Here is a 68,342-nt window from a genome sequence, read left to right as displayed (position 1 = left end):
GGAAATGCTAAAACTTCTGAAACCAAGACTGTGAAACATCATCCAAAACCAGGAAGGGGCACAAGACTTAAGAGAGGTGAGTACGGAGATTTAACAGTATTTTGTAAAAAGGTTTAATCATCAATTTTGTTCTTAAATTATTTTAAATGATTTAATTTAATTTTTAAATTTTAAATATTTATCTTGATCTTTAAGTTTTTACAAGGAATCAATTTGATCCCCAAATTTTAAAAAAAAATCAATTTGATCATAAAGTTTGAATCAATTTGATTTCTAATTATCTTAAATGGTTTAATTTAATCTTTAATTAATTTATTTTTAAGAACTTAAGATGAATTGAACCTTTCTAAAATTTGGGATCAAATTGACAATTAAATCTTTTAGAAAATAAAAAATAACAAAGGAAAAAGAGGTATGAGAAATTAAAAAAAAGGAAAAGAGGTATGAGAAGTAACAAAAAAAAAGGTGTAAAGTAAAGCCCAAAATGGAGATGCCGAAAGAATAAGCCTTCTAAAAGCAGTTGCTATATCTATTCCCTTTATTTGCTTATCCACTTCCCTTTAAAATTTATTTTCTAAAAATGTCCTCTTTTAAAAAATACATTCCCTACACACAAGCAATGGAAAAGAGGTATGAGAAATTAAAAAAAAAAAGGAAAAGAGGTATGAGAAATAACAAAAAAGAAAAGGTGTAAAGTAAAGTCCAAAAAGGAGATGCCAAAAGAATAAGTCTTCTAAAAGCAATTGCTATATCTATTCCCCTTATTTGCTTATCCACTTCCCTTTTATATTTATTTTCTAAAAATGTCCTCTTTTAAAAAATACACTCCCTTCACACAAGAAATGGCTTCCACCATTCTCTCTTTCTCTCTCCTTCTCCTCTCCGTGACGGGCTACGAATGCAAAGCCTTGCACCTCGAATTGGCTTTCAAAACCCTGGAAAGCCACCACTCCCAAACCATCGTTGCCCCCTTCAACACGACCTTCGAGCACCACCACCACCACCACCACTCCCTCCACCTCCTCCCCCATTCCTTGTCCCTTCACTCCCTCACCTCCCTACCCTTCGGCACTAGCATCCCCACCCTCCTCCCCTCACCATCACCACCACCACTCCCTATTCCATCTCCATCAACAACATTACCCTCAACCGCTGGAGCCAGCACTAGAAAACGTTGTGCGCGAACCCATACATGTCACCTTTCTTGCAGTTTCCCTTGCGAAACTTGGGAACACGCTGCAAATTGAGCGACATGGACGGCGGTGAAGGCCAGCCATTGCAGCCATTGGTGCGGAGGCGAACCTACACCAAGAGCAAGAAAGCGTTAGGGTTTCGAAGAGGAAGAACGAAAAAGTGGAATGGTGGTTAGCTAGTGGTTACTGATAGAGATTGTTACATGTAGGTGAGAGTAGAGAAAAAGTGAGTGGAAGTGAAGGCCATGGTTATTATTGATGAAGGAGCATAGAACAATGGATAGGTGAATGAAGAAATTAGATAGGGGTGACAAAGTAGGCACCACTAGTCTGCCAAAAACGAGATGGGCCGGCCTGATTCCTCTTCTTATGCTGGGCTGAAAATTTTGGAGTGTTCCGCTTACGGGTGAGTTGGTAGAGCGGCCCCCAGAAATTAAAAAAAAAATTAATATTTTATTTTAAAAAATTAACACAAATGAACAAAATTAGTTTTTTTAAGAAGAACAAATTTAGTTAGAGAATGGAAAGTATATCAATTGTTTATTCTAAATTTAATTTTAATATAAATTTTTCAATAAGTATGGGAGAAATTGAATTTATAAAATAATATAAAAACAAATGAACAAATATATACTTTTTATTTTTGAATAATGCTATACATTTTGAAAAAAAATACAAAGTGTCAATCCAAAACCTAAAAACCTATCAACCAATCTGCCCCATTGTTAGCGGGTTATGTGACGTGGGCCAATGCAAGCTGGCAGGTTGAGTCGCGTAGCCCAATCTGCAAGGCCGAGGCCCACATTGCCATCCCTAGAATCAGAGATATGAATAAGGACATGACTTTGTGTGTAGATTTTGTCCCAGAGTGAGAAAATTGAATGCAAAGAAGAATGGAGGAGGTAGCTATGATGTATGAAGCATGATCTCTCGGTGGTTAGGATTCTCATTCTTTGACGGAAACGGAAACGGAAACGACATCATTCTCAGCTTTGCTTGCTTCTTTCTTTTCCAACACTTGCTCGCCATGGTGCAGCGTTGGGGGGGGGGGGGGGGGGGGGGGTGATTTTTCCAGAAATGTATTTTTTTTTAAGATGACATTTATGAAAAACAAATTGAAAAAAGGAATAGATAAGCAAAGAAAATAAATATAGCAAGTTTCCTTTTAAAAAGGCAATTTTTATTTAAACGGTTAAACCTCCCATGGTTATTAAACACACCTCCTTGCCTCTCTTTTTTTTTTATAATTTTTAACATCTAAAACATTCTACATCTCCCTCTCCATTTTTTAAAATTCTTCATACTTTTCTCCCCTTCCATTCTTCACTCTATTAAAGATATTAAATTTTTAATTATTTGCTATTGCAATTGGATTGTTCTCCCAAATTCTTAAATCAAGTTCTCAATGAGCCATGATGCATTTTCGTTTTTTTATCCTCATGAAAATTCCTTTATGAAACCAAATACAACCATTTTGGAACCCACATTTTTGTTTAAACAACTAATTTTTGAACTCTACTGAAAGCATCACATTTATTTCTCTCCCCGGACACAATGTAGCACGATTCTGCAAAATCACCCAATCTTCGCATTGGCTGGCTTTGGAAAAAGCAATCATCATCTAGGATGACTCCTACTTTGTCCCAAACCCATCATCTAGGCCCATGGTTAAAAAATTAAGAGTGTATTTGGATGGTGATTTTTAATAGAGTAATTCATTTTAATCATGTAATTAAAATACTTCAAGTTGAAATTACATGTTTTGATAAATAATTTAAAGAGAAATTAAATTTATGTCATTTTAACAAAGAATTTTAATCAATAAAAAATAGATAAACGAGAGAATTTCAATTTCTGCAACTTGGTCCTCCCTCTCTCCTTGCGACTTCTAGACCCTCATTCTCATTCTCTCATAGTCACGACAACTTTCATTCAGATCGCACACTCTCACTGGCTATGACCTTGTTCAGATCGCAGACTCTCACGGTGGATACGACCTTCGTTCTCTCTTGATTCAGATTGCGCACCCTCTTCATACAAGGTTGGTTCTCATCTCCATTATATAGGGTTTTTTTTTATTTCGTTAATTTGTTATTTGTGCTTTGCTCTTGTTGTCATGTTATTTGGATTTGAATTTTAAATAATTTTTCTTCCACTATTGGAGATGTGGGAGAGGGCTTGGATCCTATTTCTGTGTGAAAATTTTATTTTTGTTTGGGGTTGAGGTAGGTGATGATCAGCACCATGTGTTTGTGAACATATATGAAAGAGGAAGAAAAAAAATATTTTACTTCTTTGGTTTGAAATTATTGTTAAAGAAAATAATGCTGACGGTTATTGTTGATGGTGCCTACAAAGAGTGGTGGTTCTTGGGAAACAACCCCTATATTTATTTGCGGGAACTTCAGATTGAAATCCTTTATATTGCAATGATCAATAAAAATTTAGCTTGAAATATGTTAAGCATTGTTAGACTAGGCAACATTGATTTGCATACACGGTCACACATATTTAATCCTTTCAATAAATCGTGTTGTCAAGTGATGATACACTATTATGTTTTTATAATGGTGCATTTTCTGGGGGATAAGAAACCGCCAGGAATTTTTTTAATATTTTTTCCTTCTTAATATGAGGTGTGTCTCTTGGTACTAATGAGAGACTTCTAGTTCCTTCCCTTCTCTCTAGCCCTCCTCAAGACACTGTTGCTCACAAGGTGCCACCTCCTTCGTGCCTCCCTCATCACAAAAAGAAATAAAGTTCAAATATGGGTTTAGAGAATCTATCGACGGTGTTTTATTTATTATTTTTCATTCTTTGTTGTTTTCTATTGATGATTGTATTGTGGCTTTTTGGTTTAATACAATATGATGAGGATAATGAAACAAAGGTTTGTGCTCATTAATTCACCGATGCAGCAAGAATATAGGGATTACGATTTTGAAATATGGTTTACGGGGGAATTATCGAGTTGAGATTTTTGCATATGCCTTAAAAAGGTGAAAAGCTAGACAAAACGCACCAACAAATTTAGTGGAGTACGCGATGAGTTTAATTGGGATTTCTCGCAAAGCTCACCGGCGTGGGCGACGCGGCCGGAAATGCAAAGCAGCTGTCCTAGAACCCCACCGTCGTCATCAACCAGATCTGCCCCTTTGCGAACTCCACCACACCATCCGGATCTTACGTGAACACTGGCATCCTCCGCTGCAGTTGTGCTTCTTGCTCCCTAGGAGTAACTGATTTGTTGTGGGTTTTAGATATGATTTGATTTTTGTTTCTTCAGATTTAAAGTTTTTCGGAAACAACTGACAGTTTTTAAATATTTTAAATATTTTTTCATGTAATTTTTGGGATTAAAAACCGTCAGAAAATTAAAATATCATGTCACATCATCATTTTTTTTATTAGCTAAATGTGTTTGACAAACAAATTGATCAGGAATTAAAAATGATTAATTTTTTGTTTAAAAACCAAAAGTAAAATTTAAAAAAGTTTAATAACTAAAAATATGATTAATTTTATTTTTTAAAAACATTACTTTAAATAAAGTTGTTTATTAGATTTTTTTTCTAATATATGAAGTTTTTTTTGTCGATGTGTGAGATTTTTTTGTTTTGTTAAAACTAAGTAAATATTTTTTTAATGAACTTAAAGTTTGAGTTTTACTTACTTCACTCTTTCTTGTAAAATATTTTAATAAAATCTAAAACACGAAAAGTAAATTTAGACCACTTAATTAATGATAGCAATAATCATATGAATATTATGGATTCGAATAGGATCCTGAAAAAACTCATATTCATACAACATGCAAGCATATTCCGCGCTCTATACACAGACGCAAATCGGAAAGCTAAAACTATCGAATTAATTTCATGTAACAAAAAACTGGTAGTATTTTTAAAATTTATATTTTGTTTTTGAACTACTATACGAGAAATATTGCCATTATGAACTTAATTTGCTTTATGCTCTTTCATTTTGAAGCGACTGTTATATATTAAGGAAAAAACGGGTTTATGATAGGTCAAGTAGTTATGCTAATCAATCAAATCATTTTGAATTCTGATTCATCTGAATTGATGGATTAAACTATATAATTAAGCGCATGAAAGATATCATTTAGCAGTGATCCATGCGCGGATTCCCATTCATGTCTTAATCAAGCACATGCTCTGTTTCACTCATAATTCTAGTGTTTCACTCATAATCATGTATAAAAACCATATTTTGATATCCATATATTGTCTTGTTTTTCTAATACGCATTTCTTGTCTTATTTCACAAATGCAATGTTTATTACTGCAAAGTTGATAAGCTAAAACTATTTTCAATTGAAAACTAGAATATATGTGGTAGAGGCTCCTCAAAAACAAACAAAGGAGGGTAGAAACTAGGAGCATATCTAGATTTCTACATTGATATTGATATGATCGTAGCACATGATGAGATATCGTGCGGCTCCAGTTGTAATCAAATATTGTATCACAATCCAAATTAAAATGGTAATCATATTGGTTTTGACCAAATCCTTTTCTTTCATTTTCAGCCTTATATATCCGGTATATCATTCTTTATCTAGCTAGGTAAAGTAATATTAAGAACTAAAGTCGCTAAAATTACAAGTCAAATAAGAAATATATATTCCATAAGTGGAGACGATATCCATATTTTTCAGTTTTCACTCACGTTGTTTATGTGCCAGTCAATTAGTTGTACTAGGGAGTCTAATGTTTAATATGTGAGTTTATATTTTTAGTTATTTTTACATTTATCCTCAAACCGGATGCCTAATTTCAATTCCAAATGTAAAACAAAGCATAATACAATGAGTTTAATGTGTTTATACTTTGCACCAAGAGTATAAAACAGTTTTAAATTATCATTAAATTATAAATTAGTAGTTAAATTATTTTAAAAATTAGTAAATTCTTTATATAATATGTTATGATTGGATAATTATATAAAATTTTATAGACTGTTAATATATAATTTTTTTTTCTAATACAATTTAGAATAAATTTCTGATTGTCCTGGTACATCGTATATACATGGTACATGCAGTTGTATGGAGACGTACAGTACTGCAGTAGCTCCCCTTTGCAAACAATATATGTCATGCTGATTTATATCTTCACTTTCATACGCTTTCCCCCAAAAATTACCAAATGGAAACATTAAAGAAAAAAAAATTGCTTTCTTACCGCAAAGAGGCAGCAGATTTGACAACACTTCCCAACAAATAAAAAATCATGAGTATTTATATCTTATCTTAGTATCTTCGTGATAGTTTTAAAGTAGGCAACTGAGTGAAGTAAATAATCTCATTCTTAATATGTAATAACAACCTTCCCCAGCAGTAAAGCTGCGTATTTTTATTTATTTTTTTTGTCTTCACCCCTCTTGTTGATAAAAAAATGAATTTTGATTAATTTAGAGTTGGACTAAAAAATAAAAAAAATTGATAAAAAAATTATTTTTATCGAACATCCAACTCAAATATTACAGAAATAATTTAACTTTAACTTTTAACTAAATGCAGGTCAAAAAGCATCTAAGATATATGCTTATTTTTCATTATTAAGCCAGTTAATAAGTAAGCCATGTCTATGACTCATAGTTAAAGTCATAATGAGAAATCCAGAGAAACAAAATTCTCAACGAACTAATTAACATATACGTGTGTATAGTAGCTTATTTATATATAATTCATTGATCGGCTCCAAATAGTGTATGAAACCATCCAATATTATCAGCATGTTACCTATCATCACCTGCATCAATGGGATTTAGATATAATAAAAGAGATTAGTCTCTCATAACTTAATAAATTAATATTTAAATCTCAATTGAAAAATAAGTATTTACATATGGTATAATCATACGTTGATTAGAATTGCCTTTGAAAAAAGATATTTTTATCAAACAAAAAATGTATATATCCCCTCCAAAACCTAGATTATTGCGATGTTAATTAATAATAACCAGTAGCATGAAGCACATGGAAAAGAGATTGCTAATCCAACAATGATCCCATACCTGTGTATATATATGAAAGCATCCAAAATTTTCAGGTATAATATAAATATAGTCGCCTATAAAACTCCGCTTAATGGGTTCCCAATAAAGCTAAATGTATGCTATCAGCTGATGGGATGTTGCATGCAGCGATGCTGATTGATCAACAACATTCAACAGTAACATCAAGCACATGGGAAAGAGACTTCTAATCCAACAACAATCCCCGTTCCCGTTCAGATTTTAGTTTAAACTTTAAACCATGCATGCACATGTTTCCCTCGCTTGGAATGATAAACCGTACTTTATATTCTTGACTTGTCTTCTTTTTCTATTTTTCTTCAGTCTATTATTCGTTTGTCTCTTTATACAAATACGATGTTTTTAATGTTCGCATCATTAAGGGCTAATCTTTTTGAAAGAGAGCATAATACAAACTTCTAGCTATGTGGCTTAAAGTATTTAATAATTATAATTAAACTAGATTGCTATATCTCCCATTGGAGCATCAAATTGCAATACGTCCAAATTAATTGACTGGGTTATCTTTACTGACTCTGATTCTGACGAAAACCAACTCTAACCTCGTGGAGTTAAACTATAACTAACCATATTAAGATAATAATTATGTTTAGGTTTTTTGACACATAATTATGTGGAGTTTCAATAATTCATGACATGGAGAATCTAGCTATAATATGTACATTCAGAAACTTCACTCAACGTGCGCGTGATTTTCTTCTTCTTAGAGATGCCTACTTGTTTGTGACTTTGAACTTTACGCCATGCTTAGTTTTCTTTCTTTGGCAACATGCCGACATAACTTGAGAAAATGCTATTCATTAGTAATTTGTAATTTCCTTAATCAATCATCACTTAGAGCTTAATCATACAAAATGACAAGATTATGTTCGGCGTCTCCGCGATTCATGAGATTGTTATTATTATAAAATAATAATAATAATTATTATTATTATAATATAAAGACAATCAAACTATACATTTATACTAGATGATAAACTCCGTAAAATGATACTTTTAATAACTTTATAAAAATTATTTTTTATCCATCTAACTATTGAATCATGTCATATATATTATCTTGATGATATATTTTTCTATTTAATCTAATGGTAGAAATTTAATTATTTATATTTTAAATCATAAAATATTGTAACGTAGTATACATCAATTAGGTTTTTAAGTGCATACGTCTCCGCAATGAACTTTCAACACCACGATTGGATTGATAGATTTAACTAATTCCATAAAAAGTCAATAAAATTGTCATTCTTCCAGGTTTCATTTGATCTTATTACAAACATACAAGAATTTTTTAATAGTCACTTTACTAAGATTTATTCTTAGAACAACTTGATCCTTACCTTATATCATATGCGTGTCAGTGTGTGTTAACTTATATTAAATGTGTGTCCATCTTAATATTTCTTTGTATATAATATAATATGATATAATAATATAACAGAACAATAACAATAAAACACATTTAAGAGAAGCACATAGTTTGGCACCTGAAATCGTAAAAACAAATACCACTTGTATTGGACAAAGTCTGTTCACAAGGTTATGTTTCTTTCAGGGTCATAAAACACCAGTTGCGATTTATACGAAATTCACATGGGAATGAACCATGAATATGGGCACCATAATTTCATCAATCGTATACATATCTATGACAGTCAACCATATCGAAGATGGTGAGAGTCCATGTGTGGCTCACATGGCCTTGCCCCTCGAATGCCGCGTGTCTCTATCAAGCATTATAAAGAGTATTATTTGTTTAACGGAAAAGAAGAGTAGAAATTCTATTTATTTATATGTTTTTGATAGAAGAGTAAAAATTCTTTTCTGAAGTAAAAAATATATTTGGTAAAATATAAGAACTTTACAGCTTCATTTCTCCCCGACATAATTTTCTTTTTTTTTGCAAAGTAATGTGTATTTAATTACCATTACTGGTTTTTTCCAAGCAAAATAAACTACTAAGTACTAACTAGTGTAGCCATCAGATTGATTGCGTTGTTTAGGTTTCGAATCATTACATGGTACTCCTTCTATAATCTCATCCAATTCAACACAAGTTCATCTACAAGTATTGAAGTTCAAATTAGCTAAAATAAACTAAGTCAAATTCCCTACTCCTATAAACTAACCCTAGTGCTCTGTTTCATTAGACTCACAATAATTAATCCAAGCATAAGTTCATAAATTTACAAAAGCACATGCATCAAGAAATTTTATTCCTAAACACATCCCAAAATAAGGTAATCAATCTTAGTTCCAACTAATTTTACAATATTCCTTATTAAAAACAATGCTAAGATCATTCCACTAACTCCTTATTAGCATAAAAGCATTAAGAGAAGATCACTCAATCTCAAAAAAATTTATGGTATAAAAAGATGGTTCAATTACATAGGATTCTTATATAGTTCATTATTACTAACGTAAGGGAATCAAGAAAAACATGATTAAAAAAAACATAGCAATATTAGAGAAGAAGATGAATATGGATGATAATGGTGTTGCAATGAATCTTCAAGAATCCTTTGTCAAGGCTTGAATTTTTAATGGATAAGATAGAAAGCTATGTTTGCGTGAATGGGAACCATCCTCTTCCATTGGGATCTCAACATTTATAATTCCCAAAGACATGATATCAATGTTCCCAACATTTATTGCAATGTTTTAGATTTTCCTTGCCAACAATTAATGTTAGGCTCAACATTTTAAGTGTTGGCCTTGAAATAACATGTATGATGATCTATATTTCAAGAGTCAGTCGTGCATTCCAAACGCTACGAGAGAGGTGTCTTTGGGGGTGTTAATGTTGAATCCAGTGTTTTCCCATTTATAATTAAGTGCTTTAAGCACTGGTGAGACACACATATATGTATATCACCTTGCAACACTATTCCTAACATTTCTTCCCTACTCTGGTGTTAAGCATTAAGACTTCAAAAAGTAGGTTGCTTGCTACAATTGCAAAATTGAGCATTGCATGTAGCATTTTAAATGACGGGGTCAATTTCTTTGTGATTTCTTTTTCCTCTGAAAAATTAGCAGATATCAACTAAAATTCAAATTTTAGATAAAACAAAAATTATACTATTTCCTATCTATTTTTCTTAAACTTTCAAAGATTTTTCTTTGCCTTTTCTTCTGATTTTGCTATCAAAATCATGCACATAAAATCATCATATATGAATTTATTAGTGGTAGAGTGGTTTAATGTCCTTCTTAAGTTGATCAGGAAGGGTTGGTGCTCTAAATGTCCCAATGCGAAAGATACAAGATTCCTTGGTGCTAGCTGGGAAAATATAGGTTGGACTTGCTCGATTGTAGAAGGTGTTGGTGGCTGGTGCTACTTTGCAGGCTATTATTCTTGCTCCTGTACATTGATGTTGTGGTGGTTCTCACACTAGTTTATTTGGTTGGGTGTAGTTTCAGGTTAGTGTGATAGAATTTTGTCTTTGTATGATGCCCAATATTAAAAAACGACCTCTCTCTTCTTTTTATTTTTTTTTTAAAAAAACTTCTTTCTTTTTCCCCTTCTTCAATATTTTTGCATATTTTGATAAAATTGAGTTTACACTTAACATCTAACCATTTTAATATAAGAAAATTACAAAAAATTAAATTAAGATATTTAATAAATAAATCTAATGAAAATTTGGCGTAACCTTTTCCAATACATACCCTGTCTCATCAACCCCCTCCATTTTATTTTTTAAAATGAAATTGTTGTATTTTTTTAGATAAATGGTTTCCATTTTTTATCATTTAAAGTATGTAATTTCATATAATAAGTATTTGTTTTTCTCGTTATTAGTAAGTAACCCGGGGATAATGGCATATTTTAAATTTAATTAAAATTAAGTTAAAATGAAAAAAAAACATTTAAAATTATAAGATAAATATTTATATTTAATTTAAATTAATAAGAAAAAAATAAGTAGCTATGGTTGAGGGAAAGAAAGAACAAAATTAAGAAAAAGTAAAATTGAAAGTATAAATAGTTGTGATTTGAGACGAAGAAAAGGAAATTTTAAGAGTAAATATTTATATTCGTTCTTCAATTTGTTAGGCACTCACAGTTCGTCTATAAGATACAAAATTAAAATTTTGACTTTAAATTTACGAGAAGTGCGATAAATTAATTCTATTATTAATTTTCTCCGTTAACTCAAATGACTATGTTTATGTGATATTTTCAATGATGACGTGACAGTTGACAGTTACCACACGTCATATATATGATTTTCATGTATCATCTACCAGGATGTCACATGTCAAAAATATAACTTTTTGATTGGTCTCTGAAAGTATTTTTAAATTTTTAATTAAGTGTCACACTATATATAAATTAATTGTTATCATAGTGATAATAAATGACATTTGTTTATAGTGATAACAATTATTATGGTGATGACAAATAATTGTTAGGCGCGGATAGTTTGCATTGAAATAAAAAATATTATATTTTATGCTTGAAATCATTATTAAATTATTTATTATATTTTATTAAGTTAAAATTTTAACAAATAATATTATAACAGTGACAAATAACAATATAACTAAATTGAAAATAAATAAACATATGAAAATTGAATTAGTTTTTTGTGAGAATCAAATTAAAAAATGTATATTATGTAAATATATTGATACTAACAAATAATTTATTTTTAAAAGTGAGTGTATTTATTTAGTTAAGGAGGAAATTAAAAATAAAAAAGAAACAAAATTGATTATTTTATTTGATCAAAATTTAAGACAAAATTAGATATTTTTGTTTTTATGATATTTTCTTTTATTTTGTATACTCCAATATGACTAATATAATGGGTGAATTATATTTTATATTTAATTTTGTAGGTCTACACTGCATACTCCAACATAACAAACAACTATTTCTCCATTTATAATATAATGAGTGAACTATATTTTATGCTTAATTTTGTAGGTAGTATATTTTTAACTTACAATGGGTCATGTCTTCTAATACTTAATCGTTGAACAACATTGTGAAAATAGCATAAGGATGTGTAAGAAAATGGTTCTCATACTTTTATTTTTCATGTTCTCTTATACTCAATCATTATAATGTTTATGCTAATAATTTCATGCAACATATTTGAAAATTTAAAAGAGTTTTCAAGGACCAAAATGATAGTACATGAGAGACCAAAATTTTAGTAAGTGGTTAAGTTTAGGAACTAAAATGATAGCAAGTTACTTCATCAAATTAAAAAGTTAACTTTTTGACATATGACAACCATATAGATGACACTTGACAACCATGTGAATCACATATGAGAATTGTCGGCTATCATGTCATCACTAAGAGTGTCACGTAGCCACAATCATTTGACTTAACAAAGAAAACCAATAGTAAAATTAATTTGTCGTACTTTTTGCAAATTCAAGGATAAAATTTTAATTTTTCATCCTTCAAGATCCTAACTATCAGTGCCTAACAAATTCAAGGATAAAAATAATTATTTAACTAAAATTTAACATAAAAATTAAAGTAATTAAATTTATAATTGGAAGGAAAAAAGGAAAACCTTAATACAAAAGTGAAATTTAAAAATAGTTGATAATTTCATAATTTAAAAATAAAAATAAATATTGTTAAATAATAATGAAGCTAATTTTCATTTGAAAAAGTATATTTTGTAGGAAATATGCTAACATTTAAATTAAAGATACACATTTATAATATAGTAATTAATATTTATCCAATATGCCAGACACAATTATTTTTTTCCAAATTTAGAATGCCTTAACACAACACAGTACAATGAATACATTGTAGTGTTTTATTTCCCCTTCATGTCCTTGACCATTTATGAACATTTTTTGAGGTGAACATGAATTCAATTCAAATCCAACCAACTTAATTTGATTAAAAAAAAAGTGCAATGTTTTTTTTAAGAGAAAAGTCAATGCAAGTTAATTTGGATATTCATATTATGGGTTTGGATAAATTTTTCTAATAGCACTTTTAGGAAAAAAATAAGAAAAAAAAATGAAATAAAGTTTTTCATAAGTTAAAATTAATTCATGTATAAGTTAATTTGTAAAAAAATTATATATTTTCTTTTAAAAAAAATTTAACTTACACTATAAATTTACTTATACATATTTTTAATTTTTAAGGATAAAAAATAATTTCAGGCTTGACTCTTTTATGAGACCTGTTTTAACTTAAGTCAGTGATCAGTACTATCAAACCCCTAGGTTTCTAAAACCATAAGCAGCGATAGGTTGAGAAATTTGTTAGTTCATCTCTATCAACAATGTACGATAACATTATTAATTAGCATAGTAGATATTGATAGTCCATAATATGGCAACGTACTATATTTAAATAGCTTACCTGTTGAATATTTCGAATATAAATGCGCGTCCTTTTTCAACAGCAAAAAAAGGTGCTTCCTTTGGTATTGTTGCTAAATTTAAATAGGGATGGTAAACAGCACCGTTTGGTTGTTGGCAATTCTAAAGAGAGCAAGGTATTGTCTTTGTCTTCGTTTTCCCAATTTATAAAACTAAAAAACCAAAAGAAAAGAAAATAGAAGAGGAGGAAGAAAACAAACGATATATGGTCTTACATACTTGAAATATTCCAGAGTGAAATCAAATTAATTAGTAACGCGAATATATAGTTGATTAGAAAAAGATAATATAGGTTAATAGGTTGGAGACCTTGGCAACATATTAGCACATGTGAGTCGCTTTCGGTGCCAAAAGAGAAACAATAAAAGGGATAGTAGACTATTTGTAGTTGGAAGTTCAGTGTGACTCACAATCAATAAAAGACAAGAGCTTAAACGATGACATGAACCTCAAGGATTCCGAGAGGCACAGAGAAACTTGGATCAAATGGTTTAAAAAATGTAGCATTTTATCCAATTACTCTTACATTATATTTTTTAATATAACTTTCGAATGATTCAAATGCTTTATTTTTATAACTTTCATAATATAACTGTGTACGGTGAAAATTTGTTTGAGTAATAAAAAAAAATATATTGATCTTTTATCCATAATTTTTATCAATCACAAATAATTTATTTTATTTAGTGGGTCAAAATTACATTTGTGAGTTTTTTATTATTAAACTAGTCATCAATATGACTTTCAACTAAAGAAATTATGAGATTGATCAAATTAATATGAAAATATAGTGCAATCACAAATTATTAGATTATTATAAAAAATACTCATTTTGATTATAAGAATTTGGTATAGACATGTTTTCGAATAATTATTGGATAAATATGTTATAGATAAAAAAAAAATGCACTCATTTGAAGATAATCAAAATAATTCTCTAATGGGTTTATAGTTTTTTTTTATAATAACAATATTCTTAGACAAATAGAAATGTGCTGGTGAATAAAGTTGCAAAGTAAAGAAAGCAATAGATTTATAAAAGACTTTTAAAAGTAAATTAAATTGTAACTAACAATTAAAATGAAAGAAATGTGAAGTGGTCTAAATTTAAATTAAAGTGTGAAACAATATGAAAGTTGTAAGAAAATAAAGAACAAAAAATAAATGAGTTTGAGTTTAGAGAAGAAATGATTATTGGAAGGAGTGAAGAGTAAAAGAAGAGAATTGTATAAACGGTAAATTCATCAAAAGAAAACAATTGCAAGAATTGTAAATTGCATAAATGGATGGATTTGAACATACACATTGTCTTTGCAACTGGTAGTCTAATAACTGTGAAATTTGGGTTTAATTGATAGTCAATTTTGACTAAGAATGATTAAAATTTATTTACTTTACTGTTGTTTTTTTAATGAAATAATGAAAAATTTAATATCATGTTAATTGTTTACCAGTATGATTTAAAAAAAGAAAATTACAAGTGATTTAGAGAAAAATTGATGCAAAAACATGAAGAAAAATATGAAGATTGAGACAGTTCGCTTAACGCACAAGACAAACTCAACGCGCTGTCTCACTCAACGGTCAGCGCAAGCTTAGCACAGAGTGTTGGGTAATCAACACTCCCACAAATAAAATACCCACACCCACAAAGGATAGTGAGAACACAACAAAGATTACACCATAAAAAAATAATAATAAACACAAGAATTTAACGTGGTTCAACACCTTTTGCCTACGTCCATGGAATCGTCTCAAAAAATATTTCACTATCACAAAAATAATTACAAGATTGTAACTCACCTCAAATAGTATATCACTTTACAAACCCGAGTACCTCACTCAATGATAACAAGAAATTATAACACTCTCACACAAAGACACTTTTATCTTAACAAAGTGAGTTTGGTTCACAATCTCTCTTCTCACACACTCTCTCTTCGTGTGTTGTATTTCTCCACTAATTCTCTTCTCTATTTATAGTGAAGATTACCACCAATTATAATAAATAAGTTCTTTTGGAAGTTGAAACAAAAACAACTTTCAATGCATCTATTTAACTAAGGTTCATATGGTAAAATACAATCTTTCACTTTGCATTTAAGTCACCTAAATCTTAGTGATAAAAATTCAATTCTCAATGTGCATGCACCTTATCTTTTGGTTTGAAACTCTACTCAAAGAAGGCCCACAAAGAAGCCCCAAGGCGCGCTTAACGCGAATCCTGCGCTAAACGTGTGATTACCACCATACTCGGTAAGCCTAGAAGGCCCACTTAGCATGATGTCACGTGAATTTTAAGTTACTTTAGGCCTATAAAAGGAGTAGGAAGTAAAGGAGAAAGATATATCGAGACTCATAGCTCTCTAATGAATACATCTTAAGACTGAGTATTTCAAATAGGGAAAACTCTCTTTTTATGTCCATTATCCCATTTTCTTCCTTTATCCATCAGTTTCATTCTTCTATCCACGTCAACCCCTAAAGTGTAAAGCCTTGTGTGACAATGAGAGGCTAAACCCCATTATTGGTGATGTGAACCTGAGTAGGAGCGAATCGTTTGATACAGGCTACGAAGGTTTGGATGACGCCACTTCCGGTGAAGGAAGATAAGTCAGGGTAGACGCAAAACTGGCCAAATACAGGCTAAAGGCCCAAGTGGAGAAGGACGAACGCCCAAGTGGAGAAGGACGAAGCCCCCGAGTGGAGAAGGATGAAGGTCCAAGTGGAGAAGGATGAAGGTCCAGAGGCAGAGACACTATCAAGACTATTAATTGTTGCTGAAGGCCCAAACTAATTTGAAGGCCCAAGTTAAATAAGTTTTTAGTTATAATTTATTTTTATTGTAATTTTGGGCCAAACTGTTTAGAAGACCCATGTCTATTTTTATCTTTTTGTTCAGCTACACTATAAGTATTGGTTTTTGTTTTGAAAAAAAAAACTTTTAGCATTTTGATAAAATTTGGTGAGAGTTTCTCTTCGGGTTCCTTGTTGAACCAATTATCAGACTTATCAAGGTAATCCTTGTGGCGTCTACCCTGACTTATCTTCCTTCACTGGAAGTGGCGTCTACCCGGACTTATCTTCCTTCATCGGAAGTGGCGTCATCCAAAAACTCTACAGCCTGTATCAAGCGATCCGCTCCTACTCAAGTTCACATCATCTGGTATCAGAGTTTCGGCTCTTGATACAGGTTCTATCTTATCCTATTATTTTTTCTTTGTAATTTGTCCAGGTTCGTGTTTTGTCCTTGTTCTGTTATTTGTTTTCTTGTTTGTGTCTTTGTTTCGTTCTTGTTCTTGTCACGTTTGTGTTCTTGTTGTTGTTCTTGTTTCTAGTGTCTTTCAGACTTTGTGTCAAAAAAAAATTGTTTGACTTCTGTTTCTAGTAAAAAAAAGTTGCAGAAATTTAAAAAAAAAAGAGAAGAAAAGAAGAAAGATAAAAATAGACATGAGCCTTCTAAACAGTTTGGGCCAAAATTACAATAAAAATAAATTATAACTAAAAACTTATTTAACTTGGGCCTTCAAATTAGTTTGGGCCTTCAGCAACAATTAATAGTCTTGATAGTGTCTCTGCCTCTGGGCCTTCATCCTTCTCCACTTGGGCCTTCATCCTTCTCCACTCGGGGGCTTTGTCCTTCTCCACTTGGGCATTTAGCCTGTATTTGGTCAGTTTCATGATTCTCATCAGTTGGGAGCCTGACAAGCCACCTCTTGTATTGTAATTCTTTCCTATTATATGTTTAACCAGTCCAGTTTTTATTACTGTTTTTTTGTGCTTTATTGTTCATTGCTGATCACCTATACTCATGTATTGTTTAGGAGGCAATGCATTAAAAAATGATTATTTTCCAAGAACGGGAAATGGGCATCTAAATGAAATCACTGCTAGAAATAAAGTGAGATTTGTTTAGCCTATTTTATGCATCTTCAATCTTAATGCAATTTACTATTTTTATCTTTGCAAAATTTTTTTTGGAGAAAAATAGATAAATTAAACTCTTCACGCGCGAAACCAAATATAAAGTATTCTATTAGATGTGAGTGGAAACTGAGATAGCATTAGATAAATAAAATTTATTAACATTGCATCAAAAGTAGTTTTTGCATGCTAAGCCCCAACACATTTACTTCCTGAATTCATCTTTAAACATTCAAACGTATTATCATCATCTTTATCTTTTACTTTTCTTATCTTTTACATTGAAATATCTAATTTATCCTATCTTCAACTTTTTTATCTTTAAATCTCTTATCTCTTTAAATTTTTTATCTTATCTCCTAATTTTCTATTTTAAATTTCTTATCCTTCTTATCTTTTACTTTCTTTAAATTTTACAATTCTTCATTCCTTATCTCTTCTATTGCTTGAAAATTGGGTTTGCACTCATCTAAGTACAAACAAAGTCCATGTGGACTCAACACTTAGACTTCCGTTTTACTTTACTACTTTGATAAATTGATACACTTACTAACAAGTTAACAAGTTTTTTCCAAAGAGTTAACATAGTCATTTTCTTTGTGCACTATATTGGTATAGAGGTTTATGCAATCTTAATAATTAAGAAATAATGACAACTATTATGCTTATTTGTAGCTTAATTCGAATCAACGATTGACTTACATGATTCATACAAGTGTATAACTTATTCAAACTAATTATTCATGATGCTGACACATGTATCTCCACGTTCTTCATTGAAAACCATTGGTAAGTGTCTTTGTACAATGGATCGAAACACTATAACTTTGATGAATGTTTTTCTTGAGCTTTTTTAACAACATACAACTTCACTAACTTGTCTTAAATAATCTTCATCTTCTACGTCTTTTGTCTTTGATTAATCAACGAATTGAACTCTTCCAAATCTTTTTCAATTACCATTTTGAACATAACCTCAATACCATAATCTCTTAATCCATTTGATTTCTATACTTAGAAATTTTTACTTACATCTTTAACAATAACATAACACACACTGGGAGGACACATTAAATTAATCTATAACAATTAATAAAGGAGATACATTAATTTAATCTCTACATTTATTTATACAATTTTATCCTTCAACTAATTTTGCAAATTATACCACTATATTCAGTTTCAACCTCTCACACAAGTCCTTTAAAAAAAACCTCACACACAAGTTACTTCTATTTAATCTACATAGACTTTTAATTATAGTTTTCATTTTATTATCATCGATTAAGTCTAAATAATGTTTTTTAATTTCAATATATTAAACACAAAAAATTTACACAGTGATTAAGGTTTTATTACACTCACATAAGAAAAACAATTTATTTAATGAAATAATTCATATTTAATTTTCATCACATATAAAAATTTTTTAAATCAAAGATAATCACGCATCATATATATAAGATTAAATTCTAATTCGATGAGCTAGAGACTACTCATAGAAAAAAGTCAACATATTAATATATGCCGCCATCGTGGATGGTCTTTTCCTCTAGTAATTAATAGGTTCAATGTGTTTGGAAATCTAAAGTAAATCATTTATATTTTTTTGATCATAGTAAATCATTTATATGAGTAGCCTTTGATGATAAGTTCTAATCGACTTTTCGGTTTTGCTTCAATTTTGGACTCTTCTTTAAACTTTGTTTCAAGTTGCACGTGTGTGGGCCAATCAGGTAAAGGCGATATAATAAACAAGAGTAAAATATGTTTATATCTTTTAAAATATTACTTAATTTTTTAAAGAAATTATTATTTACTTTAGTTTTTCTTTCCTTTTTCATTTCTTGTTCCCTTTGTTTTATTTGTTGATTGATTGTGTGACTCTAAAATATATACGAAAAAAAGTTATATACTTTTACATAATCGTTTAATTATAATTTAAAAGTCATGACTTTTAAATAATTATTTTAAAGTAATTTAAACTGTGATATATGATTAAATGAAGAAAAAAAATATTTTATTGATAAATTAATGAAAAATAGTCTAAAAATTGTTTAAAATAAAATAATTATAAAGATGAAATTACTGCCAGCATCAGCAATGGTAGATTGTACCAGATGGAATATTGCCGGCAACAAAAATGTGCTTTTACCTGCGTTACTATAATTGCCAATAGTATTTTTACTAACTCTATATACTATAATTAACCATAAATTAATTACCAGTAAGTATTCTAAGGATCTTTTATATTACTACAGTTAAAAGAATATAATAATTACTGCCAAAAATAATTTCGATGCATTCGTATCCATATCATCAACAAAATTATTGCATGGGTTACTAACTGACGGTAGAAAACTGTAAGTCTGTAAGTTCATTAAAGGTGCATTTCTCCCCCATTGATCCTACACTTCACTCCTGCTAATGCCATCGAAGACTTTAATGACTTCTTTAACTTTGACCGGCCCCATTGGAAGCGATTACAGGGACATGTTGGATGACAACAACATTGTAATTTTTTTTCTTTCACAAATGTTAGTTATTATTAGTTGTTACATACTGTAAGGTGATAAAATTTATCTGCATATATTTTTTATATAAGAGAGATAAAAAAATTAAATAATAAAAGAAGATTACAAGATAATTAATGTTATAAAAGTATCACAAAAATATTATACAAATAATGTAATTCTTATAATATTAAAGGTATAAACTTTACCTATATATTAAATGACAAATACACTGTGATAGAGTGTATATATATATATATATAAATTTTAAAAAAGGAAACTATGAGACAAGATAAGTAGAACTATTGAGGGGAATAAAAAAAATTCTATAAATAATATAACTCTTATAACAAGGTATAAATTTTATTATAATTAGTATGATATGATTAGTGGATAATTTTATTATTTAAGTATTTAATAAGGAGTTCAATTCTCATATTCACGTATATGAAAAAAAAAATTTCGAGAAAAATCAATTTCTTAAATAAAATTAATGTATTGAAAATTAATTCTTAACCAACTCCTCCTCATAGGGAGATATTTGAACATCCCTAAAAAAATCACCGTGGGTGTAAAACAAATACTTTTTGGGGTGAAATTCTATGTCCCTTGATACGATGCCTATCATTGTCATTGAAAACAATGACTTCATTGTGACTACATTATCACATTTGTTTTTCAGCAATGATAAAGGTACACTCAAATTTTTTTGGGGTGTATGAATGGAAAGAAGAAAGATAGAAAAAACAAATAAAAAAAAAGAGAAAAATTGATAAATGTAACAAATGATCAAACGTAAAATGAAAATAGAGATAAAAAGAAAAATAAGACACGAGTTAGATGAAAGAAAAGAAATATATTTAAAGTATTTTTCTTTTATTTTTTGTAAGAGCAATAATTTTAAGTGATTTTTGTTTGACACTACTTACAGTTTACTAGTTTAGGCATCTGTACATGTCGCTAATTCCTTGTTAGAGAACCGCAAGTTTTTATAGGTCAGTTATTAAGGTTGTTAAATGGGGTTATATGTTTTTCGTTTCTAAACTTTTTGTAAAATTTATTTTGTTTCTATTTTTTTTTAATTTTTTGGTCCTTATATTTTTTTTCTGTCAATAGTTTTTAGTCTTTATTATTAAATAACAATATTGACTGATGATATGGTAATTACTTGATTTATCATGTCATTAACTAGTCTTTCATAATAATTATATATTATTTTTTTGATAAATTATATTTTTAATCCATTATATTTTTCAAACTAATTAATGACGTCAATTTAATTGATGATAATATAAAAAAAACCACAGTTTACGAAAAAACACTATATGTAACTATCATGTGAGAGGATGTCCTTAAAATTGAGAAGCTGCTCTACTATTGGGGATTAAGAATATCAAGAATATATATTAAGATAAAAGGAAGATAGAATTTTTTTTTTTACTAGTTATGGAGGTAATACGTGAAATGCAACTAAAAAAGAGAGAAGAAAGAGATTGATATTGCAAATATAAAGTTGAAAGAATAAGGAAAAAGAAAGTTCTATTCTCTAGTTCTTATATTCTGACGGAGAAATAAACATCACAAAGAAAAGTGAGAAATTGTACAATTTGAAGTTTTCACATATCAAATTTGTACATATATCATATAATTATTTTTATTTTTCTATATCATTTTTCTCTATTTGTTTTTATTTTTATTTTTTCTCCTAAAATATATGCATGACAAAGACTTACAACCAGTTTGGTAAGAGAGAAATTAGAAGAAAATGATGAAATTGAGTTGGGTTGTTTGGTAAAAGAAAAAGAGAGTGAAAACAATTTTAAAAATAATGTGATTCAGTGTACTATTTTTCATATATTTTTGTGTTAACCTTACTTTTTTTTCTTCCATTAAAAACTTTAATTCTTTAGTTTATTTTTCACTGATTTAATTAGCTATTTCCATTCATTGTTTTTACTTTTATCCGTGGTATGATTATTTTTTTCTGTTTACCAAACAAAAGTTCATTTTACTTACTTGTCAGGAAGCCCTAGAATATTCGAAAAGACACAAATGCATCAGAAAAATACAGAAAAAGAAGTAAACGAAAGTGAAAGAACTTGCTCTTGTTGTGAGCATTGTGAAGCCAATGTTCAGTGCCAAAATTAAGACCCATCGACCCTTTCCTTTTGACCCTTATCTTATATCCTTATACACACAGGAGAATTTCTCTAAATATTAAAGCTGGGTCCCACACCAATGGACCCCTCCTTCTATTATTTTTATCTGACCATTTTACCCCTGCCCCACCGCTTTATATAACGCGCCTTCCTCGTTCCTTCCCTCTCCCACATGCACACACACTCTTTCTCTTTCTCTGATCTTCATTCATTTTCAAGTTTCATTTTTTTTTATATAGCGAAAAGTTTAAGTGAGTTGAGTGAACGCTCACGAATTTCAAGTGTTTCATATTTGACATCATGGCAAGAGGTGGAAAACTAACGAAGCTAAAGTCAGTGCTGAAGAAATGGAACTCATTCGGCAACAACAGCAAGCATAGCCGCCACCACAGCATCAGCGCCGTCGCAGACGACGAATCCTCCTCCAGATCAGACCTCCACGCCGTCTACGTCGGCAAGTCCCGCCGCCTCTACCGCGTCGCCTCCGACGTCGTCGACCACCCCGTCTTCCGGGAACTCGTCGAGAGATCCCGCGACTCCGACCAACAACAACAAAGCGAAGACACCACTATCAATGTCGTCGCATGTGAGGTTGTCCTTTTCGAACACTTGCTCTGGATGCTCGATAACGCCGACCCACAACCCGAGTCACTCAACGAACTCGTCGACTTCTACGCTTGCTAATGCTACCTCATAATTTCAAGCCTTCCACGTGTCACTTTCACCCTACATTATTAAAAAAAAAACACGTATATTATATTATATTACATCATATATCATATTATATCATGTAATACTCGCATCTATTTGTGACTGTAATTTAATTAGTTGTAATAACTAACATTCATCCATAAATGTTGTCCATAGTTATATTTAGTAATTAAGTTGAATTAATTAGTAAATATTGGTTATATATATTATGGTTTAGATTTTAGTTTTAATTACGATGGTGGGGATGGATGTTGAGTTGGTTGTAGGGGTTTGGTTGAGTTGATGGAGCGTTGGAGACTCTCCAATCAATGTAATGAAAGGGATCGAAATTGTACGCAATGTAACGTGGTACTTGTTCAATTCTTCATTTCTTCTTTGAATGAAAGGGAAAATGTCTTGGTTTACCTCCGAAACGAATGTGTTTGTCGATGAGCCTTGTTTTTTTATAAAAAAAAAGATAAATGTTTAGTGATGGTGTGTCACACTAGAATGTGACTGGGATGACACCAAAACTTTTTAATTTTGTCCAAGAATCATCATATGTCGCATTGAAAGCTTCAATTTTGGAAGTTCTTTATCAGATTCCCGAAGTGGGTGTTTGGTTATAACGAAAGAGCATTATTGGAATTGCTTACAAATTGGTCGAGAGGGACTTATTTTGCTAATTAAAGAAAATGGAAGCTGACATGGTGACTACTCTCCTACTTGCTACCCTTCCCTCCATTAACTAAGAAGATGCCATGAGACTCTAGATATTGATTGATATTGGCCCCTCACGGGCTTCACTTGTAGTAGTGTATGATGCTACACTTTAATTTTCACTTGTGGAACAGGATCAACCTGCAGTTTCGATTTAATCAAATCTAACGATGTAAATTTCTTTATAATTTAATGTGTAAAATTTATTTTCAATGATTATGATTTATGCAGTTCAAAATTCAACTGCAGAAAACCTGATCCATTCACTAGTTACATCATCTACAGTTATCTGGGACAAGGTAACATGCGTCGTGCACAAAGTACAAACAGTGCCAACAAGTATTTATGAGAAATGATATTTATACCTTCATTTTTAAATACAAATAAGAGAGGAATAAAAAAGATATTATCAATACAAATTAATGATTTATGCTAGTTTATATTTGCAATCGAGTCTATTTCTCTCTTTCACCGTGAGTGATTACCCCACAATTAAAAATAGACAACTTTTCACAACTCAACCTAGTCTCTTGTAAATCAATTCTGCTAACAAGTTCATACATAGTTTGAATATAATTAAAATGTATAGTTTCCTTGTTAAAAGGTAATCCATGAATATTCCTGGAGATACTAGTTATTAGAGAATTACTGCCGCCTCTAGGTAGTAGATCCACCGGACCACCATTAATTAAAATGTTACCCAAGAGTTCATATGAGACATCAGTGACTTTGCCCTTGCGTCATTATTTTCTATTTGACATTGAAGAACCTACGCCCCCCCTATTGCTGAAAAATCTGAAATTAGCATTAATTACTAGCCACCACACCAAAGCATTCATGGGCTGGTCAAGGAAATTAATTTCTGTATCTTGGTTGTTGGCTGGGGTAGAGAACATGTTGATTAATCTAAGCCGCACATATAATAATTCCAAAAAATATATTATATTATATAGTATATAATATAGCAAACCTGCAACAAGAGATAGTTCCAGAAAAAAAGTTCACATTCTGGGACAGCAGTGAAGTCAACTGCTTTTAAGGATTCAGACACACCAGAATGCAAAGCTTCTGCATTGAAAAAAGTTGATGAGCGTATTATAAAAATAAAGAAGCGTCTCAAAATGTTGTTAAATGCTTGTAAGCAGGAGATATAGTTAGTGTCTGCCAGAGATACGCATACTTTTGAATACTAATGATTGGGTAGTTGGAGATGCCTTTGTTTTGGTTTTGCTCAATACGCTTACACGCTCCCTGTAGGAAATTTCTGACCATTAGTACATAAAAAAGAGCTTTTTTGTTAACTTGATTGAGGACTTTAAATTGAGCATTAAGTGGATGACACGAAATCAATTAAGTCGTTTGGTGCACGCATTAGTGTCTGTATGTGAAACGCATGCCAAGCTGCCCTTGCCACCCCATAAAAGACGATGTTGAATTACTTCCGCACGTACCACAACACTATGGTATGGTGTTTGGGGAGAAATATCTTTTAAATGGGAATAAATAGAATGTGAGTATAGCTATTATGAAGAAGAATGTCACGACCTACTTTTTTTTAAAATTATTTTATTTATGATTGATTAAAATTTATTAAAAATTATTAATTTTGATGAATCTCATTTAAATAATGAAAAGTGAAATCCATCAAAATAATTTCTAGTCAAAATAAAACTTGAGTCAATCACATAGAAAATGCTAGAAAGACATTGATCACTTATGAATTTTAAGGAATTAAGATAATAATATACAATGTGTTTATATTTACCTCACAAATCCACATCTTAAAAATTATCATGTCAAAATGCATATAGAAGAAACTAATAGTTGCTTAAATGATTTGTTTCTAAGTTGTATGCATAGTGATCTCAAATCCTAACACACAAATATAATAGGGTTGGTAAAGTGACTGATCTGTCCCGATTCTTCGACGAAAAGTAGATTGCAAAAAAAAAAATAAAATCCCATAACATTTAGAAATGGATTCACGGGTTGATATCCAAAAGATAAATTGATAGGTTGATGGGTTGTAAAATGATAGGTTGACTTGTTAAAATTTGTCAAAAAAAAATTAGGAAAATACCAATTCATTTTTTTATATATCATTTATTTTATTTTATATGTATATGCATATTTTTTTATCATATTAAAATTTAATTTTATTTAAATATATTTAAATAATTAGGTGGAACAAGTTAGGCAAGTTAACTCAATCCATCTAATATTAACCTTTTGAATTAACAGATCAAGCAAGACAAACATAAGATAAATTGATGAGTTGAATTACTTAATTCATTCCGCCATTTTTGACGAGTTAGGCGAATTTAATCCTCTTTCTCTATTTAGTAGACATTCTCTTATTTATTATTTTAAATAAATCTTTATGTTTGTGCTATATATTAATTTATTTTGTTTTATAATGATAACTTTTATAGGAATGTATATCGCAATACAACATTAATAGTTGGCATTCGTCATAGTCTTTGTTTGTCTTGAGAGAGTGGGGTTTGAACTTTGCACTTTGCACTTTAGAACTTTGAACATGCATGAAGGAGTTTGCAGCCTGCCAGCTAGGGTGTATCTTTTGGGTCTAGCAACTTTAGAATTAACCACTCACCATTAGAATACTGTAGAAGGAAAAGAGAAAAGGGATAAAGAATAACAAGAAATATGAACATAAAACAAAGGGAAAAACAGAGTTGGAAGACAAGGGAATGTAGGGGATGGAAGGAAATAGTTTAATTAATGGAACGAAGACATGTTTCCTTGAGTGGGGTCAAGTTGAACGTGGCATACAAAATAGTAGTAATTTTTAATCAGGATAGGGTTTACTTTCACTTATTTATGAGATGAGATTATTATTCTTTTCATTCACCGCATTCGATTTTTTCTCTAAGACCTTTTTTTCAAAAAAAAATAGTAGGAATTTAATTCAGGTACTAAGAGTTTACAAATGCTCTTAAAGTGCTTTTGGAATAAGAGAAAATTTTTATTTTAAATGCCATCAAATGTAATATATCAACAATAACATGAAAAAAATAATTTTAATATGAAAAACAGTAACAATCAAACAGCTAATATGACACACTTCAATCGTTCTATGTAGGGATTGCTAGTTTATTTAAACTTTTATGATTAAAAAAAATTGAATCAAATAAAATTTTATTTGATAAAAAATGCAATTTTATAAAATTTTAAGAATTGAAAATGGTTTTCAATGAAGAAAACATTAAAGAAAGTTTTTAGACAAGTTAAAGTGTATCATTTTGTTACATTTTTTAAGCAACTTCTTTAGGGGGGAAAAAGGAATAAAAGTATATTAATAAATATTTCTCTCATTTTATTACTTAACAGTAAAGTAACACAAAAATAATGTGATAGAAGTGGTAGTGGAAAAGTTACTTTTTTCTTTATAGTTTATACAGGGGAAACAATATACAGTAGAATCATCCTAGCTGCTGAAAGTTTAAGGAATTCAAGGTCATGCAATTCATATTTTCAACTTTTATGTGCTACGTACTCATGATCCATAAGGGGACAACTCACATAATTTTGACGAAACCACTCGTGTCTTGACCAACGCTAGTGCTAGATCATTGGTGTTATTATACTTTCGTGAACCATGCGCGAAATAATGATTGACTACAAGTTAACTGAAAAAAGAGCATTGCTAAATGGTAAGGAAAATGTTAGGAGTAAGTGAAGGATCCAAGTGTTTCAATTTTATTGGTTAACTCATAAATTAAAACCAAAAATTAAGAAAGAAAGTATTCGACGGAAATCATGCGACGGTATGGTGTTAACAGTTGTCGAATTTTGTCTTGTACGTATTATCTAGAATTTTTTTTTTTTTTTGAGGAAATAGACCTGAAATGGAATGCAGTTAGGTTACTTGCTGAGGGAAATAAATAAATAAATAAAAAGTATGATATTTAATATATGCAAACTTAAACATTTTACCTTGCATTTAACATGAATCCAGTTCTAAACCTTCAACGGGTGCCATTTGATAACACATTTGCTTAAGTCAGTTATGTACCAATAAGTGATTTGTTCGAGTAGTGGTAGGCTCAAATTCCTTAAATAAGTGGTGAGATGTTTGATTAAATTTTAAATAGTTTATAGTGATGAAAAGTTTTAATATTAAAAATAAAGAACTTAATTTTGATCTGGCAGAGTAAATTTTTTTACTATCAAGCAATTAGAATTCATCTTAGCATACTTTTAACTTAATTATTAAAAAAAATTGAATTATCTGATAATTCATGATTCAACGATAATATAATAATCTTGTATACTATAAATATATTCTAATTAAATTAAAATTTAAAATATATTTATTTTAAGAAATTTAAAATATTAAATTAAAAAATAAAATCAATTAATAATTTATTTTAATTTAATAAATATAAAAATACTAAATAAGATTAAAATCTCATACTTTAAGAAAAAAATAATCTTTAAAATATTCATAATAATCCTATCCAACCAGAATAAGATCGCATGAAGTCTATAATAAAAAAAATCTCACACTTTAAGGAAAAAACATAAAATATAGATGTATTTATTTACTTCCTAAATAAATAATTTATTTTATTAAGATAGACATTCATCCCTTACATAACTTCTGTTAGGTAATAAAAGAAGAGTCATTGTCTCTCTTTCCTTTTTAGCTGTCAAGTATTGCGGCAAGAAAAGGTATAACAATGGTTAGCAAAAATCTTTTATATATCTTCAAATTATTTCCAAACAACCACGCAAACCATGTAGAAGGAAAACGGGTAACACTATCTAGGGATGTGTCACTTATCACTATCCGTAGTTGAGAGTGAAACCAGAATAATACGACTTAACCCCTTCCTACGAGCGCCGTTAAATAATTCCATATAATAATATAATTCCCACAATCCTTGCATTAATCGCTTGTTTTGAAGGTACAAGTCTAGTTGATCTCAAACTCATATATATGCATTCTTATATATGATACAATCTCAACTCAAGTATCATCAACAGGTTACTTTTGATGGATATATGCCATGCAATGTCAGGCACCCCAAAAAGATAGTATTGGTCTTCTTTCTCCATTCTACGTACGAAGAAGAAAAGGCATTAATTACCGGCTTATTTCACATTGAAAAAAGGTTATAACCATCATATGAATGGGTAATCTCTAATTCTCCATAGAGCATCCTAATGTCATGCTCACACCATGCCAGTGTCAACTTTCTATCTAGTGTAAACTCAAACTATATATGTTAGTTACAATTGCATTATTCTAACCAAACCACTACCCGATATATAGGTAGCATTTGGACATTACTAGAATTGAGAAATGAGGTTTCCTTCCACATTGCCTGCAAAGTTTCTTTTATATGATGCTTTGTGAGACATTTCATTGCTTTTGCCAACTAAGCTGGGTTAGGGAATGTCCAAATGAATCCTTATCCTATATTTTAGGTCGCAACATATTCCATAATATATGCTAGCTGTGCTGATCTCTTAGTTGAAAAGCTTAATTAAAAGTTTGCAATTGAAAAACAAACTACAGATAGATAACCAATCTTTTTGTCTTCTAGCCTAATATGAAGTGAAGGGGGGTATTAGTAACAAAAGAAGTAAAAAGTAACTAAATTATATATGACATGCAATTGCCTTCTCTATATAAAAGTTATATTGATAACAAAAAAAAAAAGGTTGAAAACAGAAAAACAGTTTATTGTTTATAGAAATGAAAAGACAATAGTATTGGTGGTAGGGTTGAGATAGAGACTTGTCAGAACCGAAAAGGACAAAAATGGATCACGTATTATGAGAGAGGGCCGCATTTTACGGGGTTTGGTGGAGATGCTCCCTACCAATGACTATATATTTGGTGAGGGAGAAGGAGGGTATTTGTGTCTTTTGACAAAACGAGGCCACATGGGTAATGGGTCTGTGAATCATCGGATTTAGCCTCATCCTCATGGAGGGGCCTTTTTCTCTCCTTTCGCACGAGTGATGAGCCCATGTTAGTGCAGGAATTTTTGTCTCTAAATTTTTTGGTACAAAACACCACACGCTACGCCTGTAAGTGTCTACTACTTGCATCAATTCTTGGCCACTCTTTTCGTCTTGAATAATCATGTATACACATCTTAAGAGAAAAGGAAATATAAATATCATAAATAATAATATAATAAGAAGAAAATACTCAGCGTTTATATTATTTTAGGATAAATATCAATATATAAAAAGAGAAAGAGAAAGAAAAAAACATAAAAAATTAATAGATATGATAAGTTTGTTTTTCAAAGGCAAAACAAACTTTATTAAAAAATTGTGACCATGTAACATAGATAATTACATATGAATAAATAATCACCCCCAAAATAACATCATCAAAAAGTGAAAGATAAACTATACACTTTTAGAATAGATCATAGGACTTAAGCACCAATTCGATCGAAAAGGAAATACCACTCGAACAAGGTCCATTATATATATATAAACCAAACCCATGAATCCCCTTGAATTTGCTGAATCATGGATTGAACATCTGGTGTCATCCCATGAAAAATCAACTTGTTTCGATAAAGGCAAAGACACCAACTTACAACGTCCCAATAGATATGATAAATGATATATGAAAGAAAGAAAAAAAATAAAAAGAAAATGGAACGAAAAAAAAAGTGAACATATATTTATAATATAATACACGTTTATATTTATATATAGTTATTCTTTTATGGTTACCTTTTTCCTTTTCTATAAAATATTGTATTTAATCAGTTTTTAATAACACTGTATTTACTTTCTTATACAAAAGATTATTAATAAAAACCAATAAACTCATGCAAGAAATTGTATAGTTTAGAAAAGCATATAATGAGTTGTGGCCGGTAACATATTATTCTAAACTTAATTATGATGAAATTAGATTCCGTCAACACGTCTTATTATTTTCTTGTTTCTCAATAATGGATTTATTTGCCTTGACCCAAAAGATTTGTTGGATGATCTTGACTCGTTATTAGGGACTGAGATTTTTGGTTTGATCATGTTGGATCTTGTCCAATAGTTCGTTAATAATTGCTGTGGCTATTAAAAGAAACTTTACCAATCTCATATATAGGCTTCGTGAACCGATACTATCATTACCTAAATTGAAAAAAAAAAATCTGTTGCAATGAAAACAAATACTACATTGATTAACAGGCTGACTCAGCAGGAAGGCATAAAGCCGTAAGTCCTATCCTTCTCGATCACTCAACTTGACGCCAACATATGATTTAGTATAATAATAATATCATACTTTCTTTTGCAATTTTACCTTTTACAGCTAAAATAGAGTTCTATGTAACCTTGTGGATCTTTTTACATAATTTAACTAGTGATGATATTGAGTTCGAGCTAGTCTTAAGTATAGATATAATCAACTATGTTAAATATTTGGAATGCGACCCCCCAAGAGAAATGAATTAAAGGACTTTATAATCATGATTTGTGTCCGAGACCGACCATATATATGGACCAGACAAACATTGGAATTAAAAGTGCTGGTTACCAAGAATCTAGATCGTTGAAATGAACTTTTTTATGAGTGGCTACGGAGTAAAAGGATGAATTTACAAGACACATCAATAACTTTTTGATGTATGGCCGCGGACTAAAAGGATGAGGTTATAAGACACACCAATGCTCAAGTCAATTAAGACATGAGTGGAATAGGTACTAACTAGAGCGGATAGTGTATCAAGTAGTAATATGTAGGGACTCTCCTTGGGTAGATTGTGTCGCGGGTAAATTATTGGTGTGTGAGACAAGTTGAACCCATAAAGGGTACGTGCTTAATTGTTCGAAAATCATGATGAGATTTGGAGGCTCAGGGTCAAGATTTTCATGTGGTATTCAGTAAGGGTTTAAGCTTGAGATTGGTACTCCATATTCAGTGACTTTTTTGAGGTTGGATCCACATTCAGTGTCCAAAATGAGAAGAGAATTGTTAGGTGTCAGAAATTTGAACTTTGCGCAAAGCTGCATATCAATTAAGACTCTTGTTGTAAAAGGATCCTACATCAGTTAAATATCCTTCAGTCAAATACATTTATACCACCTAGATTTTGTATATTTTGGCTTCAATTTGGTTGTCAGCATAACCCTAAGCATGACACATAGTAATTTGAAATGCTATCGTAAAACCCATGCAAACATTTGCGACATCCATATTAAATACAGTACTCATATTTGTAAACAAATTATTAAATGATTGTTTCCATTGTTAGTATAAGATAAATATATATAAAAAAGTAATTAATAAAATAATGTAAATTAAATTATCAAAACATTATTTACTTTTTTTTATAAGATACATGTATATAAAAGTAATTAACAATTAAGAATTGCCCATTAATTACAAAAAAATCCTCAGCAATTCCATAAATTAGTCATTCATTTTTTTTATTCATAAAAATTAATAATGATATTAATAATAATATTTTTATTGATTATTAGACAATTAGCGAGTGTAAGGAATAAATTTTTAAAGATTTAACAAAAGTATTAAATAAATAATAATAGCCATAAAATGATATTAAAACATATGTATAGTTTTGAGTGAAGACTCAAATTATATTTTAATATTATTAACAACAAGATTTTAAAATAATCCTAGCTGGTAATTAAATGTCAACCAGAACCCGTACGGACTTGACAGAGTGCTGAGAAAATGCGGCCCTGGCAAAGCTGACTAAGCTAAAAGACTCAAGAGACAAGTTTCGGTTCTGCACAGTGAATTAAAGTAAGAGAATTGACATGCAAACAAACTGAGCATAACATATATGGTGCATGGCTGCATGACATTGACTGTTGTCTCTGTTTTGAAAGGATTGCTTTGAATTTCACAATATATATAAGGGTCCTAATGATTGTGTGCAAAACAATTGTCTTATTAATCCGTGCATTTGACATGTATTTATAATGGTTGGGTTGCACTTGCACACCAAATATTGACATTGCTTTCTGTAGACCTGCCTTCCACAGAAAGGGGGAAAAGGGACATAAAACTTTGAATTATAATTATATCTATTTTAGCCAACCAAAAAAATACCTTATTTAAAATACTTTCAAGTAGTGTTTTGGTTAATTTACATTTAGTGTATTTGAGATGAAAAATTCAAAAATTGATATGACTTTCATATTTGTACATTCAACTTTAATTTAAATATTTTATTTATTTTTATCTCATGTTACTTTCATATTTATTTTATTCCTTTAAATCAAATCCATTCTCATTTTTTAATTATTAAATGTCATTCTTGAGGTTAAATTAGTCCGTATCAATTTAATATAGAAAAACAAACATTGAAGGATTATTTTAAAACATTTGTGATTATATGACCTATAACACTTGCATCTTCCAAAATTAAAATAAGTGCGTGCTTGAAAAATTATTTGAGAACGTATTTTATATGATTTTTTCTTCTTAATAAAACTATCTGATGTAATTAAATAGTGTTGGTGTTTGCTGTTAAATTTACATTTCAAAATGAAATTTAGTTATTTTGTTAACAGAGTTAACTGAGTAGAATGAGAATACAATTAAAATATTAAATACACTTCTTGTTTTCATATGTTTTAAAAGAATACATAATGTTAAATTTGATGCATATTATTAAAATATTAAATAATTTAATGTTAATATAATATTTTGTTAATATAATTTATGAGATAGGAATTTTCTGTCTAAAACTAAATTTTGAGATAATTATATCTAGTAAAAGGTTATTAAATTATGTTAGAATGAATTTAATTAACTTATTATACCAATAAGATTAAATGATTCATTCACACTCTTCTTTTCTCTCACATACACATGTGCATGCATATTGGCATGAAATGTATTAAGTGGAGGATGATTTGAGAATGGGAAAAGAACAGGTATCTACTATCGACAATTAAATTATAAATTTTATCAAATTATTAAAATTGAAAAACAAAAAAGTGACTTTTTACGTAATCATAGGACTTTAAGTTACCTTTCATCTTGAAATCCATTTCTCTAATTACTCTTAACCCCACCCACCCCCATGTAGGTGTGTGCATCTATGAAAAAACATATTAGATGAAAGATGTACAAGAAAAGCAAATATCAACTATATAATTAAAATTGATATCAACTATGTATATATATATATATCCTAGTAGGTTACACTGTAATTACTCGATTACCATTGTGTGTGGAAAAGAGAGAAGGGAGGCATAATCAGCCTAAAGGAAAATGATTTGTTCCTTTCATCTAACGACATTATTTATACTGACCCCCTCAAAGAAAAAATCTAACATGATCTCATTCTAAAACATTGTGGGCACTAAATTCCAAAAGGCGTTCAACCCAATAGACAATTCCATGTGCAGCCTGAGATTCGAGTACATTTTCACCATCCAAAAATCACGATATATATACATTTATGTTCATTTATCTTTTGAAGTTAGCATATGTAGGAATTGAAGTGGGAAGATCGTGAAAATTAAAGGAGAAACGATGGGAGAGACTATAAGGAAGATAAGAAGAAAGCTGCCAAGAGAGCATGTGAATTGTGGATCACGGGACCATACTGACGTGAACGTTTGATGAGAATATTGCCCACCATGCACGCATTGTAACAAAGATGTGCTAAAAATATTCTTTAACAATACTTTTTCTTCAAAAACACACTTTTAATGGTTTTCCTTAACTTACTATTCCTCTAAATCTATCATTTTTCATCTTTATTTTTAATTTCTAAAATAAATTTCAAAATATTTTTTTATCAATAGTTAAAAATAACACTGCATCATAATATAAATTGTTTATCATAAATTTAAAATATAATTTATTAATAGTTCTAATTATAATATAATTTATATATTTAAAAGTTTTTATTAATTATAATTTTAATCAATTATATAAATATAAAATAAAATTTTATTTTGTAAATTGTAGAGACTAAAATACTCGTTATATAATAAAGAAAGAGAAGTATCAGATCAATTAGATGATTGATGTGAAAGAAAAAAAATAGCATAAGAGGTGTTCTATGAATTTGTTATATAAATAATATAATTCACATATTTGTTAGTAGAAAAAAAAAGGGAAATATTTTGGTTCCTTAAAAGGCTTACTTTACCCCGTATTGCCAAATAATGTAAGGCACTTCCTATTTATGTCACCCATATTTGCTAAGTACACTCCATAACCCTTTGAAACCCTTTTTCTTTTCTAGAATTGTCTTTTGGAATAACATATACATATTTCAGAAAGACATTTTCCATATTAAAAAATGAACATTCATCTTATACTCTCATGTTTGTTAATCTTATTTTTATTCTAAACTCTATCTAAAATCTTATTATTTTATCTTATTTTGTTGTTCTTTAAATCCTAATTTTTTTCTCCCATATTCATTATATATTAATGTATATATTACATGTAACATTGTGCATTTTCCTTCACGTGACACTTCATTTCTGTTGCATAATTTTTTGCATTTCTTTTACACAATAAAAATATAATTCTATTATATACTTTCTCAAAGGAATAGTGTTTTCATGAAAAATATATTTTGGGAGAGAATATTTTTTAAAGCAACTCGGTAGGGTCTAATAGCAATTTGGTTGGAATTAATTACAATGCCCTATTATAAGGCTTCAAAGTATGGGCCTCCCGAGTTTATAGCCCTTAACATTTCAGCCCAATTAATCTACAAACTCCCATTTGAACGTCACCACTCACCACCACGTACTCTAATTTTTCTACATATATATACACACACTCTACTACACTAGCACAAGTTAGTACAGAACAGTTACAGCATAATAAGATGATGGGTCACGTTGAAAGTGGAGCTACATGTTTGGTTGCACTTTCACTCGCACTCCACCTTGTATCAGCAACGACCACCTCTTCTTCCTTGGACGTTGGCGCCGTTAGAGTCGTGAGGGTTCGGAGGGACGGCGCGGGAGACTTTAGGACGGTGACGGACGCCGTTAACAGCATTCCGTCGGGGAACAAGCGGCGAGTGGTGGTGTGGATCGGAAGGGGCGTGTATCGCGAGAAGATCACCGTAGACAGGTCGAAACCTTTCGTTACGTTTTATGGAGAAAGGAATGGGAATGACAACGACAACGACAGCAGAGACATCATGCCCATCATAACGTACGACGCCACGGCGTTGCGGTATGGGACAGTGGACAGCGCCACCGTCGCTGTCGACGCCGACTACTTCGTGGCTGTCAATGTGGCATTTGTGGTGCGTTACTTGCTTCCTTTCTCCTTTCTTTTCATCATTCTCTTCGTGTCGTCACGACCCATATTCGTTTACGGAATTCAGAAAGTATGGTGCAACGTAAACTCTTCTTTGTCTAGTGCCGTTTCCACTCGAATAAGGAAATTAATGATTGTGGCGATTTATATATGTTTCATAGTACCTTTTTTTTTTTTACAATCTTACTTAAAATGTTGAAATACTAAAAAATGGTAGGAGAAATAATGTGTAAATATCATTATGTCTCAAGTAAGTTCAAATATATTAACGGACAAAGCTTAGCTATAATTAATATTTGTCTTATATATCTAATGGCATTTACTAATTAAATATTACATGCATATACATACACATATCAGAAGAAAGATAAACATTATCGTGCTTATATATGTCTACATTTTTTTTTATAAAATTATAAAAATATGAGCAATTAATTTATAACATAGGAAACTGAAATTAGAGAATTGGAGAATATGCAATTACGGTACGTAAGAAATAAACAATGTGTTTGGTTTAGAATTATCACGGTTTTCAGTATACAGCAATGGGAAAGTAGATGCTTTGAGTTGAACGGACGTTTGAGCACGTACGTTCAACGTCAAAACAAATATGTCTTAAGAGTTTATATTAAAAGTTGCTATTTTCCCCTCTTTCTCTCTTAATTTTTTGATGAAGTCTCCTCTCTTTCTGTATATATGTTTATCTCCCCAATATTTATTCATAATTGGGTTGTAAAAAGGTTTTTATCTGATAGCACAAGCAACTATTTTTTCCCGTAAGCATTATTAATGTTTAATTGGGCCGCTTTATCACATATAATAGTGGTAGGTTGGTACTGAAACGATAAATTAAAATTGAAACTAGTAATTATGTGTGATGATGACAAAAATTAAATGCTTTGGTATGGACATTTGCGTTCTTGGTTGGCTTCGTTCCATGTACTCGCATGATTGCTGCTTGTAGCTGTTTCTTTTTTAGTTTTTAAAGTTCATGTAATAAATTAAATTCACTTTCTTGGAACAACTTATGATTAATCCTTATCGAGTCCTAAATGATCATGTCACTCTGCGTGTACTAGTGTGTGTGTGTGTGCATAACTGCTATACGTATATACATGCAGAACTCGTCTCCTAGGCCAGAAGAAAACAGTGTTGGTGCACAAGCATTAGCCATGAGGATATCAGGGGACAAGGCTGCATTCTTCAACTGCAAGTTCATTGGATTTCAGGACACTTTATGCGATGATAAAGGCAGACACTTTTTCAAGGACTGCTACATCCAAGGCACCTACGATTTCATCTTTGGAAATGGAAAATCCATCTACTTGGTTGGTTTAACCTATGTGTGTTAATTAACCACTTTAATTACAATTATTTTATGTTAATATGTTGAAAGGGTACTTCTATTTCATTAAATTTCTATATTTATAGTTCATAACTTCATATGTATATATGTGTAGAGAAGTACCATAGAATCGGTGGCAAATGGTTTGAGTGTTATCACAGCACAAGGTAGGGAAAGCATGGCAGAAGACACTGGATTCACTTTCCTGCACTGCAACATAACGGGGAGTGGTAACGGGAACACTTACCTAGGGCGTGCCTGGAAGAAGAGCCCTAGGGTGGTATTTGCTTACACTTACATGGGCTCCCTCATCAATACCCAGGGATGGTTCAACAACCAAGTTGCTCATGCCAAATCCAACAACCAGTATGTTTTACATGCACTCTCAAAATCAAATAGTCACAATATCAACAATCCTCTATCTAGATATCGTTAATTCATTTGTTCAAATAGTTAAAGTATATGCATGCAACTAAGAGGAATGGCAGCATTTCTCGTGTAGAAGAATGCTAAATGGCAAATACACAACGTGAATGTCCATTGTAGTACTTATAATAGTTTAATTTGACAGTGCGTGAAAAAAATAATTATTAATTTTATGTTATATATGTATGTGTGCACAATTTATAATATATATCCAAAAGAAAATAAATAGGATAATATATTCTAGTCCCGCAATATTGTTTTTACAACAAATTTTATTATAGGAAAGGGTTAAAAAGAGAGAGAAATCTAGAATAAGATGTGTAATGTGACCAAAAGAGATTGAAACAAATTGAGTTGTAAAAAAATATTATAAAAATTCTATAAGTATATATAAGAATCATATAACTCAATATTGTACCAAAAAATAAATAAAACTAAAAAAAAAATTCTAATATTTTACGTGTTCATTTTTCAGTTACACCAAACAAACAAAGCTTTATTTAATGGAAAATATGCATTCATGTGATTTTTTTTTAGTACAACCCATTCAATTATTGTTAATTAATATATTTTGACTAGTGTATTTTACTTACTCATTATAGGACAATCTACTATGGAGAATATAGGTGCATGGGACCAGGAGCTGTTTCCTCTGGCCGCGTAAAATTTCGGAAGATACTGTCTAAGGAAGAAGCAAAGCCCTTCTTGAGCATGGCTTATATTCATGGAGGAACGTGGGTAGTTCCACCTCCCAAGCTGTGATATAAATAACTACCCATGTGCCAATTAATTCATATAAGAGAAAATTTCATACATGTATTATGATTGTACTTGTCTGCTGGTGTAACAAAGTGTTGCGTAAACTTTGAAAACATTGTTGAGTGTAGTACTTGGTTGTTGTAAGAAAGTATTTATATAAGTAATGTGATGTAAGATGCCGTACGCGCGAATTTTCTTTAATATGATGAAAGTATGGCCTTGTTCATACAAAAAGAACAAAGTAGGAAGATATGGAGACAGCTAGGTAAAACCACCATTCTCAGTGACATCGTAATTATCTACTTACCACATGTACTTGGATATGCATCGTTATGAATAGGTTAGCCAAGAATAGAAAAAAGAAAACTATAGTAAGTACAAAATTATCTCCCATACATCCACCACATATTACATTAATAATAACTTGCAAGATCTAACTTAACGATTAAAAAAAGAATTCCTTTTTTACTTGTGTTTTAAAATAAACTCATACATATCAAATTATAATAAATTATTGTCAATGCCTAATCCTCTAATTGGATCTCTAATTATACTGGCAACCACTATGTCGATGACACATTGCCCAATATAGTATTGGGGTGTTTCTCTATTCTACCACTTAATCAAAAGAAAAACTGAAGAGGAGGTGAAAGCATATTTTAGAGTATTTGTAAGGAAAATCGCTTGCTGATATGAAAATATACTCATGAAATCAAATGCAAATTGTAATTACCTTAATTCTCATTTTATAAATTGTTGTTACCTTGTATTTTCGTATTTTTGGTGTGAAAATTTCTTAAACTAATTTATAATTTGATGACAAAAATCTAAGGATTTAGTCGTAGTTTAGAAGAATAAACTGAATATGGGCTTTTAAACTTGATCTGCTATAGCTCGGTATCAGTATTGAGCTTGTGATCCGATTCAACTCAACAAAAGGACTTTGACTTTAAACTTTAAACTCGATTCAGTGTGATTTGTGTTGTTTCTTCCTCTTGATTGTTTGACTTTTTTTTTAATTACTATTGATATATTGTAACATGATTGAACAGATAATCGTGTATATTGTTAATGACCACTTTAGTACTCCACAAGCTTAGCTGTGTTTTTTTTAATCAATTTTCACATACCAAAAAAGCATTTCTAACCATATGCATTTACTTTGACAGAGTATTCAAACGGTTTATCAAATTTGAGAAAATTCTCACACGTGAATACCACACTTGTTTGTTAAAAGGTAATATTTGAAAAATAATATTTTCTTAGAAAAATTCTCTCAAAGTCATTAAAAAATATTTTCTTTGGGCTAATAAAAGTTATTATTGCCATGTAAATAGCATATGTCATTATAGGCAACCCAAGCAAAACATTGGCCCAGTCAACGACAATCAGGAAAAGAAAAAAAGTTTTCAAATAGGACTAGCTAGTTTATTTTGTAATAAATGGGTCAGCTAGTCAAAACTTTCAAAAAGAAAAAAAAATCCAAATATTACACGGAGCATGTTACATATGTCTTTGGATTTGGATGAAAAGAAAAAAGAAGTGTTAACTTTTCAATTTTGAATTAAGAGAATTATAAAATATTTATAAAAATGAATAAGGGGTGGTTGCTAATAGAAGAAGCACCGTCTTGGCAAGTAAACGTACTAACAAATAGAAAATGAAAGAAAAATTAAATTCATTGGATCTTCAAATTTCTCTCTAATGCAATGCAGATCCGCCTAAGACAAGTCCCCGCGCTCAGTGGATAACCTGAAACTATAAAAACAAAAAACAAAGAAAAATAGAAATCAATTTATAACACTAAGTATTAGGATAAGATTAACAATAACGACAATAATTAATAATAGCAGAAGCAGAGAAAACGACCATGTAATTGATAGCTTCAGGCAATTAAGCAAAGCATTTATGCAAGTTCACAATGAGTCAATAACCATAGGAAACAAGCTTTTTAACTACAATGTTTTAGTAAAAGATCTCTAAGCGCTTCTATCGTTTCACCTTCAATGGCACGTCAAATCACAAGATTATGAAAGGATTGAAAAAAAAATGTGTGATTTTTAAGAAACGTTTTCCCAATTTTGGACACATGCTTATGAGAAAACCATTACAAAGACCACAAAAACACTTCAGTCACAAAAATGAAGAGAAACGGAAGGATATGATCCAACCAACGAAATACCCTCCTAAAATCAGGAATCGACAAGGACTCACTTATCTTTAAAAAATATTCTCATAGTTCAAGATCTATAAACCAATATCATCTTGGAACCATTAAAGAATATTAGGCATCATGTGATCATATTTTGCATTACAGGTCCAAAATCCTGTGACTTTCCTACTAATGTCGAATTATAAACTCTACCCTCATACTCTGATATGCAAAATATGCACTGGCAACTTAAAATAGTGCAATAGGAAATGGTCTGTAACTAATCAAATCCACAAAATTAAGATATAGTCATTCATATTTAGAAGGTTGATATGTGGGCTTATTAAAATTACCCATTTGTATCCCTCCTTTAACTAAACTGTCTTCTGTCTTATTTCATTACACAGCAAGACTTTGAAAATCTTCCAAAAGCTTATCGTTAGCAAATTGATGCAAAAGAATAGTTGGGGACCCAAAAACTGTATCAAATTATCATGAGAACTATAAGCATCACAGGAACTATAAGCATGTCAATCATTATTAACTATAAGCATCACAAAAACTATATTATCTCCCGACTCAGATATACCATATGAAAAAAGCAACGTAACCACAAATTAGAACTTGAATACCAAATAAACACAATTATTTGAATAACCTGATATAAGATCATCAATGTAGTCAGCATCAATTTTTCCATGAGCCATTGCACCAACCTGAACAACAGTCAAACATCAAAGTTAATTAATGAAATAACAGAATAAACCTCGTCTGAACAATGCACATAAAGGCTTGAGAAAGCTTACCACGAATACAAGGTTCTCATTACAATTAGCATCACTAACATAGTCCCTTAATTGAACTGTCTTTTGTGAGCTAAAAGAAAGACCTACAATAGCACAATGGCAGCACATAAGAACTCGATCTTCACAAAAGACATTGACATTTTAGCAATGCCTAATGGTTATTATAGTACTCACCTACTTTGCAGGAGTTGATAGGTGAGTGATCGGTCACAGGGTTTTGAATTAACCTTAAAAGCTTTCCATGACCACCTTTTGATTTGATACTGAACTTTTGCAGCAACTCCGCTACAAAAATTATTGAATATTTCAAAATAGGGAAAGAACCAAGAATAAAAGGATGTATTATGGAGTAATATTACAATTATGATTAGAGAAAATTACCCATCATATTACAAAAGCTTCCCAGAGTAATACTTTAATCTTAAAATTATGAATTTGGTTAGGATCAATTTTGTGATTTCAAACTTGTTGGCATAATACTTTAATCTTAAAATTATATATAAGTAGTATTTTAGTCTGTATATTGTATAAAATAAATATTTATTTTATATATTTATAATTTATAATAAATAGATAATTTTTTTAACATGTAAAATATATTTTAAATTTATAATAAAATAATTTATGTTGTGATATATTGTTATTTTTTATTACTAATGATTTTTAAAAAAAATATTCAAATTAAAATTAGAACTAAAGATATTAATGATAGATTAAAATAAGATGGTAAATTTAAGGTAAATTCTTCAGTTAATATTAAAAGCATAAGATTATATATTAGATGTATTTTAGAATCATATTTGAATTATTAAGACAAGCATATATTTTTAATTTGGTTTATGATATTCTGTTACAGATTATTAAACCATTCGATTCATATTAAAATTTAGAAATATAAGAGGATATAGTAGATACATGATATTTTAATTTGTCATAGCTGATGTAAATTCTACAGTTTTCACTCGTGGTTTTTAATTAATCAGTGTTGAGGTGTTTTGGTCCTTCCATTAAAAAAAAAAAAAAAAAACAAGGATACTTGTTATTAGGAGAGTGAATGTCACCACTTTTAGGATATGAGAGTATTTAAATGATAGTGAATATGAAGGAAAGTAGAGAAAGCGAAAACTTGAAGAAACATACAGACTTAATTGTTTATATATATATATATATATGCGCACTTAATTGTATTTTTACTCTCTATTTTTTAACCTTTTAGCAAATTCCTAACAAATTAATTAAATGTATTTTACTTTTCAACTTTTCAAAAATTGAAAATTTTACCTTTCATCATTTAACTGTTAATTATCTACAAAAATTAGGAATAAAATTTTAAAAAAAAACATAGGGTAAAATTCATTAAAAAAATGGGGTTAAAAATAATTATCTTAGCATGTCATGCCACCTCAAATAACATAAGGTACAATTTGCATGTTTTTAAAAGTTAGATAACATGCACTAAAATAATTTGTTTGTTGCTGATAAAATTTATCAAATGATATATAAAATATTATATTTTACCAGAAAGATTTCTAATTAGAGGATATTTCCATATATGCTCTAATTAGAGGATATTTTTTATTTTACATTTTCATTTTATATTTAAATAGAAAATAATTTCATATTTAAACACATTTTTTAAATATAATTTTAACATTTGCTTTTTTTTCTATCAAATTTTTTTAATATAGTTTAACGTTTAATTTTTAAATATAATTTTAACGTTTGGAAAAGTCATAACATATCGTATAGATTTGTTTTATTTTCTATCATAAATTTGTTTTAAAAATCGGACGAACCCTTAATATTTTATATTGAATGTGATATAGTATTAATTCTATATATCATAATTTAATTAAATATCAACGATCATACTGAAATAATTGGTTTATTTTTTTTATTTTATATATCAAAAAATCGTTTTAAAAATGAACAAATCTTTAATATTTTATATTGAACATGATATAGTATTAATTTTATATATCAGAACTTAATTAAATATCAATAATCATATTGAAATAATTTATTTAATTTTGGTTCAATTTAATTTTGGAATATATAAGATTATGACAATATCATTATGGTTCTCAATCAAATCACATATTCAATGATTTTGCACAATTAAGAATCTAGAAAAAAATTTGGGACGTATCATTTGTGCCAATTAATATTTAATATTGATGAAAATGCAACCTTCAAGTAGAAAATTCTCATCTTCAGCCTTTTTTGCGTATCCAGTTTCAAGTTTGTTGTAACATTACTGGTATTTCCAGTTTGATTTCTATATATACTACTTTGCATGTATAGAAGTTACATTAACGTGTGTTATTACCCATGCAGTTTCTGAATATCCGCTTGCAGAGCTAAATACTGCCTTGGGCTGATCTGTGAAGCTTTGGAGCAGAAATGGAAGATCTTTTGAATTAATATTATATGAAAAAGAAAAGATTTTTTTTCGAGTATATAGTTGTAAGCCAAAGAATAACCTTCTGTTGGGAGAATGTCAACTTTGGTTTATGGAGCTAGAGCTTGCAAACAAAGTTTGTGCATTGAAGCATAATGCCAGTAAAAGTGATGTTTATACAAGTTTAATAAATATTTTGGATAACATTTATATTATTTCTTTCAAGTATATAGTTGCCGAAAACAAATTGAGAGTACTAAACATCGATCTTTTTTATGAATGTGAATGGTTCTCTCATATATGGTATTTATGTTTTAGTTGGATTGGGATAAAATCAGTTTTGAAAAGTGTGACTGAAGCTTGCTTCTTAGTATGGTGTGGTTGTTAAAAGACTAGTCTGCGGCCATGTATCTGTAGACGAATAATGTATATAGTGGTTTTGGTGTGGAATATGTCATGGCAGTATATTTCAACTATCAAAGGATCTTTTTTTAGAGTTGACAGAGGGAGTTTTGAAATGGTTCGTAAAGAAGTGGTCAAATGTATATTTTTCTGGTTTCCTATGTCTAATTTGATTCTATGGTGTGAAGAAATCACTGTCAGGGACCATCTCTCGCTATTTGGGCACGAGAAAGCAAGAATTGCAGTGACTTTTCTGAATTATGAAAATTTAGAATCTGGTATATCAATTTGTTGGATTCAGCTGTATGCAGGTTTTCTTTGTGCAGATATCATACTCATGCTGGGGTGCAAGGACTGGTGCATGTAACTTTCTCCCATTTGTTAATTTGTTTTTTCATTTCACCATTAGAGAGATTCATGTAATTATATGTGGTGGAGCGGGGCTGGTGAGATGTTTTGGGATTACTGCATTTTAGCAGTAACAGAAACTCATTGTAATTGCATTTTATTTTGCATCCATATATTTTTTTTTTACTAGCTTATCTGAGACGTATTGTATTCTTAATTTTTTTAAAAAAATTGAAGTATCCTCGTATGCGAATCATATCGTACCTGTTTCATATTACATATATAGACTTCATAGAATGGAATTTAAGGTGGGGAAGAAGTTAACATATTGTGGTAAATTTTAATTAGATTCGTTTTCTTTTCGATGGTATTGACATGTTAATCATTGAGTGGGTTGATCAATTTTGTGTTTTGTAATTCTCTAGTTTGCATGATTTGTTTTTGGAAAAAGTTCTATAAGAGAAACAAGAGGAGTGCGGTAAAAACACAAATGACAGATTATATAGTGATGGGGCGAGCGAGAAATGGTGTTTGAAAAAGAGAAGAATAAATAATGTTATAAAGTAATTTTACATTAAAAAAAAGTGTATTTAACAAATAAGAGAACGTAAATAGCACATACTAAAATATTAGTATTATATTATATGGATAAAATTTGCTCTTTTTCTACCATAAGAATTGTTATGGGGGGCCATCATGATTTCATGAGCATCGAGAACCGTGAGCCCATTAAAAGTAAAAGAAAAGCAAGAAACTCAAGAAGCAGTTGTACAAGGACAATGTTTGTTCATTCATGGCCGAAAAACAAGGACACGATTCTTCATCATCATCAATAAATATATAAATAACGAATATAAAAAAATTTAAATATCAGATATTGTTAACAATCACATTCATGTTGTCTCCCATCCATCATGTGCGCATATGATGAGAAAAGAGAATAACGGATGCTTTATTTTCAGGACATCAAGAATACTTCAATTATTGCACATATTAAATAATAAATAGGCATATGGTCTGAATGGAACTGGGACAGCTCAAAACGGGATTTGATTCAAGAGCACATGATGTTCATATGTTATTTATATATTTTATTTTCCCTTTCAAAGAAGAAAAGAAATAACTTTTGCTGTATGAAAATGTATATACGGAAGTCTTGGCATCTCATAATGAAACCACATTAGAGGTGCATGAACAAAGCCTAAATCAGGAGAATGATGGTTGAGAATCACACAATTGATAATCAATTACTTCTAACCCAAAAAAGAAACACACATTTTCATATCCTCTTGCAGAAAATGGTTCATTAAATGTCAAAAATTTTCTATTTGAATATGTTGGCAAAGTACATGTATTAGGAGGACATTGGATGAAAAGTACATAGATGTTTAACAACTGTTCTACAAACAAATAAGGCGTCAGAAATCTTTCTAACTGGGGTATTCTATCATTGTTCACGTAAGAAATCATAACAATGAAGATGGAAGCAAAGGAAACCTCCCTTACACTTGAAACCAGCACTATGATTGCAACTCTATAAAGATCAGAGCAATTAGTTATTCTTCCACAGTTCCTGTATTTTCAGCTGCAATTCCACCAAGAGTCTGAAAGTTAGTTAAAAAGTAAAGGGTTACTAATACCACATTGCACATCATTTTTCACACTTGTTTTGTAAAAAGAAAAATGGAAAGAATGCCTTTGAATTAATGAGTGTTGTTTTCTTGTTTTATTGTTCCTGTGTAGGAATGGTATAATAAAAATGGTGTAGAATTATTATTATTGGAAAAAGGTGAAAAGAACAAACAACAAGACAAATATTCTTCCTCTCTTTTTCTCCCCCTCTACCATGGTAAAGTGCAAATTCATTTATAAGCATTATGATAATGGTGAAAGCAAACAAAAATAATTTGGGTCAATTAAGATGCTAAATGGACATAAAACACAATAACAGGTTAGGGTGATCTTGATGGCCTTTGGCATGAAACTAATCTTAGTTGATAAGACCTCACTCCCCATCCAAATAATTCATGCTCACAAAACCACACCTATACCGTTCTAAAACTATTTTAAAAAAATTGCATTTCATAAGCTTTTTTGGCTTAATCTATATTATTGATGATGGTGACACACTGGAACATTGACATGATAATTCAGCCTAATTGGAATTCATTTGCAAGAGACAGACTACACTAAATGATAATAAAGTAACATAATTAACTTACTGGAGCTGTCATCATGGTTCTCTATGCAATTCAAGAGGTATTTAAAGGTCTCAATTTCACATGGAATGGTGAGTCCACCACTCTGATCAAACCCAAATTCCTCTGCAGCCTTTTCCAGCAACGCCTTGAACAAAGAGTGGCTAAGGTAGCTTGTGGGAATGATAAACCTCCGAAGCTGAGGACCAACATAGACGGCTAAGTACCCTTTGGGAACATCATGTGGTGGTTGAGGGCTGTAGCAGCCATCCTCATCAGAGTCACAATACACAATATCAGTTAGCCTTTTGTTAATCATTGGTGATAAGACCCCATGATGATGAGTCACATCAGAATGATTGTTGGAATCTTTTGAGCCCAGAGTTACAGTTTGCCACTTCTGAAACATTTCCTTCAATCTCACAATCTGCTTAATTCCATGCAATTTGGAACCTCCAGCATCTTCCATTGATAAACTCAGCAGATCCAACCCCAAACTATGCAGTCTCTTCAGATGTTACACTAAATGCAGAGAAATACATGAATCAGCATTCAGCAAGTCAAGTTTTAAATTCTTCAAAAGGTGTCATGTTTTTCTTTATTATCTGGCTGCATAGAAGTATTTTAAAAAGAGAACTAAAATATAGACTGAGATTTAACTATTTAAGATCAATGACCAATAACCAGAAGGAAAACATTCATTCATTGATCATCTCAGCACAAAAAAGAAAACAAGCAAATCCAATTGAAGGTATAGATTTAATGAGCTTCGGATACTCTATCATTTCATATTCACATACAGTTAAACTGCATGCTTTCCTCATAAATATGTTCTTAATGGAATATAAAGTTTACCAATTGCATAATACTCCAAGGTGACATTTAGCAACAGCAGTAATAATTGATGGAGAAGATGATTGAATTGGCATTCCAAACATAAATAAAAGAAAATGAATGCAGAGATTGATACCTGATAGAGAAGAGGTCATTAGTTGGAGGTAAGAAATGTTATGTTAGGTTTACAGAACCAAATTTGAAACTAATGTCTAGAGTTGGTAGGGGAAAAAACTATATCTATGGTTGGAAAAACTAAATCAGTAGTTGTGTTGGCAACTGGTGTTGTTGGGCTGTATATTTCTTTTTCTTTTCTTCTGTTCCCTGACGCACCACTCTAGGGGTATCCGTTTTTTCAGTTTCCCCATGCAAACAACCCAACTGTTATATATATATAGTTTCGGCCGGATACATTTTTAGGATAAATTACTGGTCCAGATAGTTTGTACCTTTTATTCCTCATCATTTGAAAGTGTTTTTTTAGTAATATTATCAATTACAATTAATTATAAAAATATTAATAAATAATTTGTAATTAATTTATTGTAAGATAATTTGTAATAAAAAAATAATTAATAATTTATAAGTAATTTGTAACTAATTATTTTTATATATTTTTTTAATAAAGATTACAAGGTAATTAAAATAAAAATTATAGACACTAAAAATATCACTTTACTATAGGGTCTAAAAAAGAATTAAAATACAAATGATAATGACTAAAAGAATCACTTTCAAACTATAGGGACTATAAGGATTTAAAAAATTACTTTCAAACTACGGGTACTACAAAATAATTAAAATGTAAACTATAGAAACTAAAAAAATCACTTTAAAATTATAAAAATTAAAATGTACAAATGATGAAATTATAGGGAACAAATGAATAATTAAACCTAAATAATATAACTATATAAGCTACCTTTTTATTTTTGGATGTTTCATTATTGTTTAGATGATATTATTAAAACAAACTTTTGGATTTATATTATATTATATTATATATATATATATATTATTTGTATTTACATGTATATTTGCAAAAAACAACGTTTAAGATAGTAAAAAATGTCTAACCAAAGGTGGTGAGTTAATGCTTGCGAACAATTTCAGTTCAAAATGTTAAATTATTTTCTATGAAATAAAGTATATGTTTTTTCCCCTTTCAAAACTATAAAATTCAGGTTGTAAATATTAATTTTTCTAAAAGAGGACATACCAATCCTATTACTTTAAATTTTCGTTATATTAAATAGTAATATGTTTCATCCTCTTAGGTAACAAAAAAAAAAAAGATAAATTGCCATTTTAGCTAATCTAAACTAAATTTAACTGTAATTGGGGTGACAGTACATCATGTGTAAATCAATTTTGTTTCTACGGTGTTAATTAAGTAATAGTTACACCAGTTCCAATTTTTCACATGGAAAATGGGATTCCAAACCAAACATGTTGTAAATTTACCATTTGAAGAAACATGGTGTTATTGACTTTTTTTTTTAATTTAATTACAATGCACTACATCAAAATTTAATTTAATTTTCTTATTCCTTTAAAGAAACGAAAGGATTAAAATCATTAATATATGCATATATATTTTTATATTATCAAATGCAAGTGTGATTTAAATATTTTTTATAGCTTTTTTTATATATTTTTTAATACGTCGGTGATTCCATTTCTATATATTTTTTATTATAATAGTATATGATTAAAGATGTCCAGTTTAATTGGCCTTCTTTTCTCAAACCAGGTTGTTTAAGATGATACCAAGGAACAAAGGAATGCTTGTTGTTTAGACTTTAGTCCCCTGTCACGAACATTAATATGCAGGCTTAATTATATTTTTATTTTTGAACGTACATGATTTTAATCTTTTTTTCAATTAAAATATCTAATTATCTATCAATTGTATGGAAAGTGTTGTTATGTGTTATTTTATTCCACACCCCCCACCAAATTAAGCAACGTCATGAACGTAGAAGCCTCAGCAAAAAGAAAGGATGTATTAGTATGGAAGATTATTGGCTTAACGTTGCTTTTTATCCATCATATTTCATGTTATTTTGTTTTAATACATTATATTTTAAAAGTTTTATTTTAAGTTTTTAAAATGTTTCTTTCAATTTTAGTTAACCTTTGAATTAGAAACCTTTCCTTTTTTCTGAGTAACCCACGTGACACAGTCTTTCCTCTTCTAAAACTCTCGTTCTCCCCTTTCCAATCCACTCTCCCAAACCCTCCGAGCTTCAACTTCACCATCTAGTTTTGTCGTCAAGCTTGGTGGCATGTGGCGTAACATGAATAGATCTGTGGCATCCACCAACACTCAATCTCCGACGTTGTCGTCGATGAGAAAATCTTCCAAAATCATATCTGGTTTCATACGAAAATAAATTTTAGTAAATGTGTTTTTTTATTAATTATTTGTGGAAGGATAAGAGAGAATGGGGCAACTTTTGTTTTTATTCCATGGTGAATTGAGTCTGATTTTAAATGGTTTTTAATTTTTAAAATAAAGATACTCTCAATTTTTATGTTGAATTAATTATTTTTAAATTTCAATGTTAACAGAAAATTACCCTTTCAAAAGGAAAATTAATAAATAAAAAACTAAGATGATATATTTTAAAAATTAAAATAAATTTTTAAAACTTAATTTACCAAATTAAATTATTAAAAAAACCAAAAATGACATTAAGTCGAGATTATTTGGTTAAATAGGTCAGCGGTCAGTTGTGGGCTTTTGGGCTTTGAGAGATTGGGCTTTTGAAGCTGATTTTACAACTCAAATCTTTCTCCCATCTTTCTCGCATGCTTTGCGGCTCTTCTGGTCACATTCTTCCTCGCCACCACGGCTTTTGTAACATCGTGAGTGGTGCCTCATTTGGCTTCTCCTGCTAGAGCTAATTTATCAAATAGCATTTTTTTTTTTCTGGAGTGAGGATACAATTTTTTTAGAAATATATCAATTTATTTTTTTCTTCTGCCATTTTAGGGTTTCTTAAACCCCTAAAATCACTATGCTAAATTCCCGAGTAGTAGCTAGAGTCGGAGCTTCGATCGTTAAACACCTCTGCACAAGTACTTCTACTTATTAATATTTTCTTCTCTACCTCCCATAGTTCATAGCATGAATTGTATTGAACATATTCAACTAATTTTTCTTCTTCTTTATTTTAATTTGACAGGGAATTGTACATCCTTGCGTGGAGTAGGATATATTCGAAGCGCAAGATATCATCACAATCAACCTCTGGTTAGTCTTTTTTTTTTTCCTGCAATTAAAATTTAAGTATTCAATTTCTGTCAAGTTTGAGAATATGGACCGGCTACATTTGTTTTGAATCGTTTTATTAAACTATTGATTGCTATTTCCACATTGTATTGCTTTTTATGATCTCAATAGATAGAAACAAATAAGTTTACTTGATGGTGGATGGTTAGCATGGGAGACACTAGTCTGATTTCTAGCTTTGTTTGAAAGAGAATCTGGATGTAATCTGTAGTTTTGTTTATTTTCTTATATTGCCTTATGAAAAAGTGAGTATTCGTGTGTTTGAAGTGTGATGCGACCTTTTCTTTTGATGAAATAACTATTAAATATGGATGCCTTTGTGTCGAGTTTTAAGATTGGAGATATTGGATATGATAATGACATTAACCTTTTCCATGGGACTCTCCAGTCTTTAGCTAAAATGGCCAACAAGTTTGTGGTTAGCAGAGGATTGGGAAAAAAAAATGGACCCCGACCTGTGCAGTGTTTTTCTCTTATTTCTGATTCTGACTATTCTGAAGATGTAGATAAATTTAAGATTGTATTATGGTTTTGTGTACGAGCTTATTGGTTTCTTATATTGATCTTAATAGGTAATTCTAGAAAGGATTTGGTTGTCTCTGAATTCTTGGACTGACCAAAATAAGCATTTAGTAAACCCAAACCCAGAAATCTGGAAGTCTTTCTATCAATTTAGTTACTAGATTGGAGTGAGGAGAGATTATAGTACCAAGGGTTTTATAATAATTGACATTCTAAGTATTTGTCAAATTGGCAACTATGTGGGCAAATGTTTGTGCAATCCAAAATTTTTAGAAATTCTGTGTACATTTAGTTTGGGAATACTGGTGAAATTGTTTTATTAAATTTTTACTTTCTTATGGCTTTGATTTATGCTTATCTCTGTTTTTATTTTAATTATTTTGTGTTTTTTTTTAAATAGTTTCAACAGCATTCTTTTACTAAGTTATACAAGGGAGCCATGATAGAAAAGCATAATTTCCTTTCAACAATGACTACTAACAACACTACTGAGGAAGGAAGTGAACAAGAACAAACGTAAGTTCTTTTAATTTGAGATGACAGATTTTTGGGAGTACGTGATCCTTTTATAAATATGTAATAGCATTCAAAACTTGCTATTGATTGTGTTTGTGTTATAATTTTGGATGCAGGAATGTTGATTATATATATAGATCATTTCTCCATTGTTTTGTTAAGATTATGGGCTCTTAATAAAAACATTCAGTATAAAACACCCATGCAAAATTTTGTAATTTTCTTAGTGTTGATGTTATATTTTGACAGGCAACACTTTGCAGACTAGTTGTTAACTGCTGATTTCTTGTTTCTAGCTAAGCATGATTTGGTCATTGAACAAGGACGCTCCAATGTTATAAAGTGGCCTTTTTTCTTATTGTCTAATTTTTACCTTGAGAAGTGGTTGTTGAGAGTACAGTCTATAAGTTCAGTTGCTATGTCGCTACGTTATCATACAGCATATGCAATATTTTGATCCCCCCCCCCCCCCCCCCCCCATCCACCCACACAACCATCCAAAAACTCTTTGCCCCCCCCCCCCCCCCCCTCAAAACGGAAGACTTGAGAACTGACATTATGTACTTGAGCTTGTTGGAAATTTACTTGTATATATTTTTCTTCTAATGATTAATTTTTTTAAGGCATTTTCAAAATGCAGAGAATGTTAATGTCATGTGAATATTGAGGTTTAGCACTCTTCTCTAACTAAGATTTCATGTTGTCTATCATGGGGGTATGATATGATATCCAAGCAGAAGTTAGGTTGCTGCTTGATTCTGATACTTCAACCAAAATGGCAAGAATAGCAAAATCTTTGATTCTGATACTTCAACCAAAATGGCAAGAATAGCAAAATCTTTAAGCCTCAGTTGTTGCAGTAGGTCACATTTCCTTGAAAATTTTCACAATTCAAATCTCATATAAGATGGCAATAATCCACCTGCTTATTAAATACTAACCTAAATTCATATCCCTTGAGACAGAATGCACAACGACTGTTGTACTTTGCTCGTATATTTTACTAGATGGCAATAGTGCATCATTCCGCTCCTTACTTTTTGAGGCAACATTATGCAGGATATCTGTAACTTTTATTGATAAGGATGGTGAGGAGAAGCATATCAAAGTCCCTGTTGGAATGTCTATGTTAGAAGCTGCTCATGAAAATGACATTGAACTAGAAGGCAAGAGCTTTGATTTTATAATTCTATTATTTCACCTCAAGATTTCGGTCTTCTGAATTCTGCTTTTTTTTTTCTCTTTTAAATGTTTGAGATAGCCAGTTGGTCATATTTGATCCATCTAGCCACCCCACCTGTTGGGTTAATTTTTATTTTTTTAGTTTTTTTAGTTTTGCTAGAATTACTTTTCATTTTGATAGTCTGCCTTTACTTTGGAAAAAGCTCGCCAAAAATGAGACTGTTTCTAATAGGTTTAGACTCACTACACTTTTACTTGCCTACTTTAGAGACAAGTTCACTTGAGAAGAACATTATCTCCTCCTTTGCTTATGATGGATATGCTGACCCTTATCGTGTGCCTCATAATATTTCAATTTAGCTTACTTGTCCTTTTGCCTAAGCTGATTTCTTACTTGATGTTATTGCAGGAGCATGTGAAGGCTCGCTTGCGTGTTCAACTTGCCATGTTATAGTCATGGTACATCACGAGTGATCTGATCTATGTAGTGAAATGTTGCTTGAAATTAATTTTATGTTTTTTGAAATACCGTTTTCCACTTACAAGAGGGTCGAATCATTTGTGCAGGACGTAGAACAATACAATAAATTGGAAGATCCAACTGATGAGGAAAATGACATGTTGGATCTAGCTTTTGGGCTTACTGAAACGTGAGTTTCCTATCTATGAACTTGGGATTTGAAATTTTCGTTTTCCGTTTTTGTCCGCCTCAAATTAAGCATTGACTAATTTTGGGAACTATGCAGATCACGTCTGGGTTGCCAAGTGATTGCTAAACCCGAACTTGATGGAATTCGTTTAGCTATTCCTGCTGCCACTCGGAACTTCGCTGTTGATGGTTATGTGCCGAAACCACACTGACTCATTTGTTTTGGTTCAATGCAAAGAGTGTTGCTTTCAGTTTTGTACCCTCACCGATTTAGATAAATCGGCATTTATTGATCATATCATAGGCATTATTTTTGTATTGTCCGTGTTCACGGAGCACCTCTATATATCAATTTAGAGAGAGATCGATCATGTTGTAATTTTCGACGGGCTACATTTTTGCGTGTCAATAAATTACTTGTACTGTTTTATATTCTTGAACCAATAACGTGAACAAACACGTCCAAAAAATATAAATATATGAAAGGCAGAATGGAGGACAAGATTATTTGGGCCTTCTTGGATTCGAGAGTATTGATCCAAATCAAACCGAAGGTAGTTTTCCTGTGTATGTTAAGTTGCTACCCGATTTCGCTATTTATGTTTTACATTTGTCTATCACGGTCAGATTTTATTTCAAGTAATTTCTAACAAAAACTCAAGTAAAATTAATCGGTAAATATTATCATTTGTAATTAATTATGTAGTTGCTCGTTTTCTCGTAAATGTTGCCTTGTGTATCCTTTCATTACGAGTCGTTTGAGATCCTTGGAAAAGATGCCTAAAAGGAGAAATGCTGGGGAAACTGTCTCAAGGATATTGAATATAAAAGAAAATATAAAGGTATTTTTGCTGGTTTGTTTCTACCTTTTTGTTCTTTCGTTAGTCTTCTAAATAAAAATAACATGAAAAAAATGATATTATTATAATTGAGTGAAAATATAAGATATATCAACTAAAAATGGAAATAAAAAAAAGAAAAAAAAAACAGGAAAATATGTGGGTACAACGAAAATGGTACAACAACTTAACTTGACAAGGCTATCTAGACAGGAGAAGAGGGGGTCTTGAAGCAAGAAGCAGTTTGGACTTATAGATTGCTGGGGATACTGAACCGATTTTCTAAACCAAAGCAAGGTCTCAATCAAACGCTCTCGACTCAACACAAAATATCAGAAACTCTACATTTTAATGAATACAATTCATAATCCTTGACCAGGAATGCCTGAGAACAGCATTTTCTAAACCAACGCAAGGTATTATCAATCAAACCCTCTCAACTCAGCACAAAATACCAGAAATCAGAAACTAACTATCCATTTAAATGAATAAAATTCATCATCCCTGACCAGGAATGCCTGAGAACACCATGTGATCATAGTTCACATATGAAGTAATAGCAAACTGAGTAAAATGAAGTTGAAAAACCGTAACACCTATGCTAGTCTGCTAATAATTGGAAAAATAATGATTAAGGTTATAAATTTTTCGCCATCTAAATCCGTTGCCAAAAGTGATCTTGTAGGAAATCATAAGATTGATTGTAAAAACACGTTGAGCAGTAGTAAATGATAAACTGAAAGAAAAAAGAAAAAAGCATAACAAGTGGTGACATTGTGCCAAATGGCTTGAAACAAGTCGCGAAACTAACAAGGCTTTTGTGTAAGTAACTAATTGTGAGCCGTATGAAGCACAATGACGGAGCGTCTAAAAATTTCACAAAATTGATATCATTGTTTTACATGTAATCTATGAAGGTGAAGTCTAACCAAACCAAATGACTACCTTTAACGAGAATCATTGAATTATGTTAGTTTCAGCTGAGCTTCTTGAGCATCTTGGAAGCCCAGCGCTTAACTCGTCCCCTGAGCGAGTAACCGAAAACCGCTCCAGCAACAAAACAAAATGCACAAAGCTTTGAGCATGTCCAGTATGACACCGCTTGTCTGTAACAAAATTACAATTAATTATGGCAAGTTAAGAATCAAAACCCTAATATAAAGGAACAATGAAGTGATATAAGGTAAGGTTAGGAACGAAGCAGAAAGAGAAAGAGACAGATGCCTGGGAGGTCTGGTAGCCAAAAGAAGGGAGGAATCAGGAGGCGGCGGCGGTGCTTCTCTGACACGATCGAAACTCGACGACTTCAGGTCGCCGGAAACCTTACTGACAGCACTAGCCATCGATACAAAATGCAACAGTTATGCCGATTTAATATCCCCTTTTCATTTTTCTTTGTATTTAGTAATCGCCGCATCTAAACGACGCCGTCACAAACGTGTACCCTGGTTAAATTTGTAACCATCAAAATAAAAATATGCATGATTAGATCATTTATTAACCGTTTATTTATGAATATATGCGCGCTTTTATGTCCAGACAGATTTTTTAAATAATAATTAATAATATTAAAAAACAATAAAAGAAATGATAAAAAATTAAGACATTAAAAAATAAAATATTATACCCCAATAATATAAAATAATTTTACTTAATCATTAAAGAAAGTTATTCACTCGTAGCTTTTTTTACACTAATGGTACGGAATTAATAAGGACTTTAGAACATTTATAATGAAAGTTCTTGAGTTAAAAAATTTCGTTTCACGACATCTGTTTTTATACGTGTTTTGAACATTTTCAAAGGTTGGATTTTCTTCAAAAACTCTCAATTGCCCACATTTTAAATTTTTTTAATGTCTCTTAATAAAATATATTTAAATAGGATTTATTATAAAACTCAGAAGAATGACCCAAGAACCCAAAATAGGAGAAGAAAAAAGAAAAAAAAAATATTGAATTTTATATAATAACATGAGATCCAAGAGTGAAAAATGGAAGGTTAAACCGTTAGAGTTAAAAAGAGAGAGTGGATGGGGTCAGAATTTGTCCACGAAAGGCAATCCTCTCTGTATCTTTGGTTCAGCAGCCATTAGCGATTTCCCTTATCTCTCTCCATCTTAACTCCAAGCACAAGAATCATCTTCCCATTTCGTTTCTGACCAATGGCTTCCCTCACTGTCCCAAACCATTGTGTTCCCACTTTGCTTCGCACTCACTCTCTCAACTACCCATCTTCCCAAAACCTCCCACTTCCTTCCGCGCCATCAAATTCTCAATTTTTTGGCCTCAAGCTATCTCATTCTTCCTTTTCCACAATTCCCTCTTCTTCTTCTTCACTCAAAGGCTCCATTTTCGCCAAGGTACATTCCTGCTTATCATCAACTTTCTGTGTCTCTTTTAGCTTCCTAGTTCTTACAACCCATCAGCTTTCTCTTTTTTCCTTTTATATATTCCTTGACAGGTGACTAAAGGTTCAAAGCCACCGAATTTTACGCTAAAAGATCAGAACGGGAAGAATGTTAGCCTCTCCAACTTCAAAGGAAAACCAGTAGTTGTGTATTTCTACCCTGCTGATGAGACCCCTGGCTGTACCAAACAGGTAAATACACCACAATGTCTTTCAGAGTGGAGATGCCAAATTTTCAAGTTTTGTAGCTCCAAACATTTTCCAAATTTATAATTCAACAGTGTATAGTGGACTATTTATGGAGCATATTAACAAAAGGCAATAGATCTGTTTAATTACATGTTTCAGACTTCATATGCTAAGATTTATTCGAGGTTTATTTATCATTTGGTCCCTGTAGTTACAGAAACTGTCTTTTATTTCCTATACTTAAAAACATCTCCTTTTAGTCCCTATGAGGAGATGCTTTTAAGTATATAGAAACTAAAAAGGAAACTTTTTGTAATTGAACCTTTACATGAGTAATTGAACCTTTATATGATATAGGAAGGAATTCTTGTTCTTTTGAAAAGGAAGGGGAGAGAAGGGTTTTGGTTTTGTTGACCACCAGTCTTCGGAAGTGAAATATTCTAGCAGAATCTCCACGGATTCTCGCTCACAAGTTGAACTTCGGTGTTGTACTTGCAAGAACTCCAACATGACACAAATGGAGGGTAAAAGTTAGAGTACCTCAACCTTATTAGGTTTATTTATACTATTCTTGATTTGGTAAATGCCCCCCTTGGACAAAACCTACCAAAATCACTACCTCTAATGGATTTCTGGCCATGATTTTGTACTTTGTATCCCTATCGAGGTTCATCTACTGCTAGAAGGTTCTTGATATATGCCTTTTGAGGCTTAGTTATTGGGTTTTAGTCACAGCGCATTAGCTTAATTAGTCAGATTAGGCTCAAAACCTCTATGGAGTTGTTTACGAAACATGAATGATTATACTGTGCTGGTGGTGGTAGAATATATGCAAGAACACAATAAATCATTGCTATTGTACCATTGATACAGTCATGGTGGCTATTTTACTATTTTATTGCAGGCTTGCGCTTTCAGGGATTCATATGAGAAGTTCAAGAAAGCAGGAGCGGTGGTTGTTGGGATAAGTGGTGATGATGCTGCCTCTCACAAGGTAAAATTCAATGGTTTCACTGTTTCTTTCTTCTTTTTTTTTTTAAACTAACCATACTATTCTTACGCTGAATGCATTTCATGGAATGTAGGCATTTGCCAGCAAGTACAAACTTCCATTTACTTTGTTGAGTGATGAGGGTAACAAGGTGAGGAAAGAATGGGGAGTGCCAGGTGATTTCTTTGGATCATTGCCTGGAAGAGAGACTTATGTTCTTGACAAAAATGGGGTGGTTCAGCTCGTCTACAACAATCAGTTCCAACCAGAAAAGCATATTGGTGAGACCCTGAAAATACTTCAGAGTCTTTGAGACATTCTGATTCTTTTGTTGGCTATCTTAGCTGGCCTGATTCAGAGTCAGACAAGTATGTAACTATGAATTGTAAGTTTGTAACCACTGTAATTATGTAGCTGATTTTGGAGCCTTTGATCACATTCACATGGGGGTGATGATATGTATTCTCCTATAGAGAGCAAACATTTATAACCTCTCCGGATGGAATAATGCCTTCATTTGCCACAAATACAATCAGATTATATCTGTATCTTTTGCACATTGTAAGTTTAGCTTCAATTGACAAAGTGACCATCCATTATAATTTCTATATCATTGGAATTTGCTATTTGAAACAAGGTTCAGCAAAACATATGATTTATTTGAACAACATTGCTGTAACCTTGAAGGAGTTAACTACATGTATGGAACGTGACTCTTGAGCATCTAAACTTTAGCCCACCATTCTCATATGAAACTTATCCTTAAATTTTTCATCCCGCATTTTTAACTACTTAGACAATTCTTTCTTAGAGAACAAACAGTTATTTTTTCTTATTATTCTACTACTATTTATGTAGTCACTAAGAGAATGGTTGTAAGCATATTCAATCTTCCTTGGCATATTCTTCAATACTATAGGGTCCAAATACCTCGGATATCCAGTTCTTCTTCCTCCAGGAACTCCACCCCAAATCTTTACAAATTTCATCACTATGGTTGATGCTATAAGTTGAAATGCAGTGCCTCTTATAGAACCTAGTTGACCTTTTCATCACTTCTATCTCCTTATGTGTTTGTGAAAGCATGCTCTCAACACTTGGGAGCTTGAATTTGTCATCTACCAGTCCAGAAAGCCACATGGAGCGTAGCTCTGACGAGTGAAGATTTGAGACACTCTCAACAAAACCCACAAAGGCCATGTTTGGAATCAATGGATGGATAGTTCCCCTGTCATGATTAGCATGAATCAGCTGTTAGTTCTCACATATGACAAGTGATAGCAGTACATTCTCTAACAATTTTTTTAACACACTCTATTATTAGTTAAAGTTTATTAGAAACTACAAAATTGAGTGTAACTGTATTGAAGTTCATTAAATAAGAAGTAAAACCCACAAACTTTTGTATTATTTCTCTTCACATATTTTTTTATGGAAGCAAGCATAATGAATTGAAGAGTCCTTCTCACCTGTATAAAGGCATAATACCAGAAGGGTACTCCAACAGGCTACTAAAAGGCTCAGGTAAAATGGTTTTGAGCTTTTTCTTTCCATCAAAACCAGTTGCGAGAACAACTACATCAGCATTCAGCTTAGTGTTGTCTTCAAATTCAATCCCTCCATTCCAGAACCACCACTTTGATGCCTTCTTAAAGACAATTTGGCCCTTTTCAGCCTCGGAGAAGAAATTTTCTGGCATGATGGCCATTTGACAAGATGCATAATCTTCCACAAAGGGGTGTTCTGGTTTTAACCCATACTTCTCCAATGGAAGTTTCCATAGAAGGTAGGACTCAATAAACTTTGAAATTCCACGCCTCTGTAATAGCTCATTGCATAACATAACAACAAAGCTTTAGAATTTAGCAATCCTTGTAACAACCATAACATTTATTTAGAACCCTATATGTATTATGTGATTCAGGAAGTGAAAAACGTTTAAGGTAATGTACCAGTGGGGAACACATGAGGCATAGAAGGGTTCTGAGTAAGCCCTGGTTTGGTCTTTCGTGGATAAACTGGGAAGATCTTGTTGAGAAGAACAAGAAAAAAGGCAATCCCCAAATCCAGTAATGGGGAACTGTCCAATGCAAAGTCCTTACAACCATGGTGCAAGGTTGTCCTTCAGGTCCTTCAGAACAAGACACCAACAACTTTCTTATGCATGTTGAAATTTAAGAAACAGTAAAAGAAGAGATGTGATTGTACAACACTGCAATATACGCATAGTAAAAATGATGTAATTACTTATATAATCCTTGCCTTTTAATTTGCATTTAGAACTTAGGCCCTACAGGTTACCCATAACTCTTAATTAATATTTTTTTTTGGAAGATTCTCTTAATTGAATGTTATTATAAGAAATAAATATATAATATTAAAATTATTAAATACCACACAAAATAATAGTATGTGATATTATAATTATGTTTATGTCTTTTTTGTAACAGGATGAAAAACGATGAGACAACCAAATCCAAATAAAAATAAAAGGGAAAAAGAAGTTTCTTGTTACTTATAAGGAAAAATAAAAGAGAATCTACAATTTTTAATTACTTATTCTAGTGATTGGTCGATGGCATGAGGTGTTGAAATTTCAGTGGACTTTTCATATGATGGTATAAAACTGTCACACGTGGCTCGCTTTCATGTCTGTAGGTGAAGATGAAGGTTGGAATCCGTCGTTGAAAGGCATTCCAAACATTTATGAAACTATGAAAGTCAAAACTGATGTGTGGAATTCTATTTTATATGACTTCTGTGACCTATAAATTCGTCCCATATCAGCTTCACGTCAATTATTATTATTATATTAAATATTAAATAAAATGAAAAGAACAGTACGCAAGTCAAAACACCTTGATACATAAAATAAAAAGAACAGTAGTGTGCACTCAAACCATGCAAGTAGACTTGGAAAATAAAGCGCCAACTTAGTATTAACATTCAATAAAAACCAATAACAATTAATTAGACACCAACCAAAAAATCTATTGAAAATTAATGTCGTCACCGTTGGTATGTGCCTATATGGCTATATAAGCACTACAAGAACTGAAAATGACATTTTGATAGAAAAAATAAAAGAGAGAGAACGGAAAACAACAAGCAATAGTCCGAATATGAAAATGAGCTTCTAGAGAGAGAGAGAAAAAATTGTGTATTTTCCACAGCACATGAGTGACAGATGACAAATAAAGGCAACATGTTCAATTGGGGCCATTGAACGCAACCTTTATGACAAGCCAAAACAGGAAATAAGTTAGAAGATGTGCACAAGAAAATCGAGTTATACACATGCACAAAAATAACGAGAGGTGTTACTTGTACAGTAATTATACAATTAAGTGAGAGAAACATGAGATAACATAAATGATGCGATGGAAATAAATAAACATAAAAAAAATATTATTGTACAAAATGTTACTATATGGGTTGTTATATGAATAATACAGCTCTAAAATAATTGCTTTCACATTGATTCATCAGCAATGTGTTTTTACATATATTTATTCTTTTAAAAAAGAACCATAACATATAATAAAATACCATTACGTGATCAAGCAAAAAGTAATTTTCATATAATAATATTATTTGGCTTGTACATCTTTATTACAATTATTTCTTAACCAATCATAATTTGAGGGGAACAAAAATTTAAACAATTATAAATAAGTAGTTCATAAAAAAATCTTTTAAAAAAGAACCACAATATAAAATAAAATAACAGTAGCTAGGTGGTCAAAGAAAAATTAATTTTCAAATAATAATATTATTTTGCTTGGAAATTTCTATTATAAATATTTCTTAACCGATCATAATTTGAGGGGGAACAAAAATTTAAACAATAAATAAGCAATTCATAAAAGATAATAATTTTTCATTTTATACTTCACATCTTGTTTCGCAAAAAGATTCATAGTACTATTTCAGATACATTCAACCAATCATTAGTTTCTGCAACTTTTACAGAATGTTTTTCACAAACAGCATTTTTTGTTTTCAAAATTAAAACAGCAACTATTTGAATTAATTTTATTCTGAGTTACTCTAGCTGTATGATTAAAAGCAATATATAAATTATAAATTAGTAAACGAATTACGTACGTGAGAGTGGATTATTATTACCTTGGTTTGCCTGGGCACATTCCATGGCTAAATCAAGACCTGACTTTTTGAAACCTACGACCACAACCTTTTTCCCTTTGAGAAGTTGAGTAGCAGCTTCCTGGTCAAGTTTACAGTAATCTAGCGTATGCATCACCTTTCCCTTGAATACCTCTGCCCCTTTCTTCTGTGGAAACGTTGGAATCCTCGCTATGTCCCCATATTTTCCAACGCAAACCACAACCAACTCGAAGCCATACCACTGAAATAATTAATATTGGATTACGGAAATAATCATCAGCTGGTGCACCACTACTCATGCACTCAAATTGAACGTACGTACGTAGTAAGTTCATATACGTTATTTGGAATTAACCTTTATTAATTATGATAGGTTATAAAAATATTTACTTATTATTTCCCTTTTGAACAGTTGATCAAAATAAAATTCTTTTTTTGAGTAAAAATTTCTGCTCTACAAGTATATAATACTAATATATCTGTAATCAATAATTATCTATTATTCATATACAAACAATTAGATACTTCTATTAATTATAAAAAATGTTAAGACTAACAGTTGTGATATATAAAAGTTTAGTGATCGAATTATGTTTAAAATGCAGTTATTTATAAAGAAATATTTTTATGCATGTTGATTAATTTAAGTATATATAATAGGGAAATTTGTAATAAATAAATATTTGGTATGATGGAGGTAAGGTAGTAATTTCTCAAATTATATTCATGTCAGCTTATCAGTCATATAAGGGGATAAACAAAAAGTCATTGATAGCTCAGCAGCTTCATACAATCAATAAAAAAAACATTACAAATCTTTTTTTATTAAATAATTAATACTATATAAAAAATTATTTCAAAACAATATTATGAAACTAATTTTTCAATAAAGAAAGGGCCCAAAACAGGTGAGAACAATTTCTCATTTTTAATTAAAAACAATTAATCGCTTTACTTTTGAAGAGTAACTTAATTAGAATTGTTTGTGGGAATATGTTTTTAAAAATTTCTGAAACCCTAGGTATATATAGGCACCAAAGAGTTTGAAGGTAGTTAGTTGAGTTATGAAGACCTGAATGGTGTCTGAGTGATTGGTCTGCACAGCAACTTCCCACACAGGCAAACCGGGAAGTAGGCTTCCAGAGCAGGTAACTTCCCGGTTGCCTGTGTAGCGGATTTCCACCACCTTGGAGTTGAACCTTATGTTCTTGAGCACATCAAAGTGCTTAGCATAAGAGTGCAAATAATTGAGTATCTCCAAATGGGTAGGAAAATCAGGATTGTCTCTTTGAGGCCAAGGAAAATCAGTGAATTCATAATCACGACGATGAGACTGAAGCTTAGTGGAGTTATAGGAGCAATGACTCCAAACTCCACCAATGGAATCTGAGGCCTCAAAAACAATAGGGTTGTGGTGTGATAGCTGTTTTGCAGCTGCTATGCCGCTTACTCCAGCTCCTAGGATGCCGATTTTTGAAACCAATATGGGATGGTTTTCGGCACGGTTTGCCATTTTTTGGTGTTGAGAAAGTGAGAGCAAGTTGAAGGTGTTTGATTATGCAACGAGTGTGTGTGTGTGTGTATGATGATTGATGAGTGTGTGCAATCAAAATGAGAGGGTTAGACCGGTATATATAGATGCCTCGAGCTGCAGCAGTCGTCAATTGTGACATCATAAGAGGTAGACTTTTACAGTAAATAATGACGAAAAACAAAATGAAGAAAAATGCATGCATGGTTGACACATTAAAAAAATGTAAATATAATAAGGGGTATGTTGTAAATATTTGAATATTTCAAAAAAGTTTATACTCAAATTGGTGGGCTTTTTTATCCGTAGAATATTTGTAATAGATCATTATTCATACAAAAAAACTTTTTTTTTTCATTCTTGAAAGTGTATGCTAAAAGAGATGTAAAACGAGAGAAATTGCGGTTAAGAGAAAGATAAGATGATAAATATGATAAAAAAAAAAGGAGGAAAGTAATGCCAGATGAATGTGCAAAATAGAGTGTGAACAGAGATTACGTGTTCGTATAATAAAATTAAGTAATATTATTTTTTTCTCTGTTTCTTTCTATATTATATCAATCATCTTCTTTAATCTCTTTTCTCTTTCTATTTCATTTGAAAAATTAGATCATTACAAGAAAACAATTTTATTCCTAAACTCGCCTTTTTTATAATAAAGGGTGTAAATATAGCATGAAAAATCGGTACTCTGGAGTCTGGAACAATTTTATCCATTTTTAATTAAATGCCTTGCTATTTCTATATTGGCTAGCTATTTACTATTTTAATAGGTCTTTCTGAATAAAATTCACTTTGTTGAACAAGTAACTAGTAACAAGTAAGCAATGGAGCCTATGTGCCATGGAAAATGTTTGGAAGATTAAGAGAAATCTGAGGTGATGTAATGATACTTCTCAAACTGAATTCAGCTTATAAGGGTTATTATGAAGACGCGCGAATAAGGAGGTGATCGTGAAAACTTACAAAAATATATCTGAATCAGTGTATATCTACCATATCCAGGATATAAAGTCTATTTGCTAATATGGAAACACTATTTATAACACTGGTATACGAGTAAGTCACGATTATGTTATTAATATTTGAGCATAATTATGAGGTAATTCTAATAGAAAGTGAAACGCATACCCCTCTAAGTTAAATATTCTTGAACATAAAGTACCGTGAGGTGCAAATTATCATAACGTGATAATTGAATCAGATTCCAAGATGATAGTGAATCAAATTCATGATAACAAGGAAGATATTTTTTTAGTGTGGAAGGATTCTTAACCAAATAGAGAGATCCTGAGATCATTTAATTTCCTTCTTTCTGTATTCAATTGTAGAAAATAAGTTAATTTAGTAGTGTCATTCCTTGGCTAGAAGTTCTATGTTGAGTATACTTTTGATGTAATTCCCTTTTGACGTAATTTTTTATTGATAGAAATAATTTTTTATCATTTTTTAGTTGAATTCAGAATAAGTCAGTTTCTTTTTCTTTATAAACCATAGGGTTAAAAAATATATTAATTATATCAATGGAAAGAATTTCTGTTGCTTAAAAAAAATGCCGTGAAGTGCAGATTTTTTAAGTGGTGTATTGAAACTCATGTTAGTGTCTCAACCCTAAAAGGGATCTATGTAATTGAAACCATTCTTCAACTATATATATTACATTTAGACCTACTGATTCAGAAATTTTAACTTGAAGGAAGTTATTGATTTCAAAAGTTAAAGCATTAATTATATGAGGAACATAGATCATACGTGGATATCAGAATCAGAATGTGAACAATAAGACTATGACTCCCTTGCATTAATGACTACATATATTAAAAAAAAAAAGTCCAAACACGAATAAAATTGCTAGAACCAACCAACACGGCCACATAGAGAACACCTCGGGTGTTTTACATTTTGTACACTTCAACTATTAATCAACTTCATTGTAACTTTTTTAGCTCTTTGGGAATTAAAATATATATTTCTTGCAAATCTTGTAATTCTTTTTTTGCCAAGTGCTACGGAATCTTGATTATACAGTCTCCTCTCGCTAATTTCCAATTTGGCAAATTCATTTAAGAAAATGATAATATGCCATATTGAAATAGACGAAAAAACTAATTGATTATGCAATCTTCAACAGAATTTTTCTAGATCAATTCGACTTATAATATATATTGTCGCTTATGATCCAAATTCTGTTGAAAAGTTTTTCTATAAACATCTTTGGAAGCTCTTTATTCCAAAAAAATGTCTTGCTTTTCATATGGAGAATGTGGTTGGATAGACTTCCGACAGTGGATAATTTAAACAAGCAAGGTATAACAATTCAAGGGGAAGCAGCTTTGTGTTCATTTTGTAAAATAGAAAATAAGACGTTGGAACATTCCTTGTTTACATGTAAATTTGTCATAGATGTGTGGAATGCATGCTATAGATGGTTGGGCATTTGTTCTGCTATCCGGCACTTCCTGACCCATGAGTGCAGCAGGTTAGGGACTCGTAAGAATAAGATCTGGAAATTGGTATGGGAAGCAGCGGTGTGGGTTATATGGTGTCATAGAAATAATATTATTTTTCGCAAACAACATTTGGATCTTGACTATTTTGAATTAATTAAATTCAAATCTTGGCTTTGGTTGGAATCTTTTGTGAAAAAGTTTCACTTCTCTTTCTTCAAATGGTATTCTAACAAGCTGATATGCTTAAAGTGTTTGTGAATTGTGATGGCTATTTACCTTAGCTGGCCAGCTAATAAACTGCGGGAATTAACAGGAGTAACGAGAAGGGACATGCTCATTTGTGACAGTGTAGGGTGCAACATCTTGGTAACATTGTTTATTACCTTCATAAATAAATATCTATGTTTGCTGATAGTAAAAAAAAAAACGTACATACTATAAATAATAATTTAATAAAAACAATGGGTATGAAGGGAAGTAGTTTTCTTTTCTGTTGACCATGCAAAACATTCATCTCGAGTTCAAGTTTAGGGACTTTTAGCTATCAAACAGTTCATTTATAGCGATGAAGTCAACCCAAAGCAGTGCTTGCGTCGCGTGCGTACTGGCACTAAACAATAATAATATTTTTTTAGAACCTGTGCATACCCACAATTCTGCATGAAATTAATTTCCTACTTTTATCTTAGTAAACAACATAATTAAAATCAGAAGAAAAATAAGGGTTTGTTTGCTATAATATTTTAATTTTGTATTTAACTTTTAATTTACAAAATTAATATCGTGTTCTCAAATTGTTTCTTGTTTTTTTAAAAAAATGGTCTAAAAAACAGTAAAATTAACTCTTTTTTTCTGTTTCTTGCACAAATCTTTTAAAAAAATTATAAATAAATACTAAACAATATCTTTAAAAAATTAAAAAAATATATTAAAATTTTTATTAACGTACATCTACATTCTACCATGATTTATAACGTATTCTCGATGTAAATTTTAATAAAAAAAAAACTTTAGTTTAATTTTTTTTAATCAGTGTATTCGGACAATGGACTTTTAAGAATAAAGTGTCCAATTTCTAAATTTATAAATAAAAAATGCAGTAGAGTTGATAAATATGATGATGATGATGTTTCCTGTCACATCTGGAATCTATCTCAACAGAGATATATCTAGAGAGGCGAAAGGGAGCTATATAATATGCATGCATCTCTCACATTCAAGCATTGCTCAGAGGTGGCTTGGGATTTGGCATTATTTTTGGAAAACTCATGGAAGCTGGGTGGGAAATAACTAGGAACCTAAGAAGGAAGTTCGGGAGGAACCAGACACTTGGAAATTTAATTGATAATTATTCACTTTTTGCATCATGCATGAAAAATTGGAAACGACTCTTAATAATTGATAGTATATATAATCCATATGATTCTAATTTCTGCATCCCACCAATTAATATTTCTTGCCCATATATCTTTTATAATTAATTTATGGATCATATTTTTTTTTTAAATGTGAACGTTAATTAATATAAGTTTTTTCCCTTCAATATCCTACAATAATGTTTGCTTAACTTATTCCATTATGACGATAATGATATGTCACGGCTAATTGACAATTTTTGAAGAATAAACAAGTTCTGGACTACAAATTGACTAATTTATTAGCAATTGGACTATATTATTTTTTGTTGACAATCTTTTTATTCAACGACAGTGTAAAAGTCTAATATCAGTTTCAAAACACGACAATACTCAAAACTATGGCTAACAATATAGAGGCAAGCAAGAAATATATATGGTACGACTTTTTTTTTTGTACAAAGAAACATAGTAGGACTAACATATTTTATGGTTTTCTGATTAGAGATCAATTAACACGAAAGTATCCATAAATGCACCGCGTTACTGGTAGCTTGTATTAGCAGTTTATAATATTATAATGCGGTAATATTGTAGATATAGATAGAATATTGTTCAGTCTTTGGATGTTTCTTTCTGTGCTTTTGTGCATGCTTTTCCATCCGAATCTCAAGTCAATTTCAATGAGATTA

The 68,342-nt window shown here is 30.8% G+C and overlaps 8 protein-coding genes across 11 annotated transcripts; 4 read left to right on the top strand and 4 right to left on the bottom strand.

The window, feature by feature from the left end:
• The first annotated feature begins 22,400 nt into the window (after positions 1-22,400).
• On the top strand, positions 22,401-23,357 carry LOC100808463 (auxin-responsive protein SAUR78). Its single transcript, XM_003542331.5, has one exon. The coding sequence runs from the start codon at positions 22,534-22,536 to the stop codon at positions 22,915-22,917; it is 384 nt and encodes a 127-aa protein (XP_003542379.1). The 5' UTR covers positions 22,401-22,533; the 3' UTR covers positions 22,918-23,357.
• A 12,053-nt stretch (positions 23,358-35,410) lies between these two features.
• Positions 35,411-38,626, top strand: LOC100790786 (putative pectinesterase 63). Its single transcript, XM_003541270.5, has 4 exons — positions 35,411-35,906; positions 37,042-37,248; positions 37,381-37,631; positions 38,294-38,626. The coding sequence occupies exons 1-4, from the start codon at positions 35,478-35,480 to the stop codon at positions 38,451-38,453; spliced, it is 1,047 nt and encodes a 348-aa protein (XP_003541318.2). The 5' UTR covers positions 35,411-35,477; the 3' UTR covers positions 38,454-38,626.
• Positions 38,627-41,001: 2,375 nt separating this feature from the next.
• LOC102669420 (ribosomal RNA small subunit methyltransferase NEP1) lies at positions 41,002-41,793 on the bottom strand. The gene is made up of 5 exons (XM_006595285.1): positions 41,790-41,793; positions 41,583-41,693; positions 41,409-41,491; positions 41,261-41,318; positions 41,002-41,081 (listed from the first exon to the last, which is right to left on the bottom strand). The coding sequence occupies exons 1-5, from the start codon at positions 41,791-41,793 to the stop codon at positions 41,002-41,004; spliced, it is 336 nt and encodes a 111-aa protein (XP_006595348.1).
• Positions 41,794-45,824: 4,031 nt separating this feature from the next.
• On the bottom strand, positions 45,825-47,957 carry LOC100527760 (auxin-responsive protein). Of its 2 annotated transcripts, none has more exons than XM_041007777.1 (3): positions 47,728-47,957; positions 46,782-47,279; positions 45,825-46,163 (listed from the first exon to the last, which is right to left on the bottom strand). In XM_041007777.1, exons 2-3 carry the CDS (start codon positions 47,224-47,226, stop codon positions 46,141-46,143), a joined length of 468 nt encoding a protein of 155 aa, XP_040863711.1. In that variant the 5' UTR covers positions 47,227-47,279; positions 47,728-47,957; the 3' UTR covers positions 45,825-46,140. The 2 variants fall into 2 exon arrangements, with proteins under 2 accessions (XP_040863711.1, NP_001236981.2); NM_001250052.3 differs by having other exon boundaries at positions 45,864-46,144.
• A 2,372-nt stretch (positions 47,958-50,329) lies between these two features.
• Positions 50,330-54,188, top strand: LOC100807931 (2Fe-2S ferredoxin). Of its 2 annotated transcripts, XM_006593899.4 has the most exons (8): positions 50,330-50,462; positions 50,590-50,675; positions 50,783-50,850; positions 51,812-51,927; positions 52,987-53,093; positions 53,519-53,568; positions 53,677-53,759; positions 53,856-54,188. In XM_006593899.4, exons 2-8 carry the CDS (start codon positions 50,615-50,617, stop codon positions 53,968-53,970), a joined length of 600 nt encoding a protein of 199 aa, XP_006593962.1. In that variant the 5' UTR covers positions 50,330-50,462; positions 50,590-50,614; the 3' UTR covers positions 53,971-54,188. The 2 variants fall into 2 exon arrangements, with proteins under 2 accessions (XP_006593962.1, XP_040863975.1); XM_041008041.1 differs by having other exon boundaries at positions 50,345-50,675.
• A 1,162-nt stretch (positions 54,189-55,350) lies between these two features.
• On the bottom strand, positions 55,351-56,095 carry LOC100807395 (uncharacterized). Of its 2 annotated transcripts, none has more exons than XM_014765440.3 (2): positions 55,816-56,095; positions 55,351-55,703 (listed from the first exon to the last, which is right to left on the bottom strand). In XM_014765440.3, the coding sequence occupies exons 1-2, from the start codon at positions 55,938-55,940 to the stop codon at positions 55,574-55,576; spliced, it is 255 nt and encodes an 84-aa protein (XP_014620926.1). In that variant the 5' UTR covers positions 55,941-56,095; the 3' UTR covers positions 55,351-55,573. The 2 variants fall into 2 exon arrangements, with proteins under 2 accessions (XP_014620926.1, XP_003542377.1); XM_003542329.5 differs by having other exon boundaries at positions 55,822-56,012.
• Positions 56,096-56,612: 517 nt separating this feature from the next.
• Positions 56,613-58,810, top strand: LOC100306216 (thioredoxin superfamily protein). The gene is made up of 4 exons (NM_001248612.2): positions 56,613-56,959; positions 57,061-57,198; positions 58,100-58,189; positions 58,281-58,810. Exons 1-4 carry the CDS (start codon positions 56,762-56,764, stop codon positions 58,497-58,499), a joined length of 645 nt encoding a protein of 214 aa, NP_001235541.2. The 5' UTR covers positions 56,613-56,761; the 3' UTR covers positions 58,500-58,810.
• LOC100790266 (probable flavin-containing monooxygenase 1) lies at positions 58,753-63,912 on the bottom strand. The gene is made up of 5 exons (XM_003541269.5): positions 63,387-63,912; positions 62,315-62,555; positions 60,139-60,317; positions 59,656-60,005; positions 58,753-59,414 (listed from the first exon to the last, which is right to left on the bottom strand). Exons 1-5 carry the CDS (start codon positions 63,825-63,827, stop codon positions 59,072-59,074), a joined length of 1,554 nt encoding a protein of 517 aa, XP_003541317.1. The 5' UTR covers positions 63,828-63,912; the 3' UTR covers positions 58,753-59,071.
• Positions 63,913-68,342: the final 4,430 nt, after the last annotated feature.

The sequence above is a fragment of the Glycine max genome, chromosome 13, assembly GCF_000004515.6.
Source record: "Glycine max cultivar Williams 82 chromosome 13, Glycine_max_v4.0, whole genome shotgun sequence".
NCBI lineage: Eukaryota > Viridiplantae > Streptophyta > Magnoliopsida > Fabales > Fabaceae > Glycine > Glycine max.
The sequence above is the reverse complement of the archived record's forward strand: the minus strand, read 5'-3'. Positions and strand labels throughout refer to the sequence as shown.

Coding starts and splice junctions, on each gene's coding strand:
- LOC100807931 (XM_006593899.4), top strand. CDS start 50,615: ATGCTAAATTCCCGAGTAGTAGCTAGAGTCGGAGCTTCGATCGTTAAA. Junction 50,676..50,782: donor CGTTAAACACCTCTGCACAA/GTACTTCTACTT, acceptor TTAATTTGACAG/GGAATTGTACATCCTTGCGT. Junction 53,094..53,518: donor AAATGACATTGAACTAGAAG/GCAAGAGCTTTG, acceptor ATGTTATTGCAG/GAGCATGTGAAGGCTCGCTT.
- LOC100306216 (NM_001248612.2), top strand. CDS start 56,762: ATGGCTTCCCTCACTGTCCCAAACCATTGTGTTCCCACTTTGCTTCGC. Junction 56,960..57,060: donor AAGGCTCCATTTTCGCCAAG/GTACATTCCTGC, acceptor ATTCCTTGACAG/GTGACTAAAGGTTCAAAGCC. Junction 57,199..58,099: donor CCCCTGGCTGTACCAAACAG/GTAAATACACCA, acceptor ATTTTATTGCAG/GCTTGCGCTTTCAGGGATTC.
- LOC100790266 (XM_003541269.5), bottom strand. CDS start 63,827: ATGGCAAACCGTGCCGAAAACCATCCCATATTGGTTTCAAAAATCGGC. Junction 60,318..62,314: donor ATGTGCCCAGGCAAACCAAG/GTAATAATAATC, acceptor CTTGTTCTGAAG/GACCTGAAGGACAACCTTGC. Junction 60,006..60,138: donor GCCTCATGTGTTCCCCACTG/GTACATTACCTT, acceptor GAGCTATTACAG/AGGCGTGGAATTTCAAAGTT.
- LOC102669420 (XM_006595285.1), bottom strand. Junction 41,319..41,408: donor ATGAGAACCTTGTATTCGTG/GTAAGCTTTCTC, acceptor ACTGTTGTTCAG/GTTGGTGCAATGGCTCATGG. Junction 41,082..41,260: donor CATTGATGATCTTATATCAG/GTTATTCAAATA, acceptor AATTTGATACAG/TTTTTGGGTCCCCAACTATT.
- LOC100808463 (XM_003542331.5), top strand. CDS start 22,534: ATGGCAAGAGGTGGAAAACTAACGAAGCTAAAGTCAGTGCTGAAGAAA.
- LOC100807395 (XM_014765440.3), bottom strand. CDS start 55,940: ATGGCTAGTGCTGTCAGTAAGGTTTCCGGCGACCTGAAGTCGTCGAGT. Junction 55,704..55,815: donor ACCAGACCTCCCAGGCATCT/GTCTCTTTCTCT, acceptor ATTTTGTTACAG/ACAAGCGGTGTCATACTGGA.
- LOC100527760 (NM_001250052.3), bottom strand. CDS start 47,226: ATGGAAGATGCTGGAGGTTCCAAATTGCATGGAATTAAGCAGATTGTG. Junction 46,145..46,781: donor GAACCATGATGACAGCTCCA/GTAAGTTAATTA, acceptor GTGGAATTGCAG/CTGAAAATACAGGAACTGTG.
- LOC100790786 (XM_003541270.5), top strand. CDS start 35,478: ATGATGGGTCACGTTGAAAGTGGAGCTACATGTTTGGTTGCACTTTCA. Junction 37,249..37,380: donor ATGGAAAATCCATCTACTTG/GTTGGTTTAACC, acceptor ATATATGTGTAG/AGAAGTACCATAGAATCGGT. Junction 37,632..38,293: donor CATGCCAAATCCAACAACCA/GTATGTTTTACA, acceptor TACTCATTATAG/GACAATCTACTATGGAGAAT.